This window comes from Cucumis sativus, chromosome 1, assembly GCF_000004075.3.
Source record: "Cucumis sativus cultivar 9930 chromosome 1, Cucumber_9930_V3, whole genome shotgun sequence".
Classification (NCBI taxonomy): domain Eukaryota; kingdom Viridiplantae; phylum Streptophyta; class Magnoliopsida; order Cucurbitales; family Cucurbitaceae; genus Cucumis; species Cucumis sativus.
Window position 1 is genome coordinate 22,537,283 of NC_026655.2, and position 52,028 is coordinate 22,589,310.

The 52,028-nt window shown below is 32.4% G+C and overlaps 4 protein-coding genes across 5 annotated transcripts; 1 reads left to right on the forward strand and 3 right to left on the reverse strand.

The window, feature by feature from the left end:
• Positions 1-3,433: 3,433 nt before the first annotated feature.
• Positions 3,434-5,334, reverse strand: LOC101218186 (protein NUCLEAR FUSION DEFECTIVE 4). The gene is made up of 2 exons (XM_011660564.2): positions 4,075-5,334; positions 3,434-3,967 (listed from the first exon to the last, which is right to left on the reverse strand). The coding sequence occupies exons 1-2, from the start codon at positions 5,211-5,213 to the stop codon at positions 3,511-3,513; spliced, it is 1,596 nt and encodes a 531-aa protein (XP_011658866.1). The 5' UTR covers positions 5,214-5,334; the 3' UTR covers positions 3,434-3,510.
• A 10,098-nt stretch (positions 5,335-15,432) lies between these two features.
• Positions 15,433-34,587, forward strand: LOC101219451 (E3 ubiquitin-protein ligase listerin). 2 transcript variants are annotated; one of them, XM_011660572.2, is made up of 16 exons: positions 15,433-15,897; positions 16,000-16,117; positions 16,230-16,292; positions 17,058-17,135; positions 19,478-19,569; positions 20,558-20,660; positions 21,866-22,018; positions 22,715-23,379; positions 23,550-24,015; positions 24,363-24,892; positions 25,562-26,300; positions 27,019-27,712; positions 27,979-29,024; positions 29,144-29,596; positions 33,247-33,477; positions 33,883-34,587. In XM_011660572.2, the coding sequence occupies exons 1-16, from the start codon at positions 15,842-15,844 to the stop codon at positions 34,108-34,110; spliced, it is 5,715 nt and encodes a 1,904-aa protein (XP_011658874.1). In that variant the 5' UTR covers positions 15,433-15,841; the 3' UTR covers positions 34,111-34,587. The 2 variants fall into 2 exon arrangements, with proteins under 2 accessions (XP_011658874.1, XP_011658879.1); XM_011660577.2 differs by lacking the exons at positions 15,433-15,897; positions 16,000-16,117 and having other exon boundaries at positions 17,047-17,135.
• A 3,763-nt stretch (positions 34,588-38,350) lies between these two features.
• Positions 38,351-38,899, reverse strand: LOC105434509. Its single transcript, XM_011650216.1, has 2 exons — positions 38,669-38,899; positions 38,351-38,578 (listed from the first exon to the last, which is right to left on the reverse strand). Exons 1-2 carry the CDS (start codon positions 38,897-38,899, stop codon positions 38,351-38,353), a joined length of 459 nt encoding a protein of 152 aa, XP_011648518.1.
• Positions 38,900-42,891: 3,992 nt separating this feature from the next.
• LOC101220451 (28S ribosomal protein S29, mitochondrial) lies at positions 42,892-47,915 on the reverse strand. The gene is made up of 7 exons (XM_004145252.3): positions 47,472-47,915; positions 47,237-47,397; positions 46,871-47,082; positions 46,162-46,416; positions 45,960-46,046; positions 44,180-44,352; positions 42,892-43,385 (listed from the first exon to the last, which is right to left on the reverse strand). Exons 1-7 carry the CDS (start codon positions 47,837-47,839, stop codon positions 43,274-43,276), a joined length of 1,368 nt encoding a protein of 455 aa, XP_004145300.3. The 5' UTR covers positions 47,840-47,915; the 3' UTR covers positions 42,892-43,273.
• Positions 47,916-52,028: the final 4,113 nt, after the last annotated feature.

Below are 52,028 nucleotides of genomic sequence, written 5' to 3' on the forward strand. Positions count from 1 at the left end.
TAATTTGTTTATAATTTCGAAAATCAATTATATTAAATATTGAAGTGAAGGTTAAAATTGTCCTAAAAAAACATGAATTCTTACTTAAGATAATAAATAAAATTTGAGGACATCGACCAAATTTCATATCTAAATTAGTTAATTTCTCTAAATCTTTCTAACTATAACAAGAGATGTTTGGGTCCAACTTCGAGTGAATGTCCTGAATTGAGTGGATTATTATAGTTTACTCTAAATTTGAAACACGTATATGTGAACCAAAGAAAAAAAAAGGAAGAAACCGAGGGTAACCCGTTTTTAAATGTGTATCCAATCTTTCTTGTATGTGTTTACTACTAGAGGTGTTCAACTTTTTCTAAAAAAAAATAGTTGCTTAAGATAAAATCATATACACTTGTATTTATTCTAAGGGCAAGTTGTAAAATTCACCCTTAAAATATAATGATAGTTGTAATTATTCAAAAAATTAGATTTCATAAATGGTATTTATTATATGATTTTTAAACTCAGTTCTTATTATTTGAGAGTCTAATTCCCACAACTATTGTAAACTTTATGGTCCAGTTTTAACATTTTTAAAAATTTAAGAGCCCAATTGTTATTACTGAAAGTTTAAGAGTATAATTACAACTATGATCCTACTTTATGAGTGGTTTTTGCAATTTACTCTTATTTTAATTTTAAAAATTATTTTAAATTGTATTCCTCTCAAAATATATATAAATATACCTTGTGATATATTACTATATTTTATAAATATGTCGATTCATTTACATATTGGAAAATAGCTTTATATTAGGTTTTAAATTGAATTACATACATTAATTAATTGAAAGTAAATCAAATGTGTTTTACATATTAGTATTTCACCCTTTCATAATATAAAAAAATGAATAAATAACAAAGGCAAATTACAATATCACTTGGGTGGTTTTTGCAATTTTCCTTAATCAAATCAATTTAACTAAAATATTACATTATCTAAATAATTGTGCCTTTTTAAACCAATTTATGTGTCTAACCATGAATACTTTCAACTTGTTTAAAAGGTTGAAATGGAATGAACTTGCAATATGTTCTCTATAGTACGTTTTGAATTGTTTAATATCAAACTCATTCGATTTATTTAATGTAATTTTTAACCTAATTTCTTACTATGTTCATGCTTTTCACCCTCCTTCCGTCTTCAACATAATAAGTGGATGTGTCAGCATGATGTCATGTTTACATGAGCCGAAACCGTGCCGTCCCATCAAAAATTCAAAATATTTAGCAAATGGGTTACGTAAATGCAAAGGAATTAGTTGAATGTTGCGGCCCCACCCTTGACTTCTAATGCATAACCATAACCATAACACACAAAACACTTCTTCTCCTAGATTTCAATAGGAAGTCGTGCGGGCCTCACTTCTTCATTCTTTCACAAATGCATGCTCTACTTATAGATATGTATTATTGATAAACGTCCACTCATATATATCTATTAGCGATCAACTTTAGTCATACATTTAATTTATTAGCTATAGATCATAGCTAGTGATATGTAACGAAGTTAAGATTGTAGTATATCTACCGACGTTTTTAGATAATAATGGATTACTATTGTTTTGTGTTAGAGTATCATATATCTAATTATTAATTTAGAATTTTAATTTAATTTTATATGTAATAGATTATAAATGGTCAAATAAATTGAGAATTTATTAAAAAAAAATTTGAAATAATATATCCTAATCTAATTGTTTTGCACCTCACTCCTATTCGAGAGAGAGGTAATTGTGGTTAATCATTTTATTCGTGTCCTCACTTAGCTTATGAGACGTTGTATGTTTCCATATTCTATTATCAAATTCATTTAATTCCAATTTAATACGAACCAACCACCCCTATACCCCATTTATTAATTACTTTTCCTTTTAAACTAAGTCATAAAAACCACTTTTAAATATTACTTACCTTTAAATCAAATATGTGTATCCATCTCACACAACCACACACATTTTGTTTTAAAAAAATTAATATTATCCTCTATTCATTTCGATATTTCCTTATCTACAAAAGTATTTTTTGTTTTTTAAAAAAGTTAAAATTTAAATTCTAATTTTATATATTTTATTTCGGTAAGTTTTAGAATTGTTTTAAGAATTGGAAAAAAACAACCATAATTTTTATAAAATCTAAGTGATTCAATTAATCTGTCAGCTTGAACATAAACATATTTCAATTAGACAATCACAAATTTAAATTACATGCTTTTGTTATATTAAATGAAAAATCTTTTAATTCATAAATTTTAAAATAAATGGTTAGTTGGTCAATAAATTTGTAGTTTCTATCTAATATATTCATAAGTTCTGAAAGTATTTAATAATTTCACAAACTTCTAATTTGATGGTGAAAGGTTCGTGATATATTTAAAAGATTAATAAAGTTATTACCATTAAAATTGATGTTTAATACAGTCAACACTAAGCTTTGGATTTAATTTGTATATGTTATGTTTATAAAATTTTGAATTTTAAAATTAAAGAAATTGTTTTAAATTAACAAAATTGTTTGAAAATATTTACTTGACATTTGATAAGATAGTTGGCGGGCTAAGTAGCAATTGTATGAATAATAATTAAGTACATAATAACATCTTTAAAAAATAGATTTCTACCGATATTTGTAACATGATTTAATATTTATAGACTTTGACAGATTTTACTATTGTTATATGTCTAATTAGTTTAAATCTAATTGTTATATTTGTAATTATTTCTAGATTATTATTTATGTCTATTATAACACAAATTAATCTATAGCAATTAAAATTTTATCTTTTTATATAAATATTTTTGATTTATTTTGTTATATTCGAAAACAACTTAAAAATTAAAAATAAAGCAATAACAATAAATATTTTTAAAACGCGAAATAAAAATTAGTTGAGAGGGTTATAAAATAATTTTGAAGCTAAAAATAATAAATGGGCAAAAATTTAAAATAAAAACATTAAATTGGGTAGTATGTTTAATTGAGGGGTTTGATTTATGTGCTAACAAATATTGTAAAAGTCCAATAATAATAAAGTTGGAATTAGTAACCTACCACGTGGCACGTGGGGTTCAAATACTCAACCAGCTACGAGGAAATGAGAAGGTTATAACATTAGTACCTTCACAACTAACATCAATACCATTTATAAAACTACAACTTTAGAATTCAAATGATACACAACATTCAACTTTGAATTTTTCTCTTCTTTTTTTTTTTTCTTTTACTTTAATTACTGTTATAATATGATAAGTGTACAAAATTAACTTCTCCTAAAATAAATACATTGCTTTTCTGAGAATACAACAAAGCATAAAGGAGATTTTTGAAGAAGAAGGGGAGTCAATTTCATATTTTACAATAGATAAATAACAAAAAAGTATAGGAAGTATAATTTTAAACGTAAAGTTGGTATTATATATTGAAATATGTTAGAGTTGCTTCTAAACTAACCTAACAAAACACGAACAATTAATTTGATGGGATATACGAGGATTTTTTTGTTGTAGAGTAGAAGCTTTTAGTTCGAGCAAACAAAAGCAAAGCCAAGAAAGTTCCGAAAGAAGAGAAGGAACCCCATATCAAAAAAGTAGTTCTATAGCACTCAACTCCAATGCATTTCCCAGGATCAACGCCATGGCCAGCTTGTTTGCGGTAAAGAAAAGCAGCCATATAACCAAATATAAATGATCCAAAAGGTATATTGGCTACAACAATGTTGTGGTTTATTGAGAAATTAGTTGCTCCAAATAAGTCAGTGGTTGTGGACACAGAAATTGAAGTAATTGCACCTGTGCATATTGCAATTATGGCAGTGCTCATACAAAGGCTCGTATCACTTGGACTTAATAGAAGGAAGAAACCTCCACATAATGTTCCCATGAGTCCCACCATCCATCCTGGCTTTGATTTCATAAACTTATTCCTCCTGCACCAACACCACTTCAGTACTATTAAAATTATGTACATTCTAAAAGTTGGATTGGATGATTTGTACAAAAACGTAGGTTGAAAAGGTTAAATTAATGACTTTACCTTGACAGAAAATAGTCGAGAATTGAGGGCAAGAGGCGGCCAAAGAAGCCGAAGGAAGACGACAAAGAAACCAATGATGACACACTCGAACTTCCACGAGACTCTGCTATTTGTCCCAAGTTGTTTAAGAATGCCAATCCCAATGTTGCACCAAATAAATAAACACCAACGTATAACCAAAAGTTTATTCTTTTCACCATCTCTTTAGCTCCAATCTCCTCCATTGCTTCGCCATCATCTGTTCTTTCCACTTTCCTTTCATTTTCCCCTCTCATTCTCTCTTCATCGTTTTTCTCTTCCACTGTAAAATGATAAACCTTTCCTTCTTTCCCTTCTTCTACTCTCTCCTTCACTTTCTCCACAACTACAACCACTAATGGAAGAACCAAAAACACCATAATCCCAACTAGACCACCCAATGCCGACAACATTCTGGAAACCGATCCCACACTTGTCATTGTTGCAAAAATCCCAGTGGCTATGGTTATCACAAAGATTACAAAAAACCCAACTTCCAATTTTCCTTGTTCTTCCACTATTTTCACAAATCTAGCCAATGGAGACACTAATACACAAACCCCCAAGGGTAAAACAGAGTTCAGTAGAAGAAATGTTTCAGCTGTTTTCGAAGAGTGTTTATTAGAGAATATTGAACCCACGATATCCGTATACACCTTGGCGCTTAATCCTTGGTAACTAGTCGATATACCAACAGCCACTTGGCGACTAGACGACTTAAAGTTTGTAATGGCAACCATATAACAGACAGTGTTGATCCAACAGATGCTGTTTCCGGCTAAGACAGTGAGGAAGAAGATGAGCCAATAAGAAGGAGAGTGGAATTGGTTGGTTATGAAGAGATATTGAACGCCATAGCCAATGAGGCCAAGAGATGAGCCGATGAAGAGGACTAACCAAAGAGGTAAATAGTTAGCAGCAAGACCGGAGAAGCAAGCAAAGAGCTTGCCGGCATCGGAGGCGAATGCAAGGTTGTTAAGTTGTAATTGTGACATGGAAAGTTGTTGTTTGAGTTGAGAAGAGTAAGAGGGGAAGTTGAAGTTGGTGCCATTGATGGATTGAAGCCATATGATTCCGATGAGGCTGAGCCATTGGAAGACTATGGAAGAAGAAGAAGGCATGGGAGGGAGTTTCTGTTTTGTATGTTTTCTTTTAATTTTTGTTTCCTCTGCCAAGAAAACAGAAAGATGGGAGAATTGGAAACAGGGGAGGATTGATTTTGATGGTTTTTTAAATTATTATTATGGAATGAATAAAAAAAAAATAGGATCATATAATTTATAATGTTTATGGTAATAAGAATCTATGCGGTTATGGTCATTAAAATGTGGTTGATTATAGACCACCACATTCAACATTAATAGAGTGATTTGCTTAGGTGTCCTAAGTGAAATGGTTAAGAATCTTATATTAAAAAAAATGTCATTATCAATAATATGGCGTGGACCCAATCAGGTATTTAGTCTAATAAAAATAAAATAAAATTTAACCAAGAATTGTGAACTTGAAAAAGACATCATCTTGAAAGGACATAGTCAATTGTATTAATAAATAAAAGTTAATATTCAAATATATTTTTAATAATTCAAAATCATCACCATAATTCTCAACTTCTTCATAAATAGTCAATGGTTCTTTTTATTATCTCGTAAAATATGAAAATCATTAATAAGCTAGCGATACAGACATAGTAAAAAAAATATTTTGATTCCTTTTTGGTTGAAACAAATATAGATAATTACTAATACAACAACTACCCTACTTTACTCCCTAAGGGACAGGGTTATAATTATATAATAGAATAGAAGAGAAGGATATGAATTAATACCATGAAATGACGTATATTATTAAGTATATATAGGGTTGGGTTTTGAAATAGAAACTTCGTTAAAATCTTCAAAGATATTGGTTTGTTGTTATTGTGTTTTAAGGGTGGAAAGGGGAGCAGCGTTTTCCAACTGTACACAGACAAATATTATTTGTAGAGAAAAAGGAAAGAATCTTGAGGGGAATATGACAATTGGGGTAGGGACCCTAATATATTCAAATTTATATGTGTTATGTATATCTCTTCCTCATTTTAATTTTCTCCATTTCTATATTTTATTGTTAAAAAAATTATTGCATGAGAAGGGAGGGTATTTAAGAATAGAATAAAATAAAATAAAATAAAAGTATGAAGTAATGAAGTAATGAAGGTAGGTGTTGGAGGCCGAATTGTTATTGTTAATTACAATGCAGTTTATGCATTAAATGGACGTACTCCACTCGACCTCTTACTCAGTGACTACACACATTCATAAATTATTCTTTGAATAATACCAAAAACAATGTTTCTGTTTGGGTAGAGATGACATAATACTATTTGAAATTTTGTTAAGATGTAATTTACTCTTTATTAACTTAAATAATTAACACCACCTACATCTAATTTTGTCAAAAAAAACACAACGTTGACGTGATCTTTCATTTTAGAGATGGAAGATTCAAATCCTTTAATAAAAATGTTATGTGACACTATTTTATTGAACTACGTTAGAAAGCTCTATTGGAATAGTAATATTAAGGAAGCACTCAAGTTTTTTTCTATCTTACAACATACACACATATCTCTTAAAATCTCATATGTAGTGAAAAATCTTGCTAGTATCCAAGTAACATGAATTAATATTTAATATGTATTATCAACAATTCCTTTAGCTTTGGTTAATGAATTAAATCATATGTGTAACATAATATATTGTAAATTATATAATTAATATTCAGACAAAAAGTTTTAGCATAGAACATCTGCATGTAAATTAATTACCAGATATTTAGTGAAGGATTATTATATAATATTAAAATCACTTTCAACCTTTTCAACATTTGAAATATAGTTTTAAAAAATGCAAATTTGATACGGGTAGAAATAAAATTATTTATAAAATATAGAAAAAAAAAACTTAAATATATCAAATTTTACTATATTTTTGTAAATAATTTTAACATTTTTCTATTTTTAAAATATACTTTTAAGCAAAGTTAAAAATTTGTTAAAAGTAGAATATATTTTCACTTTTGTATAATTAATTTTATGTTCTTTTTTTACTTTTAAAAAAATTCATTTAAAATTTGTTACCAAATATAAATTAAAAGAAATTGTCAACCTAAGGTGTATGTTCCTGTGACAAGAGGTTTCGGGTTCAAATCCTCACCCCAACATTTATTATAATACCTTGCAAAAAAATGAAAAGAAATTTAAATAAAGACAAAAAAAGAAAATATAGGACTATGTTTCCTTAGATTATTACACACCCGTCCAATAATATTTAAGGTAAAATAGCAATTTTGTTTTTTAAATGTACATTTGTTTTCTTCCCTATTTATTTTTGTCTTTTAGTATTTTTTTTAATGAAGCATAAATTATTTGGAAAAAAACCATATTTAATTATAAATTAAAATAAATAAGGATGAAGTTTATAATTATATGAAAAAAAATATGTTAAAAAGTTAAAATTTAGATGTTATGTAATTCTAAAAACTCCGGTCAGGAGGGCATTCAAAACTCTCAAGATGCCTCTATGTATGGGCATCGTTACTTTTAAAAACGAATATTGTTTCTTTTTATCGCCATCATTTTGAAGCATGCATTGACATTCTACTTAAATAAATTGTACTTATTTTATTCTTCTATTTGTTACTTTGACATGGATGTTAACACAATATGTCTCCTTTGTATTATTTGTTTATTCAATGTTCTAATTTGCTTCAAGATTCCAATATTAAAAAAAAAAAGTAGTAAATGGTAGAAGAAGAGGAGGGGGAGATGTGAGAGATTGAGGAAAAAAATAGTTTTAAAGTTAATTGGATAAATGTGTTGGTTATTTTCTATTTGGGGTTTTTTCACAAATATAACAAATCAGTAAAACATGAATAATTCTAAAAGAAAAAAAAACTTATAGACCTACAATGGAAAATACAAAAAATGTCTCTCAGTCAACACGCGGTTAATCAATCACACGCTCTCGCAAGTAACCCTCTTTTAAACGATAGTGTACTACGATTTAAACGAATAATCTATTATCGTTTAGGTCATTATAGACGATTGTCTAGTTCTTTTTTAACGATGAGAAAAAATATTTCAAATTTAAGCGATCATGTTGACCATGACAAACAATCGAGATGATTATGGTAATTAAGCGATCATGTAGTCCAATGTAAATGATCATTAAAATTTTCAAATAAAACGATCATGTTGATCATGCTAAATGATTGTGTTAACAATGGTAAGCGATCGTTTAGATCAAACCAACACAATTGTTTAGTTTATTTTAAATGATGTGAAAAAAACTTCAAATTTAAACGATCGTGTTTACCATAATAAACGATTATTTAGATCATGTCAAAGTGATATTTAATTTGGAGGAAAAGAAGAAAAATAATTACTACAGTTTAATATTAAAATACTAACAATTTTGAAAAAAAAAAAAAAAAAAACTCATAGACCCACAATGAAAAATACCAAAAAAAATGTTCTAGTCAACACACGATTAATCGTCACATATGCGCTCAAGGAATCTTCTTCTAAACTATTGTCTACTGCCATTTAAACGAATGATTTACTATCGTTTAAGTCATGTCAAAATGATATTTAAGCAATTTTGATATTCTCAAATATGAGGAAGATGAAGTAACTTCAAATAATCTTGTCGAAAATGGTGATCAAGATGAAATATAAGATTTAAACATAAGAATAAATTGTTTAAAATTATAAGAAATAAAATCTATAAGATAAGATGAATAAATCACACAGAAGAAGAAGAAAGAGAAATAACAAATCGTCTCTAATATTCAATGACAAATCTAGAAATTATGAAAATATTTTACCGACTCATGGGCTTTTATTTTTTATTGCATGAGAATAGTAAATATTTTTGGGTTTTGTCACGTATATATATGTGTGTGTAAATTATCTTCTTTATTTTGACATAATTTAATAGAATAAATTAGCAACATTTATTCTAATCATTTATCAATTTAAGTAATATGATGGACTTTATTCTAATCATTTACATATAGAAGTTATGTTGCACTATCATTTCATTGGAGAGTTAACATAATCTTAATGTAAGAACCAGATTTTATCCTTCTCTACCGACTAAAAAACAAACGTTTGAAAATATTTATAAACTAAAATAAAACAAGTTATAAAGTTTATAAATATCGTAGAGATTAGACCTATCATTTTAGACTTGATTAGAAAAATATTAGTGTAAAAATAATGCAAAACATATAAATTTCTGTTTAATTAAACTTGTAATTTATTAGAAGGGAATCTATTTTGATTATTTATTGAGAATAAATTTGAAACTCGTACTTGGATTCAATTCATATATGTGTAGTTTCTTCCATCTATATTAATATTTTAGGGTAATTGTAATGGATGATCATTTGAGAATTAATAATTAAGGATATAACAACATTTTTAAAAAATTGCAAATATAGCAAAACTATCGCTGATAAACTTGTATCACTAATAGACTCATATGATCTATCGGTGATAGACCAAATTTTACAACATGATCTATCAGTGATAGACTCTATCATTGATAGAGTTTGACAAATTTTGCTATATTTGCAATTTTTTAAAAATGTTGCTATATACTTAATTATTTTGAACTTAATGACTAAATTTGCAACTATCCCTTAATTTTACTTTGGAATGTTTAAAGAATTAATCAATACAATTACAAGTCTCACACGTCATTTTTCAAACAAAAAGCAATGAATAATGTAAATTAATACTCGTGAAAATTGAAGATAAATAGGTGGGATAATAAAGAAAAAAAAATTGTACTAAAGAAAAGCGCCAAATGTTTAAATATGGATAAACAGTTTTTAAAAAATTATTGATAAAGGTGTCTCTTTGAACCGATTATTATGGTGAAGCGAAACTGGAGAATCGATTATACTCTTATATACCAACATGTGAATTTGTAAGTTTATCGACATGTTTGGAATATATTCTTAAGTATTTAATTTTAAAAGTAAGTCATTTTAGAATAAATTGAGGTGTTTGACACCTACTTAAAAATATTTGAGATGATTCTAATTCTATAGTTTTAAAGAAATGAAAAAAACAAGATAAAATGAAATTTGACACAATTTTGTTTAATAAAAGATAAAATACATTTCATAAAATTGGACAAAAAAAAAATACACTTCATCAAATAAAATCACTAAACAGTAAAATTTATTACCATTAATTTTTCTATAGATATTTTATAAAATGTTTATTATTATTGGTTCTTGTTTGTTCCAAAGTTAGAGACTAATTTGTGTAGAGAAAAAGTAAACACTGTTTTTTAGCACCCATTAAACATCGATTAATAATGGATTATTTTCTTTTTCCTTTGTTAATTAACAAACTTAATTTAAAATAATTTTTATGCATTTTCTTTTGTTAATTAACAAACTTAATTTAAATCTATGTTAATGGAAGCTAAATGCACAAATGTAAATTTTAGGAAATAAGAAAAATAAAATATAACCATTTATCAACAATAATTCAATTAATCGATAACTTAATTTAAATCTATTATCTTACCTAGTTTAGTTTGTCCAACACTAATTTTGATCACACATTATCAAATATTTTAGATTTTTATTTGGTTGATTTTATTAGATTTTAGTATTTTATCAAATAATTAACATAATAATCAACATTTTTTTACAAAAGTGTGAAGGGAAGACCAGATAGGATACAAATAATACCATAAAAAAAAAACTAATAATTAGGATTATAATTATATATATAAAAAAAAAACTATAACTTAAGCTAAATTCTTCTTCATTTCTAATGATGGTGTTGTAATTATATGAACAAATCTTTTAAAATTATTTTAACTACGAAGATAGCTAGAGTATTAGTATCATCCGATCTTTAAATATAAGTCGTCTTTAACTAGTACTCTATCATTTTAAACACAACTTTGACATTAACCGAGTAAGAGATCGTCCGTATATAACTAAAATTTATAATCTATTGTGGCTATGCTCGTAGAAATGTGGTGCAACACATACCACTACATTCATCATTAATGGGTGTGATTAACTATAATTAAATGATGATTATTACTAATTAATTATATTTATACGAAGTTTCTTTTTATAGGAACATATCTCATACACATTTTTGATAAAAAAAGAAAAATGTTGATTTGAAATTTGATTTACCATGAAATTAATTGTGAGGCTGTGCTGCAATGAAGCCTTAAATACTCATAAGAAAGAGACCTAAAGCTGAACGCAACTCAAAATATAACTAAACCCCAACCCAGTCACTGTGTATTATATAACAAAATAAAAAACAAAACGCCCCTATGTTCGCTTGACTGTCCATGCGCATTTGATATGTCACTAAGCCATGGCCCATGGCATACACTTTATAAATTTGTGTAAAGTAAAATAAAAAAGCTTTGATTTTTTTAGGTTAAGGTATAGTTATGTTAGTGGGTAGAAGGTGTTGTTTTTAACCTCCCAAGCCCACATTTTTATTCAATACCATTCTTTTTTATTAGTAAAAGAGATAGTTACAAATTTAGCAATTAGATTCAAAATAATTAAATGTATAATAATATTTTAAAATTTTTGCAATTATAGCAAAATTTGTCAAAATTTATTAATAATACAAGTCTATCACTAATAGACCATGTTGTAAATATTGGTCTATCACGGATAAACCATAACGAGTTTATCAGTGATACAAGTCTATCAGCGGTAGTTTTGCTATATTTGCAATTTTTTTAAAATCGTTGCTATATCCTTAATTATTATTTCTCAAATAGCTATCTATTACAATTACTCTTAGTAAAATAATAATAATTCAAAGTAGTTATGATGGTAGGCTTGAAGATATGGGAGATGGCTATATTAAATCAACCCTTTCATTTTTCTTAATCCACACTTTAAAGTTTAAATTCTAAATTTTATGAGTTTGGTGGATTTAAACCTTAATTTAATTATTGTATCAATTTAAATTATAATTTTTTTATTGTATCAATTTATATTCTCTATTACAATTTATTTATAAAAAGTAGTCATATTAAGTATAATTGTATTAATTAAATTAATGAGTTTTCATAATTGTTATTTGAAAATCATTTTATAACTGACAATTTTTCCTACATCTCTCCGATCTGGTAATATCATCTTTATATGTCATAAAGGCTTATTAGAGCGTAAGTTCTCCCCACAAACCTACGGGTCCTTTCAGCATGTTTCATCCTCACCCACAACAAGCTTAATTTTGGAGTTTTTATGATCGGGCCACCGAAAATAAAGGTGCACATTGTTGGTATAGATAGTAACTTTGAATTCTTTTAAATCCTTCTTAACATTACTTTCATGTTCTTAGGATCCTTCTCATTCAGGTGTAATAGTGGTTCATTTATGTCCCCATCCTAAACTTGAGGCGTTATATTAATTGACTCAAATTATAAATTTCACACGACAATAGGTTAATGAAAGGTTAATTTTCATAAATATAACAAAATACCAAAATATTTACGGTTTGTGTAATAAAACCAAAAAATTCATGGTATTTTCATAAACTTCAGGTTTGCCGTTGAATAATCTTGACGAATTTTCACTTCTTTTTCTTTTTTGTGATTTATTCATCTTATGTTTGTATTATTACTTCTTCTTCATTTTATTTATGTAAATATTTATCAATTTCTTTATTTTCTCTTCCATAATTTTTGTTTCTTCTTCATTACTCAGTTTTTTTTCTTCTTGATACGAGATCTAAACGATCATATACAAATATCTAAACGATCAGTTGTCTATCCCAGATAGACAACAATAGACCATTATCACTAATAGATCGTTTTGATTTGATACAATATCTTTTAGACTAGGTATACAGATACAATATCGTTTAAATTTGCTATGAGGTCGCTTGGACTAGGTAAAATAGTATAAGATCGTTTAGACTTGTTACAAGATCGTTGATAAGAGATCATTTAGACTTCGTACAAAATTATTTTTTCATGTGTGTGACTAATTAATCGCAATGGTAATTTTGTTATTTCAGGTTGTGGGGTGTGAGTATCTTACTTTTTTTCTTCTTACTATTATCGTTGTATAGAAACATTTGGTGCTTTGTTATATTTTTTAAAAAAAAACCCTAAATGAAATCTAGAAAAAGGTATAAAATGATATACTTACAAATTTAAATTATTACGTTCGTAGTTTAAACTATACAAGTCCGGTACAAATTGATATTTTGTCATTTATTTTACCCGATAAATGGTGATGAACAAACCAACACCTGTGTCCACCAAACTCAGCTAATCGTGGGACTTATCTTATTTCATTGTCATCAAGTTGAGTTCTAGCTTTCGACAAATCAAAAAGACCATATTCGGTGTGTTCATTCTTTTTTTCTTTCAAGTTCAAGGCTTCTTAAGAATTAAGAAAATTAAACGATACTTCGAAATTCTTTTAATCTTTATCCTCTGGTCCTCTCAAGTTCTGTTCTACTGTGTATATATATTCATTTATGTTGTAAATCCTGTTGTTTATGGCTCCTAATTCTTACGATCCTGCCATATGTTATGCAGCTCTCCGGATTTTCGTTGATCTCCTGAGTTTAGTTGGTATAAAACACCAACTCTCATTCCGACTACGTGACTAATTCCCGTCCGTGACATCGTTTATAGGCTCAGTCGTGGATCAGTTAACAAAATCGTCACATTATTTAATTTGTGTGCATTAACTGCAAAGAGCCATTTGCATTTGTGGTAAGGTAAGTGAAGAAGTTCGGATGATTATTGGGTTTTTGATGCAGACAAGCTTCATCAAATTTGTTTGGGTCAGAAGAAGATTGAGTAACCATTTTTTCTGGTTTTGCGGATTCACCATTGATTGTGATTTTGATTGTAGTAATCTCTGATGGATAAATATAACACACCTGAGCAATTATACAGAGCTAGTAACGTAATAATCTTGTTTATGTTGTTTGATGGGTCTGATTCTCTGATCCAACAATTTAGTGAAAAAGAGAATGTTGGAAGAAATGGTAATTTTCAATTTATTTGAATCACCATCTACACTTTGGGCTCAAATGCCAAATAAAGGCCCAAGTCCAATTAACGGAGCCCAGAGGCCAGACTTATAGACGAACCAAGCGCAAACCAATAAAAGAGCTCTCATTTATTTGAATGACAACAAATGTGTGGGATGAGGAGATTGGCCTCTGATCTCGATGTTGATATCACTTTGAAAACAAAATATTGATATTGACAGCACATACATTTGATGTCGGTTAAATACTTGGTGTTCGTTAGAGGGTGTTTGGAACATCAATGTGAGTTTAGTTTAGTTTAGTTGGAATGATATGTTAACTCATTGTTTGGCTCACCAACTTAAAATGTTGGTGGAGTTGAGTTGATATATTTTACAAACTTATCTCAACTCTTTCTTCTTGTAATGTTTTCAATACTCCATCCATTAACTATTGTCGACAAGTATCATTGCCACACTTCAAGAAACCAACTCTTATAACCACTTTCACAAGTCCAACTCTGGGATTCAACGACATCTCCAACAACCAACTATGAGCTATGACAATCACCTCCAATGATAGCTTCGACGATCAACATCGGCAATCAATTATGAGCTCCGACAATCACTCTAATGATGCCTCTGACGACCACCTTCCAACATCCCAACTCCAATGGTCAATTACTAACATCAGCATCCAAGTTCGAGCTTTGACAACCACCTCCACGTGATCAACTTCAACGACATTTGGTCTTTAATTTTTTTGTGCACGTTAAACACTGTTGATATTAAGAACTTGAAAAAGTATGGAAGGGAGAAACAAAAAACTAAGAGAAAACAAACAAAAGGCAAAACTCAAAACAAGAATAGCAAATAACAAAAAATAAAATAAAATAGGTATTTGTTTTCTAGAGCATTTTATAACAAGAAAAGAAATTTGTTCTTTGATAATCCTTTGAATGAATTGAAGGTGGAATTGTTGAAAAAATAGTGATATTGCACTGGCTTCTAAGATGAGAGTGGAGACTTTATTTGATGAATAAATTAATGGAGAAGTTTTGTAATCACAAGTTTCAATTTCTTATTTTGTTTAACGATATTAGGCAGAAAAATGTAGTTTGTTAATGGTTACTTTTGTGAAAAGAAAAATTGTAACTCAATCAAATTAAAGAGAAAAAAGTTTCAAACAAATGTAGTAAAGTAATTGTAGAAAAAGTGGTAAAAGAAAGAGCAACAACCACAAACATATAAACTCATACCAAAGAAGTATGCACCTCAAAACATGCATAAACTACTCGTCCAAGACATATATAAACTCCGCGGGCTATATCAATTCAGCTTCCCAAGCACCACCCTAGTCCTTACATGTGAGGAAAAGGAAATACGAAGAGTCAGATATGCGTCGCAGCTGCACTTAGGAACTTGTAATTGCATTCGCGTTTCTTCGCGCAACAACTACAACAATACAACCCATTTCCCTACGCAATACACCGCCTTTGGCAAGGACGCGCCGTTCTTCGCTGAACAACAATTTCAATCTTCTGATTTCAGGGGGAAGGCAGCGGGCGGCCTATCGCATTCGCAGCAGAACTTCCCCCTTCCTATTCCCGGACTTCCGAACATTCTCCCGGTTTCCACCTCTCATCTCAAATTCCTCAATCCCTCTTTATTTTTCATCTCTGCACTATTCTCCATCAATTGAATGGGTAGGCCCAAGGGAGACGGAGCTAGAAGCAAGGCTAGACCTTCAAGCAGCAGGTGCTGGATGATCATCGCTTTCAGTTTTTCCGTTAACTTCAATTCTGTTTTTTTTTTTTGTTCGTATTCCCTTGACAAATTCAACTTTTCTTGTGCTTTCAGTTTGGCAGCATCACTTCTGCCATCGGATTCTGCCGCTAACGCTGCTGGATTCGGCGGCTTTCTTGGTAGTTACCGGCTCGATTATTCTCTCACTGGAGATGATGCAGCACCTTTTTCGGTATGCCGGTTTAGGAGAATTGATATACCACGTTATTGCAAAAAAAATTGCTTGATTGATGACTCTGTATTCGTTAACGGGTGTTCTTTTGATGATTGTTGTGCGTACGCAGGATATTGACGGTGAAGTTGCACAGCACTTGAAAAGGCTTTCAAGGAAAGACCCAACTACCAAGGTAATTTGTATATATTTATCTGTTGTTTTTTCTCTACCATGAAACAAGGCTCTTCACGAGGAATTAAGTCGCTAGAGTTTCTGACGTATGAGTAAGAATGCGTTTTTATGTTGTTGAGAGATGATTGACATTTCTCTTCCAATGTGCAACACTACTCCATAGTCTCCGTGACCAGTTAAGAACTATCACCGGACTACGTAACTGCCGTCTGTTCAAAACATCAGTTGTCTTCTTAGTGGAAATAAAAGAGAAACCAAACTTTCATTTTTCTCACTGAAAGTTGTTGCCTTTATAAAAAGTGAAAGGAAAAAAAAAAAAAAACATGGTCTGGGGCAATTTTTTCCTTTTCTATCTAAATGCTGTATTATTCTTGTACCACTTCTCATTGTTTGGAGGAGTGGTTGCTTCTTGGAATGAGATTCTTTTTGATCACACATTCCTCTCTCCCTCAAATTCAGAATGGTAGCACAACGATAGTAACAATGGATCAATTGCAATGTGTAATTTTATCAAGTGAAAGGTGAGGTGTAGTGCAGGAATCTTTTAAGTTCAAAGTTAGTCAGAACACTCCTGCATTTGAAAGCACCATTGTCAACCAAGTTTGGCTCAGTCTTTTGCATCAAATTTTCACTTACCATACATATTGTAGAGGAAACTTTTTGAGCTTCTACGGTGAATGATATGCACATTTTTCTTTTTTATTTTTATTGTTGAAACTATAAGGGCCCTTTATTAAGAACTAATTTGATTTTAGATTTTCAACAGCTTAAAGCATTGGCCTCTTTGTCTGAGATTCTTAAGCAGAAATCCGGTAAAGACGTTGCATCAATTATTCCTCAATGGGTATCTCCCTTCTCCATACTGTAGTGATGGCACAATGTATTCATTCACTTTCCTATTTAATTTGATTTGGTCTTTAGGTTGCATACTTTATGAATTGTCATTTATTATGTTATTAGACTCTGACATGAGCGTGTGGGCCGTGGTTGGATAGAATAGAAACCAGAGGTGAAAGAGAAATTGAGTTGTGAGCAGGAGCATGGAATTTGGGAAATTATGTGTGTTTGTTGTTTGTTGTTTGTTAGTATATATATGTATGTATGCATGGATGTATATTAGTTTAGGAACAATTTCTTTGAAGTTCCTTGTGTTAATATAACTTCCTCTTAATTTTTCTTTTTGGATAAACTTTGTCTTTAGAGTTAGGTCTTTGTGGTTGGTTGTTCCTTTTGTTGCTACTTTTTGCACTTTTATATCCCTAAATGGGAGTCTTCAGTTTTGTTAGAAGGAAAAAAATAATAATAAGAAGAAAAATAAGGGGAAAAAAGGAAAAAAAAAGAGAAAAAAAGGAAAAAGATCTCTTAGATTTGACCAAAAGAAGTTTTCATTGTGTGGAGAAAAGTTACTTATTGTTTCCCCTTTTGCACTGAGTTTGTGGAATTTGAATGAGAACAAGGCTATGCACAAGAGCTTAAAAGTTTTAGGGTTTTCAAGATAATTAAGCCATTCTTAGGATTTAGGAATGTAACAACACTGCATGACTGTCACAACAACCATTGATGTTTTCGAGCTCTCTATTTGCTATAAGTACTTGATAACCCAAAACTCCATCTAACTTCTGAAAAGTGCAACCAGAAAGCTTTTGCATATACCCTCATGCCACAACTTTAAAGACCTGAGAAGTTTCTGTGAGGTCCTTAAAATCAATACCTCTCAATCTCCTAATGAACTCAGTTTAAAATCTTGTTTATTTTGGACAGGTTTTTTTACATTTTTTTCCCTTTCTTCTTCTCTTTCTCTCCCTTAAAGAATCACATAATGTTAGAAACATCCTTCAAATCATAATAAATTTCCTGACAAACCTCTTCTTCTTCTAGTCTTCAATCTTCTCAAGTCCCCACACAAAATCATGATATGTTTTCGAGAAAATCGCCTTCTCTGGTTGGGCTGTTTTGTTGGATTCTTTGTCGAATGGTGGTGGAAGATTTAGATCTTATCCTTTGGGGTTGTTTGTTTGCTCTGTCAGTTTGAAGTTGTTCTTTTTTTCTTCTTCTCCATCCACAATATTGGGAAATGGGTAGGTTCTTCTGGTGTTTTTTTTTGAGAAACATGTGAATAATTTCATTGATGGAATGAAATTACTGAAGGGCACATAAGCCGTGAGTGATTACATAATGCTATGCCACTGTGTAATAAGAGAAGTTTGTAATCTCGATAGTATTGGGTGAAACCAAGCAAACAAAGTATACAAGAGGTGATCAAAGTAGCGGGTGAAGTCCGATTCCTTATGTTTGAAAGTACGATGGTTCCGCTCATTCCAAATGAGCCAAAAGAAGGCTTTGATGATGAAGCACTAGAAGGTTTCTTTTTTGTTTTTGAAGGGGTGGCCAATAAGAAGCATATTCAATAGAGTGAGAGGATTGTTTGGGAAGAGCATTTGGTAGTTGAAACATGTGAGAATCTTCTTCCAAAAGGACTGAGCAGGCTGAGGTTTATGCTTTATTGTTGGGGTCTTTGGAGGGAGAGAAACAATAAGACGTTTGGAGGAGTTGAGAGGTGTACTAGTGGCGTCTGGTCTCTCGATAGGTTCAATGTTTCTCTTTGCGCATTAGTGGTGAATTCTTTTTGTAATTTCGTTAATTCTTATTCTTATTGATTGGAATGTCTTTCTCTAATCGGACTTTTGCATTGTTGGTTTTTCATGCCCACCTATTCTTTCATTTTTTTTCTTAATAAAAGTTGGTTTTTATTAAAATAATAATATCGATAATAAATAAATTAAAAGTGAACCGCTGGTTCACAACCATCAGCTTTATGTCTTGTCTTATACTCTTATAGGAATGAACCTTACTGGCTTGCTTTTAAAAAATGATAAAAGAATTTTCCTTTTCCTGTTCTTTTTTTAAATTGTTCTCTTTTGTTCATTTCCTTTCAGCTATGGCATATGGTGGGATAAATTTTTTCTTCATTATTATTTAGTTGGATTTGTACTTAAGTCTTGTGTATCTTTTCTCCTAAGTGTTTTCATGTACATCATACAGGCTGCATAATTAACTGAAGTTCCCCTGCCCCCTCCCAAAAAAAACAAAAAAATGAAGCATAATTTCTTCAACCATTTAATATTATCCACCAGCCAATTTAAATTGTAGTCATTTCTGAGATGTTTTTGTGTGTGTTTATTTTAGGTATTTGAATACAAGAAACTGTTGATGGATTATAATAGGGATGTTCGACGTGCTACGCATGACACAATGACCAATCTTGTCATGGCTGCTGGGTACCTACTTCTTTCTCCATTTCTTGTTGATGTTAAGCTTCTAGATTGTAGAGTAATGATGGGTTTCACAACCTAGGCTATTTTTTGTTTGAAATGCATTTGTTGAACTGTAAGAGGCAGACACCTCTCATAGAAGAGGCTTGCATATTTGTGAAAGCACAATGGCTAATGGGGTTTAAAGTCTCTACGCCTCATGTAATGATTAGAAGACAAAACTTTATAGCGTAAGTGATGGAAACTAAATTCTGGAAATGAATTTTATTCAAAGATTGCCCTTCCAAAAGGTCACAGAAGGCTATTTATAACCTTGAGGTTGATAGACCAATTAACTTTTAAAAATACACTAAAGGCTCTGTAAAACAGAAAACAGAGTATGTCCTATAGAATTAATACGAAATACAAGGAACTTTAGAGAACCTAACATAAAGGCCCTTGGTAATAACTAATTACCCTAAAAAGACTTGCATCAGTATGTCAATCTTATTAATGATTATAGTAGTGATGTTAAGGATATCCTTTTAGAATTTGTATTCAAGTGGCAATTGATAGGCGTGATCTTTCTTTTGAAACAATTTTCTTTGATTAGTATGTTCAGCTATACTTGGTCAGGCTATTTTAGGATTTGTGAAGTGTTTATAATTAACTTTGGGGCTTACACCTCGTACTGTCTTGAGGCCATTTCAAGATAAAAAGCTCCAAAGTCCCTTTAGCTAAGAAGGTTATAGATAAGTATTCTACTACTATAAATAGACATCTGATATGGACTAATTTTCTCCTCATTCCCAAACCTTCTTGTTTAATACCTTCTGGCGTATAAAGTTGGACTTGGATATTTACACTGTCACTGGTGGGTTGGTAGAACTCAATTATGTAAAATGTTCAATGGATAAATTGCCAGATCTGATTAAAGTAATAAAGCTAGTAAATTCATTTGGGCATTAGGCATAGGCACTGACTTAGCTTTTCGGATTTCATGTATGTTCTTCAGGAGAGAGATAGCTCCGCATCTGAAATCCTTGATGGGGCCATGGTGGTTTTCTCAATTTGATTCAGTTTCTGAAGTCTCGCAAAGTGCAATGCAATCACTGCAGGTTTGTTACTAACGTAATGTCACCAATTAGCCTTTTCTTTTATGGAACTAGTGATGACTCAAGACGATGGCTGGATAGAGCAAGGTTCACACTTAAACCTCCAGAAATTTGGGTTTACAATCCCAAATTGGGTACTTTGATCAATCAAATGCATAATGTGTGTGCAAGCACCGTGATGTTTCACTTTTCAGAAATTTTGGCTCTAGTTTTTTTTAAAGAGAATAATAAAAGATGATCTATGTGCTTCTAGTTAGTGTCTGTTGTCGATTGACCTAAACTCCTCTAATTATCTCTATGGCGTTGCTAAATAAAATGAAAATTATCGTGTACGTGAAAATTGTAGGATCCATTTGACAAACACTTATTGTTAGAACGTTAGGAAGTTAAGCAACTCCATTGTTTTGTAAACTAAAATTCTTGTTAAATCTTATGAACTACAAACAGCAGATGCTGGAAACTTTTTTCTTTTAGTTTGGTTATGTTAAATGGCAATATATGAGACTATAGTCTCTGTGTTGTTGGGCTCCATGTGGTTTTCTTTTAGTTTGGTTATGTTAGATGGCAATATATGAGACTATAGTCTCTGTGTTGTTGGGTTCCATGTGGTTTTCTCTTGGACCTTAATTGATTTTTCACTCTGTTACCTAACTTGGTGGCATACTGCACCGTGTGTGGACAGATTGCTGTTAATTTTCATTGAACACTAAATATTCTTTGATCTATCTTTTCTTTTCTTTGTTTATATTTCGTTCTTTTAGTTCAAAGTTTGTTCTATTTAAATTTGGTCCTTGCAAAGGTATATTTTTACCTTAAATCTGATTTGTCCAACTTACTTATTTGGTGTGAAATCACGCTCCTATTAACATACTAGTACACGTACTCAAAGCTATGTCGTTAATTTGTTAAAAAAAAATTAAAAGTTTATTTTAACAAGTTAACGACATAGCTTCAAGGCAGAAAGAACCAAAATGGTTACTTTTAAAGTTTGAGGTCTAAAATAGTCATAAAAGTTTGGGTGTCAAAATTGAACAAACTTGAAGACTAAAATAAATATTTTGAAACTTCAGGACCAAAACATAATAAACCAAGTTAAGGAACCAAAATAGGATTCAAGCCATTTTTATTTCAATCTATAGACAACTTGATTTCAATCTATTTAAACAAGGAGTTTTGATATTCTCACTTTAAATCAATTGTGAACGCAGGCAGCATTTCCTGCTCAGGAAAAGAGAGTAGATGCTTTAATTTTATGTACAACTGAGATATTTATATACCTGGAGGAAAACTTGAAGCTCACGCCAGATACTTTGTCTGAAAAAGTAGTTGCCAAGGATGAATTGGAAGAGATGCACCAGCAGGTATGTTTTAGGATACTTCCTACAGGAACAAGATCTGAATTTATTATAATGTAACTATAAGAAAATACAAGATAAACCCAAGTATAAGGCACTTGAAATCTCCCTCTTGAGTACTCTCATCCAAGGCCTAGATCACTCCACTGAATCCCCTCCCTCTATTTATAACAAGATGTAACCACCCTAGTAACCACACTTACACAATAACTACTAGTAACCACCCGTAGATGACAACATACTAAATATCTAGTACCTAACAGTATGCTTTCAACATCTCCCTCTCTTAGATTCTGCACCATATTTGTCTATTACAGGTTGAATATATATCACAATGGATCATGTCCTTTTTTCGTAGCACAAGCAAGCACATAGATTTTTTTCTATTCTCCTTTTTCCCTATTACTATTTAATTAAATATCTGTCTTCATTGTGGCATTGTCTAGTAATAGTGTTAGTGCATTCATTCCTGGGGCCTTACCACCTTGAAGTCCTAGCTTCTGAAACAGAGATGGTTTCTAATATTTAGATTGCATGTTAGATGCTCTCTTTTGGTTGTATTTTCTCTTTATGTTGTTTTGTTCTATATCAAGTTTCCTGATGCGTAATTGAAAATACTGCTAATTTCTGCTTGGTGAATTTATTTTTGTTTCAAGTTGTGAGATCATGCTGTTTAGTGCAGTCTTCTGTCTTTGAATGCAGGTTATCTCTTCATCATTGCTTGCTCTAGCTACATTAATTGATGTATTAGTGAGTGGGCGGTCTGAAAGATCAGGGACTGGGAAAAGCAGTGGTGAAACAAAACATGCTTCTAAGTCTAGGTCTCGGGAGACTGCTATTTCATTTGCTGAAAAATTGTTCACTGAGCATAAATACTTTATAGACCTGTTGAAGTCCAAAAGTAACATCGTCCGATTTGCTACCTATTCAGTCATGAGGAGCCTTGTCAAAAACATTCCTCACGCTTTTAAGGAACAGAACATGAAAACTATTGCCGGGTCTATCCTTGGTGCTTTTCAGGAGAAAGATCCTTCTTGCCATTCACCAATGTGGGAGGCAGTGCTACTTTTTTCTAAAAGGCTGCCCAACTGTTGGACATATGTTAATGTTCAGAAAACTGTACTGAATAGATTTTGGAATTTTCTTAGAAATGGGTGCTTTGGATCTCAGAAGATTTCTTACCCAACTTTGATTTTATTTTTGGACACAGTTCCACCTCGTGCTGTAGGTGGGGAGAAATTTCTTCTCGATTTTTTTGATAACTTATGGGTCGGAAGGAACCCATTCCATTCCTCAAGTACAGAAAGGCTTGCATTTTTCCAGGCTTTTAAAGAGTGTTTTCTTTGGGGGATTCAGAATGCATCAAGGTAGGTGTTAGTTTCTTGATCTTGTTTTTCCATCCTTTTGCTACTTTAGAATGCGAGATCATTTCTTTCCTTGTTACAAGGTTCTTTACAGCCACTTTATTCATAACTGGACTTATTTGAATTAAGCTTTAACCTTCAGTTCATAATTTTCTTTTGTTTTTTTCTCTCAGCTTCTGCAATGGAGATGACTTCGCTCATTTTCAAGTCACCCTCGTTGATGCCATTCTTGTCAAGATTTTATGGAAGGATTACTTACATGTTCAGTGTCTAAAGAATCAAGACAGGGTATTCTCCGAAGATGAACCCTTGAATAACAAGATGATAGAGGACATACCAAGTACAAAGTATCCAATGAGCTACTTACAAGATCTGAGAAAATGCATTGTCGAAATTCTCTCCAGCATTCACTTAGTGAAACATGATCTGCTTTCTGTTTTTGCTATGGAATTTCAAAAGAATTGTCTTGATATGTTCCAGTTGACAGATAATGTAGGAGTAGCCTCGGAAACCATAGAACAGATTATAGGATTTATATTAGAATTGGAACAACTTTCCATGGACAAGGATGATACCTGGCTCTTGGTTCACTTGGTAGGACCAACACTGGCAAATACTTTCCCCATTATACAATCACTTGTAAGTTAAATATCTCATACTTGTTGTGAAGGCTTTCTTCAAAGTATTTGTTCTTTGCACTTAGCCACTCTCACCTTTGATATTTGTCAAATCAGGAAGGTTTATACATTAGACAGGTAGTATAGTTACAGTGCATCAAATTTTAGAACTATCCTTTTAAGTACATGTCTAAATATTACTCTGAAGGAAAGGCCTAGCATATGAATTTTCAATCTAGTTTGGATGATTTGATTCGAGCCCCTGTTCCATAAATTCTATAATAGGTTTTAATTTTTTTGCCCTTCTCCACAATTGAACTTTAAGTATATCTAACTAAAATTATATTATTCTTGATTTGTTGGCACCAGGACTCTTCGGATGGTGTGAGACTTCTATCTGCTGCAGTGTCCGTTTTTGGACCTCGCAAGATTGTTCAAGAATTATTTATTAATAATAATGGAATGTCCTCTACTGAGTTTTCTGGTGTTGAGGCCCAAGATTTGGAGGCAAGGCAATTCATGCAAGTATTTAATGATGTTTTTGTTCCTTGGTGTTTGCAAGGAAATAATAGCTCTTCTAGTGCTCGATTAGATCTCTTGCTTGCACTGATTGATGATGAACATTTCTCTGATCAATGGCATTCCATTATCAGTTACTCAACTAATTTAGATCATACTGAAGTTGTGCTTGAGTCAATGAACTCAGAAAGTCTAGCCGTGTTGGCAAAGCTTTTAAACAGAGTAAGAGGAAAAATTACAAATAGTGATGCAAGAAAAGTTACCCATACTTGGCAGAGGGCTAATCTTGGGAACTGGCATCATGAGCATTTGGAATCTGCTGCTGTTGCGATAGCTCAATCCCATTCTCCGATCAGAAGCTCATTTACGGATTTTGTATGGTATGTGAACTACAGATCTCTTCTCATAATGACCATACCTACTTATTTGTTTTCTTAAAAAAACTGTTATCTCTACAGATTCAGAAAAAACACACATGGGATACACGTTTTGAACCATTTCATAGTTACTAGTTTAATTTGATTTGATCTTTTAATCTCAGTTAGATTGTCCCATGGAAAATAGCATCTTCATTTCACTTGTTTTTTTACACTGTACTGTTTTTATTTGTAAGTAACTGTACAGTTAACTCTCAATTCTTTTCTTCCCTCTTCTCTTATTAACTGCATAGTTCAACAACCATTGATTAACGTGTTGGATGCATTATCTCCTTGAGTGGGAATTGGATCTTATGATTCAGATAATAATATTGGAAGTTTCTTTTTTCATTTTCTCAGGATTGTTTTAGTGCCATATTTTTTGAAAAGGCTTCGATCATCTTTCATCTTTGTTAAAGAAGTATATATTTGTGTGTATGTATGTACAATTTGGAGCACACACAGATGAAATGGCTAAATAATTTCCAACTATTTTTGCGTGTATCTGAAGATCTATATGAGTTTGCTTGCTTTTGGGTAATGAAATAACTCATTCAAAAACTGTCTTATCCTAAGTAGAGTCCTATCTTAATATTTTAGTAATTTAATCCTAATCCTGTCTCTTTTGTGCAGTTCTGTTTTGGGTGGTTCTGTACAGAATGATTGCTCTTCTTTTGTGTCAAGAGATGCATTGATTGCTATATTCGAGGCACTATTTCAGAAGTTAGTTAGTTTCTTATTGCACTCTCCTTTAACATGGGCCAGAAATTCTTGTTCTCTTTTGATATCTAGGCCTGATTATCCTGAAATTTCTTTCCCCAAGTACACAAGTTCTTCAGAGGTTGTTGTGATGGCAAATTTTGCTCTAGAAGTACTTGACCGCTGCTTCTTTTGCTTATGCCACCTTGGTGAAGAAAATTATCTACTTCCTAGTATTTTAGCTACTATATATGCTATCGACTGGGATTGCAGTATGGAAGGCAAACAAGATGATATGCTTGATGAAAAATTTAAGGAAGAAAGTAAAGCAAGGTTGGTTTTTGGTGAATCTGTGCGTGCTCTACGCCAAAAGATAACAGATAAGTTTTGGAATAGCTGTACAACACACCACAGGAAAAAATATGGAAGTATCTTGATTCAATTTATTAGGTCTGCCATCTTCAGCGAAGATAGTGAAGAAATCGTGTCTTTGTGCTTCCAATGGATGCTTGAAATTCTGGATCAAATCTCTCAGGATCAGTTTGAAGAACAATATATGTTAGACCAGCTTTTGATCAAGACTGATACGTGGCCTTTCTGGATTGCTCCCAACTTCATGGCTCCAAATGAATTGGCTGCTTCAAATACAAAAAACGTTGGCTTGGATATTCATGTGAGTGGACTTCGTTTAAATTTTACCATTTCATTCTTCACGGCAGTTTGAAACTGTTGTGGATACTAGGTGCTGAACTTCATGGTCTGGAACTTATAGCAATCAAGGTTGATTTGATTTATTAGCATTTAATTGAATTTTGACAATTTCTTTCTATATTTTCAGACAACTATTCAAATATATTACCATTTTTTGGATTTTAATATTGAAAAAAAAAACTATCTACATGTATAACTGCGTGTTTAGGTCTCCTCTTGTGTTATTGGGTTGATTACTTAGACAGAGGGTATGTGATCATCCAGTGTTTCCTTCTATTTTGCTTGCTAGATGCACTGTCAATAAAATAGCAATCAATTCTCACTTTTACCATCAGCTTGAATATGAATGTGAAAGATGCATTTCATTTTATTATTTCGTGAGAAATTCAAACAAGGTATGGAAACATCCTCTCTACTCAATTGCTCTCTTTGTATAATTTTTTTGTACTTTGATTTCATATTAATAAAGAAGTCTTTGTCTCCATTTCAAAAAGAACATCCTCTCTACTCAATCCTGTCAAGCATTTCCTCTTTGATGCATTCCTGTTTTTCTCCGTTTAAGTAATTAAGTGATTGTTAGTTGGTTTTCAAATCTCTGATCAAAATTGTATTTTCTGTTGTAAAAGCTTAATTGATGTGTTTAGTATTGAATGTTAATTATATCAATTTTTCATATGCAGAAATCTGGAAATCACAAGTTTATTTCTTTAATAAGCATGTTTATGTCGAAGATTGGACTTGAGAAACTCTTTAATGTTCAAGTTGAAAATTCTTCTACTTGCATTAGCAAGATGACAAAGAACGAGGTTACTTCCCGAGCTTGGCTGGTTGCTGAAATATTATGCACATGGAAGTGGCCAGGAGGTAATGCTAGAGGTTCTTTCCTTCCTTTATTTTGTGCTTACGTTAAAAGGAGCTGCTCACATGAAAGCTTGTTGGATTCCACCTTCAACATGTTATTGGATGGGGCTCTTCTCTACAGTAGCAGGGCTGCTCAAAGCTTCATCAATATTTGGCCTTATCCAGTTTCCTTGCTAGAAGATATTCAAGAACCATTCTTGAGAGCTCTTGCATCTTTGCTTTTCAGTTTATTAGAAGAGAACATATGGGGGAGAGACAAAGCTATTTCACAATTTGAGTTGCTTGTTAGTAGACTTTTCATTGGTGAAGCAGTGAATATTGACTGCTTAAGGATTCTTCCTCTGATTTTGAGTTATCTTGTTCGTCCCATGTGTGAAAGAAATTCTACATTTGATGATTCTGGTTCGTGCTCTGGAGACTCTTTGATGGAAAATACTTTTCAAAGTACTATCGAGGGTTGGCTCCAGAGAGTTCTTTTATTCCCATCATTAAATGAATGGCAACTTGGGCAAGGTATGTGTCTTAGTAATCAACATTAACTGATTGATGGGCCATGGACATGAACGTTTTGATTATATTTAATTTCTACATATGTTTCTTTTTGTTTAATTGTTTCTTTTTTCTTGTCTTCGGGATGGTTGTAGAGGTCGGGTTTGCTGCCATTGCAAATATATTTCTTTAAAACCTAAAAAATGCTATTTTGTACTAACCACATGATTAGGTAACAAGTAAAACATAGTACTTCGTTTTTTCTCATCTTTTTTTATCTCTTCTGGCAGATATGGAATATTGGCTTTTGTTGGTGATATCTTGTTATCCCTTCAGTTGTACCATTGGAGGTTTACAAACATTGAAGCTGGACAGAAATATAAGCACTGAGGAGGGCAGCCTCTTATTGGAATTATTTCGGAAACAGAGAAAAGCATCCGGTAGATCACCTGCAGGTAATCATGCGCCATGGGTACAAATGTTATTGTCAGAGCTTATGGTTGTGTCTGTTGGTTACTGTTGGAAGCAATTCAGTGATGAAGATTGGGAGTTTCTGTTGTTCCAGTTAATGAGTGGGATTCAATCAGCCGTTGTAATAATGGAGGAAATTGCTGAAAGCGTGAATGATATTATTGTCAAGAGCTCTACTACTATGGATTTAAATGAAATTTTAGAAAAGCTTGAGCAGAGTGTTCTGATTTCTAACCCAATCCCCTTTTGCATTTCAAGAAATGCCCTTTTATCATTTTCTTTGTTTGATGGTTCCCTTGGACTACATGGCCTGAAAGATCTGGAAAGTTCAAGCCCCCAGCAATTTGATAAATTGAATCACGTCAATGATCGCATCGTTGAAGGTATTCTTCGCATGTTCTTTTGCACTGGAATTTCTGAGGCCATTGCATGCTCCTTCAGTGATAAGGCTGCATCCATTATATCATCATCAAGACTTGAACTTCCTTATTTCTGGGACTTGATAGCTTCAAGTGTTACTAAATCTTCAAAAGATGCTAGAGAGAGAGCCGTGAAATCAATTGAATTTTGGGGACTCAGTAAAGGGCCTATTAGTTCTTTATATGGCATCCTTTTTTCCCCTAAACCGGTTCCTTCATTGCAATATGCAGCCTATGTTATGCTCTCAACTGAACCAATTTCTAACTCCGCAATTATTCGAGAAAATACTTCTTGCTACCTGGATTATGATACGACCACTGAACAGGGGTCAACCCAAGTTGATTTTTCGTCCGAATATAATGTGCTATTGAAGGAGGAAATATTATGTATGATTGAGAAACTCCCTGATGATGTTTTTGACATGGAGTTGATTGCCCAAGAAAGGGTGAGTACATAATCTCTAGTGTTCACTATGATTGAATTTTCAAAACTTAAGCACAATCCAATTTCAGTTGATAGTTGTTTCTTTAATAGGACCTGATACAAATGATTTAATCTTTGTAGGTGAATATATATCTCGCTTGGTCTTTGTTGCTGTCACACTTGTGGTCATTACCCCCATCTTCATCTGCAAGGGAAAGATTGGTCCAATACATCCAAAACTCTGCTAGTTCTAGGATATTAGACTGCCTTTTCCAGCATATACCCGTGGAAGGCATGGCTCTTCAGAAGAGGAAAGATACAGAACAGCCAGCAGGGTTATCAGAAGCTGCAACTGCAGCAAACCAAGCCATTACCACAGGTTCATTATTGTTTTCTGTGGAATTTCTTTGGCCCATTGAACCAGTGAAATTGGCAACATTTGCTGGAGCAATATTTGGGTTGATGCTTCGTGTTCTTCCTGCTTATGTTCGAGGATGGTTTAGTGACTTGCGTGACCGTTCAAAGTCTTCTGCACTTGAATCTTTTACAAAAGTATGGTGCAGTCCTTCTCTCATCACAAATGAATTGTCCCAGGTATGTGCTCTCTTTTCCACGCCAATGCAGGTTATTTTATGTTTCTGGAACTCTTGTGGCGAAGCTCATTCATTGACAGTATAAATCTTGTTATGTTTATAATTTATCTAAGACTTTAAAATTAAGATACTTCGGATTTAGTCAATCAATTAAAAGGCTTTGTTTTGAAGCAGTGGATTGAGGTATTATGCCAAATCCATGCCGAATAAGGGAAGTCCATCCTCAAAAGAATAATGTTATAAATTGAAATATTGATCAAAAGGCCCCATAACAACCCTAAATTTGCTATTTATAACCTTACAAAGAAATAAGACTGATTAACTAACTAATTAATTTTAATGAACCTAAATTAACAACTTAAACAAATATTAAACTAAATATACTAATTATATCCTCATCAATTAGAAGACTTTAAATTAAGATACTTTGAATTTAGTCTATCAATTAGAAGGCTTTGTTTGAGAGGTGCTCAGAATTTGTTTTCAAAATCATGAATAGAGATGGAAGTGGGCTTGTTGGGTCATCCAAGACACATCATAGAACTCTTTAGATACTGGTTCTAAGTCTGCATCATTGCCTACTTCATCAATTTCAGTAGCTCTAACACCCTTTACTGACTAACTTAGGTTTTGGTCTTTTGTATGGATGAACCTGTAAGGAATCAAGGTAGTACGGGCTACCTTTATCTAACATTGGTTTGAATGGAATGACCAATGTGGTACTTCAGTGACTTTGCTCTCTCATCTCAATAGCCAGCTTTTGTAGTTTAGTTCTCCAAGATACTTTAGTACCTAAAAATGGTATCAAAGTCGGTTGTCGACATTCCAGAGAGGAGCACCGACAAAGGGTTCTGACTAGGTGTTTCCAAGTGAAGTACCATCGGTCTAGCTGTTGGGATATCGGCTTTCTAAGGATGAGGTATTATTAGAAACCAAGGTAGTATGGTCCACCTTGTCCTTATCGGTTAGAATGGAATGACCAATGTGGTACTGAAGTGGCTTGGCTCTCTGACCTCAATAGCTGGCTTTTTGGGTGTAGTTCTCCAAGATGCTTAACTCTTACTCTTGATTTTCGCTGCTCGCTCATTTTTTAAAAAAGGAATTATTTCCTCCTTTGCGATTCATTAATGTAATTATCTTCTTTTTTGCATAAAAAAAAACAAACTCATTAATTGAATGAAATATCCAAAGACATCCAAAGGTACAAACGGGCCAATGGTGTTCCTAAGCAATGGGGAAGCAAAAATCCAGCCCATTGTCAATAGTAGAAAAATGCAAATTAGTTTTTCTTTTAGATTTGATTTCAGCCACCTTTTCTTTCAAGAATTGGAACTTTGTAAGGTTTAAAGGCTGCAGATAAAGTGTTGGTATCCAAGTCCCTCAAACACTTAATTCAGAACTAGTTCTCTCATATTCAAGAAAGAGCAAAATTTTCTAATGGATGCTGTTAGCTTAAAATTTTTAGCTTTTTGGATGTTGTGTCTTTGTCATCGTGATTTTCAGTGGAGGGCAAAGATCACTGAAAAAATTTATTTGAGTTGGATAGTTTTGGCTTTCCCATCTCCTTTCAAATTGAAGCATGTGGAACTCAAATTTTTAGTCTGAAGTGGGCGCTTTTCATCAAAGCGTTCATAGTTTCTTTGTATTAAGCTCTTCACTAATGTCTCAACTTTCTATTGCTTTGGTACTTTCGTTGTTTCTTCTTTGTGATCGTTTGTTGGTCGTTTTCCTTTTTGCTTTGCCCTGGTTCATCTTTGTTTATTTTGTTTGGATAACTTTATCTTTTTCATATTTTGCTCTTAGTATATTACTCTTGTATTTTGAGCACTAGTCTCATTTATTATAAATAAAGAGGTTTGTCTCCATTTCAGAAAAAATAATTTGCAATAAAGAAAGAAAGCCATGACTATTTATAGCCTGTATATCTTTGCACCAAAAAATAGCATTATAAATGGTAGTATGTATAAACGCCCTTTGTCATTCTGTATTTTCCTGGAAGATTCTTGCGTTTCTTTCATTCCAGATCTTCCACAAAATAGCAAATAATGCATAACCACAAATGTGTTTGGCCACTTGAAAGGTGGATTTGGAACCAACTCTGTGTCAGAAGGAGATGCAACAGACTAGTTGAAGGCATGGAAAAACTCAAACCAAATCCTTCTAAAAGAGGGACGATCGAAGAATATATGTTGGACAGATTCCCCAAGAGGGAGATAGGTTGATCCAAAGGCATTGTTCTAGTGACCTATCCATAGTATCAACTAAGGACTTAGTGATTTCCCAAAGAAGGAATGTCATCTTTTTCGGACAGGTGCAGCTTCATAGTTTGTACAAGGCAACTTTGAGTGTCTATTGGTGGTGCAAAAAGTGTATGATGATTTTGTAGTACAACCATTAGAATCAGTAAGGTTCAATTTAGGGATGAGATGTGGAAGCAGCCTACTTCCATAATCTCATCATCTTTCTGGCGTCTTCTAAAATTTAAAGACCTGCATTGTTCACTATTCCAAACCTTCTCAACAGATGTTTCTTTTGTACCTGCGAACTGATAGAGCTTGGGAAAGTTTTGTTGAAGAGTGTAGTTGCCAAACCAAGTATCATTCTAAAAAGCTGTAGTTGAGACATTTCTGTCTATTTTCCTTGCCTCCAGTTAACCCTTCACGCCTTTTCTGACTTTATCGTCTTCTCTCTCCTTTTCTTTTCTTCTTTTTGCCGGTTGGGGTTTCTATTAACAAGGTCTTCCTGATGCAGAATATATTTCCATGGACTTCTAGAGGATATTGGTCAATCAACCATTATCCTTTGTCATGGGTAAATCAAGTTTCATTAGTGTAATTATCATTTCTCTTTTCTTTTTTCATTATTATATATTTCTTTTTTTGGAATTCTCATTACTAGGTATCCAGTTGCACTACTACTCAATTTAATACGTTTAAACAAATATGTCTAGAGGAGGGAAACTCAAAAAAATTGAAAAAAAAAAAGGAAGAAATTTCATTAGTAGCAAAAGCAAGTAAAATGAGAATTGAGTATCAACACGCATATGCAACAAGTTGATTCTGAAATTTGACTTCATGGTGACACAAGAACTTAGGTTTTTAGAAGGTAGGTCAAATTTGGCCTTTGGTACAAATTTTTAATTGCTTTTGATGTAAAAGTCCAACATGTGCTTAACCATTGCATAAAATTGGTCAATCAACCAACACACCATGCTTAAATGCTAATGCGGAGTCGCATAAAACAATAGAACTATAACCTTCATGCGAATCAAAATGGGTATTTTCAGCGAGGTTACGACAAAGGAAAAAGCGAGGTTACGCACCACCTGAGGCACCTGTTGTTGGATATTATTTGTGTGGGTATCATGGATTGACCTAGTAGTAAAAACGGAGACGATTTTAATAAATGGATAAGATGTCATGGTTCAATCCATGGTAACCACCTACCTAAGAATTAATCTCTTACTAGTTTCCTTGACGCCTAAATGTTGTAAAGTCGGATGTGTTGTCCCGTGAGATTAGTCAAGGTGCTTGCAACTTGGCTCTAACACTCGTGGATATATATGTGTGTCTTTGTGTGTTTGTGTGTATAAAGATTAATTTTGAAGTTCAATGCTATCGATCTTTTACAAAAGTATTTTCTTGGCTGCAGATAAAAAAAGCAGAATTTGCTGATGAAAATTTCTCAGTTGTTGTAAGTAAATCAGCCAATGAGGTAATTGCTACTTATACTAAAGATGAGACGGGGATGGACCTAGTAATTCGTCTTCCTTCATCATATCCACTAAGGCACGTTGATGTGGATTGTATGAGGAGCTTGGGAATCAGTGAAGTTAAGCAGCGGAAGTGGTTATTATCAATGATGTCATTTGTCCGTAATCAGGTAATTATATTTGTGGTGTGTGTATCTATGTTGTCTGAAAGGATTCAGAATCTTAGCTGTCATCTTAAAAAAGGGTAAGTAACTATATATATGTATGGATGGATAAATCAATAGATAGATCTACATTAAATATGAACTTTTCAGATTAGATATTTCATGTATTGGGTTAGGTGTGAAAGATGTGAATGATCAATTGCTAGGAGTAGGAAATGCTGTATGTAGAGACCAATAGATGGTCAGAGGTGGACTCTGGCAAGTGACAACATAATAATAAGAATAAGATTTATTTTCAAGGTTGCAACCAGATAGAATTAAGTTGGAATGATGAACGCCCATGACTAGGGTCATGTATATAGGGGCATTTGGGCAATAGTGAATGATATAGATTTTCCTTGTGTGATGCAGAATGGTGCTTTAGCTGAAGCAATAAGGATATGGAAGCGTAATTTTGACAAGGAGTTTGAAGGAGTTGAAGAGTGTCCCATTTGTTACAGTGTAATTCACACAGTCAACCACAGCATTCCTCGCTTGGCATGCAAGACCTGCAAACACAAGTTCCATTCAGCATGCCTTTATAAATGGTTTTCGACTTCACATAAATCAACTTGCCCTCTGTGCCAGTCTCCGTTTTAAGCTGAATTCCTTCCAGTGAGACAACTAGTTTTGAAGATAATGCTTGCATCCGCTCTGAAATAATGGTGGAGTTGAGAGGTACACAATCAGAAACTTAAAAGTCTCAATTCTTGTGTACTCTTGAAAAGAGGCCTCTGTCCCCGTCCTAGAAAAAGGGAAACATGAAGTGAATGTGGGGAAGAACACAAATACCATCTCTCCAGTTTTCGACAACATAGACATAGGAGATCATCTTAACTTTTTCTATTTATATTTCTTTTCCCCAACCTAAGTATTATAATATATAGTTTGGGTACAGTTCGGTTAATTTAATGGATTTGTATATAAGTTATCATCTAGATTATCGTTATGACTTTTTCACGGGCTAACCAACCCAATGAAAGTGCAAGAATTCAACTCCGAAGCTTGCTTGAGTTTTGTATGTTTTACCATTTCCAGTAGTTTACTGTTATTCTATTATGATTCATTTTTACACTCGATGATAATATCATCCTTTGCGCACGCTTAGTTGACTTGCCATACCAAAAAGATTGGATTAGTTTGGTTCAATTTTTTTTTTTTTTTTGTTTTTCGGTTACATTTCTTTTAAATAGAAATTCTCAGTTTAGGTTACATTTCTTTTAAAGAGAAAATCGAGAGAATGATAAAGTAATGGATAACAAACTCGAAAATAGCAAATTTAAAAAATATTTAGATTTATAGCAAAATTGTTTGATATAATTTTTTTGATTTTTTTAGTTAATTTTATCCCGAGGAAAATTTATATCCGATAGATATAATATTTGTGCAGGTTAAAAGAATGGAATATAAGCCAAAATTAGGAATACAAAGTAATTAACAATTTATTTATATAATTCATATTATATATATATATAGTAATAGCTGTTTAAATCATCTTCTTTTTGCTATCCATAAATGATGATAATATAATTTCACCATTCTCTTTTGTTAATATTTATTAACATTTTATTATATCATACGATTTATAATAATAATTTGAAATAATTTTAGATTTTATAATGATTTCAAATTCTTTCAAACTATCATCTCTTATGCTAACAAAAAAATTAATATTTTTCGATTACATATAGTCATAAATTTTATTTTATGAGTTGAATTTAAAAATTGAGTTGAAAAATCTCAAAAATTTGAATTTGGGATTGCATCCTTTACTATAATAACAACTTGATATTAAAATTTTATTTTTTCCTACAATTATGCATTTAACTATTCAATTGAAATTAAAATTGTATCTTATGTCTATAATTAGGATGCATTTAGTGTTTATATGATTATTTTAAGAAATTTTTTATCATCCATAAAATCGTGCTAGTTAGATTGATTTTTATGGCAAACATAATTTTAAAATTTTAGGATTATCTTGATAATATCCTTTATATATTTTTCATAATTGTTATTTAAATTTTGATCTGGAACCGCCAAAATACTAAAATTTTGATTTTAAATGTCAATATCCCACAAAAACCATGATAATATGGTGGTTTTTATCTGAAAAAATTATTTAACTGTACTAATTTTATTAAATAGTTTTTTATGAGACGTTTTTTGAATTACATTAATATTCAATTTTATTTTTATTTGAGGGAATATTTTTGGGTTTGCATATACAACTTTCTTTTATGGCTGGCTTCGACTTTCTTGTACGATTGTGTTGGATTTCTTTTACTGCTATCCTTTAGCATTATTTGTCATGACACTCCAACGTGTGAAGACTGTGTTTGATGGTAGATGAGTGAAATATTTTCGACATATTGACTACCGCGTGGTTGGTGTATACGTTCCATGTTCATCTTTGTTTCAAAAATTCATACAATGCATTCAAGGTAGACTTTTCCCATCTTCATATCTTTCTGTGTGTCGGGTGACTCTTTATTGGGACGGATGAGAAAGTTCAAACCTTCTTCAGATTGTTGAAGATAAGGACGTGTATTGGCTTATGTTGGTTTTGTCGAAATTTTTCGACAAGGATTTATTTGTGGTGGTTGATTCTGCATCTGCTGATTCAGTTGAAAATATTCCGTATTTGAACAATGAAGTAACTAGACAACAACGTTCACATAGTGTATCATGGATTATTGACGTTGATGCGTTTGATTCACCACACATTGAATACCTATTTAGGTGGGAGTAAAGTTCAAAACTAAGTCAGTATTTTAAAAAGTGATTGATTTGTTGGTTGAAGTTGTTACAGTAAGGTCCAATTGCACATCATTTGACATTCGATGTAAAGGAGACTGTTCGTTGCAGCAGGTGTGGTCAACGAGGTCACAATTGTAGGTCTTGTAAAGAAGTCATTCAACGTTAGGTTATCATTTAGTATTTTCTATAAGTATTAGTTACAATTCTTTTATCACTTGATTTTTTCTTCATTTGTAAATCAAATTCGAATGGTTGGTTCCTATAAAATTTATCCTTTTTCATTAACATACATAGTATTTGTTATATTTTAAGGGTACCCGAGCATGTTCAATTTGAAGTATACTATATTGTATGTTGTCTGTTTTAAACTTAAGTATTGTAGCTTTCAAATCAGATACATTGAGGTTGTCATAATATGAAAGTCATGACATTATCTTCTTTTAATGTGTAAATCAAACATATTGGGTAGTTTGAACAATCATGTTATATTTATGTACATGCATTTCAGATTTAACCATTTGAAGTAGATCCAAATTTTTTATTCAGATTTTAATGATTTGAAATAACAACTACAGTGCATTTAAAATTTATGTATCTAAAAATAATAATAGATTTTGATTAAATAAATAAATATATTGTTCCTATGTAAATAAACCAACAAAACAAAAATCATTTCATAAATTGAAGAGTCTATACCATAAAATTTTAATGACAAATTATCAAATTTTACTCACATGCAAATCAAATGATGGCATGTGTGGATATGCATTATCCTTCACGTTGTTTGATGATGTGTTTGTTTTCTCTCTTGTTGCATCTATCCTTTTTCCGGTGGTTGCTGGCTTAATCTCTTTATATTGGTTATCGATTGATATCTTTAGTCGTTTTTCCCTATCCTCTGCCATGTTTATCAACTCTTCCTCGATTGTGTTCAACTAAAAAAATGTACTGCATTAATAAGATACGATTTATAACTTACACAATATAATTAGGCATCTTTTAGTATGAGGTATTCTTACGTGTTTTAATATAACTCTTGTTGCTGGATTTTTTTCATCTATATTTGAGAGCCTGTTCTAAAACTTGGAAAATTTCCTTTAACCTATAATTTGGTAGCATAAGAAAGTTTAAATGTACCATGCTCGAAGTTGTAAACCCGACGTTTATATTATTTATCTTATTATCTTTGTCATTTGTTGTCTTTCTTTTTTCCTTCCAAAGTTCGGTTGCACTTTTTTTTTTTATTATTATGCTTGTTGTTGAACTTAAGGAGGATTGACCATGCACATACTAATATTTTATAAACGAACTACTTAGCTCATCAATAGAGTACTCAAACCATAAATGAAATAGGATTCAAATATATAGTTTGTAGAGATTACAAGTCGCTGATGTTTCTAATCAGATACCATTTTTCATAATAAGCATGTATAGATACAATTGATCCTAATATAACCTACGTAATAAGCATGTATAATATATGATTTTTCATATAGTCATTAAACGCATATTAAATCATGTATTCAAAGACATATTCAAATACACACATATTCCATTCATCCCAAATACATTGTATTTCGTCAGTATATCACTTATAGTACAATCTACATACACGATGACCAACTCATCAATTAAGTGATCCAACCACAAGTTATATAGATATCAATTATATAGTTTATAGAAATATATAGTCCATGATGCTAATAGATAGATACATCTGTTTCACAACAAAAAGATATACATATCATTGATGACACTATAACCTATCTAATGTAGTCAGAGTCGGAAATACAATGTAATAATGATTCGTAATCCTTAAAATATCAGTCATTCACTATACCATTTGCATTTTATCTTTTTTGTGTGTGTTTATTTCATCATATATAATCTTCTCATCAATTGACATGATCAGCTGGTTTATTTCTTCATCGGGATCCTCTGTTGCCTATTACAGTTATGTACAAATTTTAGTTTCAAACATGTGTGCTAAATAGTTTTAACATAATGTAGTATAATTTATTTTATAAATTACCTTATACGACGTTTGCTCTCTATCTCTCCTATTGTTGTGAGGTATTATTTATGGTTTTGCCAATGTCGTTTGTCCACCAACCGGCTCTCCGGAACCTTGGTTCCCACTTTCAGCCATGCCTCCCCTTCCTTCACTGTCTTCATGGTCATCCTTTTTCTCAAGGTCTTTTTGATTGATTGATTCCATGTTCAGGTTTGCAGCTTCATCTTCTTCTTCGTCCTCTTCTTCTTTGCCCTCCTCTACCTTATCAAGGTGCTTTTCAAAAGACCTTGCTCCCTGAATCACAATTAATACAATGTATTTTCAAAGTTTATTACATATACACATAATCAGAAAAATAACTTTTAGTTTAAAGATTATGCTTACCATATATTCGTTTGTCTCCTGGGCACCTGAAGAAGAAGGTTGCTTCCTTTTGATGTCTTCAAGAATGTTGTTTACTTTGTCATGTCGTTCTTCTAACTTTTTATCCATTTTCTCTTCCACAAACTTGAAGAATCCAATCATATCTTGCATACTTTTTTCCATTCTCTCCTGGTTTTGTTTAATCTTCTCAACAATCTTGGCTAGTCCATCAAACTGGCTTGTAGAGGGCATGCCTCTACTCAGCGACACGTGAGCTACACGGTCAACTTGTTGGCCCTTTGTAAAATCCTCTTCTGCTTCTTTGAGAATTGTCGTGGAAGTAGGAATCTCTCTAGAAATTATAATTTGGCCATCCTTATCCTATCGTCATCTGTTTCAACTGTGCTTATATTAAATATAGTGTCCAAATAATGCCTTGTTACTGATTTTAGGGTCTCGAAAAAACCCTTTACAGCCGCCCCCACCATTTATATCCTCTTTATTAACATATGATATTTCCTGGTAGTTTAGGCGTGTAATTAGGGCAAATTCTCCCAGCTGAAATTTAAGTACTCTATCCTCTATGAAGAAATGTAGTTAGGTGGTCAATTTGAACTTGCACATATGTTGAATGAGATGCAACAATAGTTGGGATGACTAGTTTGTTATGGAAAATTTCAGAAAGTGGCCGAATACTCCCTCCCTAAATCTAGTTTTCAATCTTTCACCAAGTTTTTCTTTGATCTTCTCTATTATGTTGTTTATTGTTTGGATGTTTATTTTTAGAGGTTCGTTTCTCCGTTCATGAGACATCAAGTACACCGACTTCTAGTACTGATGAGTATTAATCTTTAAGTTAACAACAATCACAATAATGAAATATACCACAGTAAAACACAATTTATAAGTCAGCATGTTCCAAAATATACAAATACACTATAATTACCGTAAACCATTCTATATATTCCTATAATTGATTGCATAATTGTCACACCCCCTCCCATGTCATTTATTCTTAACCCAAGAGATGGTGCAACTGGCCAACAAATGTCGCATCTAACCTCAGTGACAACTATTGACCCCAAACTTACCTCTACTTAGAGTGGACAACACAGAGAAAACATAAACGACAACAACCACCAAACTACATAACATCACTAAGGTAATATAGACATAAATACAAATAACTTAACATCAGAGTTAAACCTAATAGACTCGAATGACCCAAAATCAAAACTCCAAGTTTATATTTATACACAACCCAAAAGGCTAACTCAAAACAACACATACTGAAGGGACTCAAAACTATGCCACTAGCATATCGGTGATGGAGTAAGGTACCAATTCCACGGTCTCTACCTGAAAAGTTTGAAAATAAATGAAAAGCATGAGCTAGATAGCCCAGTGAGTGACTAGCTTTCATAAAACATGCTTTAAACATATGCTCGAATAAAACAATCATACAAACTTTAAAGAAAGACAAACTCATATAAAACATCTTTCTGAAATATAAAACTTTTCACTGTCTTGCTATACCATAAATATTTATATACAATCGAGATGGAGAAACTAGACATGCAAGCCCTATCTCATGATGTGATACTTACAAGACGAATGACCTAGGAATCAATAGTGTCCTATCCTTTAGATAGCTAGGAGATGGAAAAGCTAGGCGTCCGAAGAGGCTCTCATCTCAAACCTAGTCACAAATGGTGAAAAAGCTAAGTATCTATTGAATACCCTCAACATAGGTCCTCTGTGCACATGAACTATAATACTCCCGTAAGGTTGCAATATGTATCTCATAATAAGCTTGGTATAGACTTAAACATTTCAAATCTCATACTTCATAAATCTCATATCATTGGTTTACAAATCATACTTAAACTTTCATATTCAAATAACTTTGCTTGCAAAACATGCTTTCATGAGCAAATCTTTATCTTTTAATACCTTTGGCATACTAAAAGCATTTCTAAGCTTGTATTTTGAAATCAGATAACTTTCTTCAGCATATACATTTAAACATTTACATTTGGAAGCATATATATTAACAATGAATTTTAAATAATTTAGAAACCATTTACAAAACACTTAAAGGTCACTCGCAGTACACGGTTTATAGATTTTTCCAATACTTTCTTCTCCTGAAAATTGAGGATTTAAACCTAAACCAACCTTCTAGAATCAAAATTACTCAAACAAATTCCAAAAACATTAGAACTGTCAAAATTAGGTGTCATGATGTTGTTGGCCACAAGACATGGACGACAGACATGCATGTGTGCACGCATAATATCGAGGTGTCTGGCCATGTGCTTGTTGTGCACGCTTAGCCTCCTTGTATGTTGAGGTGCCATGCAACGTTCATTGTTCCCTTTGCCGCCCAGCTATGCATTTTGACCATCTCGCATGACACTCCAATCACCCAAAATAACTTATTTTCTTACCTTGCGCAATGAACAACCCTTTTTACCTTGATGCTCGACCAACCTCAAGAACAACCCAGAACACTGTAATCTTCCCAAAAAAATACTATCAACTTTAAAAATTCATATCTATATATCCAAGACTCAAATTACAAAACTTCCTTTTTGAAACTTGGTTAAAAATGAGTTAGTTATCTTATCTCAAAATTTTAACTTTAAATTCAAAGTATTGAGTTCTGTGACTTCCAGAAACTCAACACTGCTTAGAGTTCTTGTGTTCTTCATCATCAAACTTAACCTTCCTCTTAATCTTTTTCGATCGGCAGCCCCACACTTAAAAATAGACTCACGGGCCAAGCTCCTCCAACTTGAATAACTCAAAATACAAAGCAATCCTTTTTTTTTTCTTTTACTCCTAAAATGGAGGACATAATTGTTGTACATTTTATTTTATAAAAAAATAAATAAGTAAAAGCAAACCGATTGTTATCACTATATATATCATATAATTAAAAATAATTCTTTTATTCAAACTATTCTTCTCTTTCGGACCTTCCAAAATAACAGAGTCGACAACAATGACGATATTCAACTTTTCCAAAATACAGTCCTAACCATGTTGTGCATGGCAATATTCAAACAAGAATTTTGAGTGAACATAGCGTAAACAAGAATTTTGAATCAAGAAGGCAACTAAAGGACTATAATGGCGTCAAAGAATCTGATTAAAACTGAAGAAACTACTAGTTCGCCGGATTTTTTTATTAGAAATAGAAGACAGTTCGAAATAACCTAAATATGAAGTAAACGCATGCAAAATTTTTCCAAAAGCAGTGCAAAGTAAAGCAGCTGAAGAAGAGGAAGAGATTTGGAATAATCGCGGAATGTCCAAATGTGCTTCGGAAGAAATCTAGATTTCAAACTTTCTTTATGGTTTTGAATGAAAGAAGAAAATAAGCGGTCGAAGTCTAAGAAAAAAAATGATCGTCTGCATAGATTTAAAATTTTTTAGGCATTATGTGAAGTTTTCCATTAACGACAATATTTCTAATTTTTATGTTTTCGAAAAAAAAATATTTTTTCATAGACTTTAATTATATGTAATATATGTTATTTTGCGATTCTAACCATTTAAAATTATTTTTGCTATTTTCTCAAAGTAAAAGTCCGAATTTACTATTCTCTTGACAACCCATTTTTTTAAGAGAAAATAAAGAAACAGTCAAATTCGAATTTTAAGGGTTTGGGTTGGGTTGCAAATCCTATTTAGGTCATTTGGGTTGTCAATTTGATCAACAAAAAAATCTGATCATCTCCTTAACCCAATCCAATACACCATTACTAGAAAACTTCAAATAAATTCATCGCCATATTAAAATCAGAAACATTTTTTTTTCCAAGACGTGTATCTTTAAAAACAAATATTAAAAGTTTCAATATTCTACAAATGCCTTTTTTTTTTCTTCTATGGTATACGTATTCAATACTCATCTTACCTAAATTATATGTTTGGAATAGAAGACAATGATCAAAATTGAAGTTAACAATAATTAACATGTCAGTTAGATGTTGAAGTTCGATTCCTAAACCGTATAATTGTGTGTATATATAAAAGAAAAGAAAATAGCCATTTGTAACAGTCCATGATCTTTTATGCCTCAATTGATTGAGTTTGAACTATGCTCATGCCAACACCCATGAACTGAAATTGATATGGTAATTGGGAGATATGCCCAGGAACTAAAATTTATATGGGAAAGGTTGTATATCAAAAAAGATTTGAAGGACAAAATGGTATTTAAGACTATTGCAAAATGAATTACCAAAATGGGCAAATATCTTATTAAAGATGACAGCTTACTGAAGAATGTATGTAAAAATATATTATTTAAAATAAATAATTAAAAAAAACAAAAAAAAACAAAAAAAAAACAAAAAAAAAAAAACAAGAAGAGCGAAGTGTAGGCATGTAGACTAAACATTGTGCCCTACCAAAGGTTACTTCTCTGATGTGGCCCTTAGCTTACATATACAAACAGTGGACTCCGTATTAGAGGGCAGCAAACCAATGATATGTAGAATATTGAGTGAGAAGGTTAGGGGAATCTGATTCTGAGGTAACGAATCTGCATGAGAACTAAGCAATGGTACCGAGTCCACAGTCGAGCAGGCAGGAAGGAAATCGGCCTCTTTGTTGTCAACGCATCAATGGTGCCAACCACCGCATTTCCGCTCCATTTCCATTCGACAAATAGTATATCTTTTTCCAGCCATCCTCAGAGAAGGCTTCACGACGTATCAGTCTTTGTCTGTCAAGAAAACAAACAACTAACTAAAGCAAACAATACCCTACAATGCAACATTTGCAAAGAAACCAGGCTGTGAGCTAATGAAAATCATGCCCAAGTAAGTATGCGACTAAGCAGACGAATATATGCAAATGATTTTAGACTAAAAAGAGATAGGCGTCATTCATCTTACAGATAATACGCATCTTGTTCATTACTATTAATCCCCTCAAATGTACTGAATGCTTACCCATAGAAAAGACTCAGTAAGCAATTAGACTTCATCAACCTTCCCACCAATTAAGGTTTTGACGACGGTCATTAATGTATACAGTAAACAATTACAAAAGGGATCCTCAATCTTAGCAGTTAGCAGTGTCCCTACCTTGTCAACTGAAAATTATGCAACAACCTATTGTTTTGGCCAAGGAAACTCTAATCTGCAGCAACGAAACTTCCAAGGGTTGATGGAACTTTTGATAGTTTTCCAAGACAGTTGTTTTTCTTAATAGAAATCTGTACCTACACGATTCTCCTAGGTTGGTTGTTATTAACGAGCTTTCTAGTTCATCCAGTATCAATAAGACTTGAGAACGTCGAAATAAGAAAGCTTTTAGAATATAGGTCAAAAGACGGGAGTTGGCGTACCATCTTTTTAAAAACTCTGATCTACTCTAATAGCAAAATAGGGGGCTTATTCTAAATCCTTGATCAAACAAATCTTTTGTAACCTTTATTTTTTCAGTTAAAATTAAATTCTTAATTTATTTCAGTGAAATTAGTTTGCTTTCAAAATAAGAACCACATAAGCATACCTGAGGTAGTAGTGGAAAACAGAAGCCGCTTCATCAAGACTGTAGCGAGGGAAATTAACACGTGCACCTAGAGGAACATCTGGCAAGTCTTGACGCAACTTTCCTACAGCAGTTGAATGGGAGAAAGCACCAACCATCATATCGTCATGCATCATAGACCTAAAAGCTTTTACCTGCCAAAAATTAGAAATTCTCATCATTGATTAGAAAAAAAAAAAATCTTTTGTTTGAAACTTCTAAAGCCGAGTTTAATGGGTACAAGGCACCTTTACTTTAAAAATATCACACATTTCCAAACGATAAGAGCTTTTAATGTCTTTAAGTTATTAATTTTGAGTCTAACAAGTCTTTGAACTTTAAATAGCGTCTCATAGATTAGAAACCTATTTAGACACACGGAACTTGAGAATCCAAAGATTAATCAGTTGGTTTTCAGAGTTCAAACACATTATTAAAGTAAAAAAGTAATAGTAATAAAATAATAATAATAATTAAAATGGGTCAACCCTGAAAGAATACAATGACATCCAAAAACACCAAGGCTAGAAAAGAGAACTCTTTTAAGAGATAAATTACTCTAGTCAAGAAGAATAAGACTTAGAAAACAATTACAAAAAGACTTCATCAACAACACCTAAAGAGATACATGAAACCTGACAAAGGAACCAAATGTCACAAGAACCCCCTCTCAGCTTCTCTAAAGGATATGTTGTTCCTCTCCTCCTGAAATTCCGCACCAACCCCAACTTGCCATAGGAATTAGGAACCTCTCCCTCTCGCAGAAGGGTAGGGTGGGAAGGAACTCTTTAACCATCTCCCTGAATCTCAATGGCTAAATGGACCAAACACGAAGAAATAAATAAACTCCAAGTACACGTTGCAAAAGCACAACTTCAAAGAATATGATTCAATTCTTCTTCAGTCCCGACACTATATAAAAAATTTAAAAACTATAAATTTTTAAGTTTCAAGAACCTACTGCACACAACTAAATTTGAGCCAAACGTGTACTTGAACCTAACTTTTACATCCTCCAACCACTTACAACCAAACATCTGAACTATTGTTGAACTTGGGTTTTCCATTTTTAACTCACTGGTCAAGTTGTGCCATTGACAGAATATTATTGAATGAGCCATCCAATTCTCTTTCTCCTGATGATCTATTTGTACTCCCTAATTCTGATACTCTATTGATGAGCCCCATTGCCTTAAACCCGTTCTTTGTCCTCTTTTTTTTTTTTTTCTTTTTTATGGGATAATCCAAAACCTAAGAAAATTCATATAAAATTGAACCATGCATTTCCAAAGCTAATCTAAATGGGAAATAGGAAAAGAAAAAGATAGGAAAAATCAAATAAAAAAAGATTAAGAGAAAACATAGTTGTAACTTGAAACACGCAGCAAAATTATAAGTAACTCAGAAAGACTCCCACAAAAAGCTATAACTATTATATTTCTTCACTTGTGTACACAAAAACATCGTTCATTCCATAATTCTTTCAACTTTACTTTCCTTTTTTGAATCATATCGCCCTATCTGTCGTGTTTTAGTCTCTAACATCTAACCAGAAAAATAAGTAAAGAAGTGAAGGACAGGAGTTTCAAAGCAAAAATTGAAATTTCAAGGCAAAGGGACTACAAAAACGATGGAAGTAGAGGGGCTAGCTAAAATGCACGAGACACAAAAACCGATATGATATCCTAGGAACGCCCAATGAATTGTAATAAACAGAATTAACTAGAACACAATATTTTCAATCTAAAGAAGTAGTACTAACCATTGCAAGTTCTCTAGCATGTATTGGTCGAGTTGAACGAACAGTCACGGGTTCTTCATACTCACTGAATGTAAACCAGTTGTTATACTGGACAAGAAGTAACAATCATTATTGCAACTAAATTAGTTTTGGAAGATTTAATTCGTCCAAGAAACTTAATTTTAGAAATCAAATAAAGGGTAGATGTAGTTTTGTGTCTCACTTGATCAATAGCAATGAGCACAGGAATATCTTTCACAAGCGATAGTTCTTTTCTTAAACGAACCACCACCCCAACAGCTACATGAGTGTGCTTGATTCCAGTATCAATTAAGTCATATAAAGTAGAACCTTCAGGCATCCTCATGGAATCAGCACCTTTAGCCATCCCAACACCAGCGCCCTCTCCCAACGGTATAGGTTCAGATATTTGGCATGGCAATTGTCTTAACTGGGTCTCATTGTACTTCACAAAATCCTGGTTCAAACCAGCCCGCGAAAGAAAAGTATATAAGTCAACTGTTCAGTATTATATATTTATCCCAAGTCCTCACATCATCTCCTGAAAGCTCATCACAAAACGGTGAACACTTGGCAAAACATTTCCCAGTCAGCTACCATGAATAATCATGATCATGAGAGATCATTTCCCTTGTCAAGATTCTCAACAACCTTTAGTAAGAATTAACATCCATCAATGAAATTAGGAAATACAGCATTAAACTACATGTCTAAATCCGATGGAAATGCAAGGTTTGAGAGTTAGAAAACACGGAAAAATAGAACATGAGGTAGCGATCCCAAAGACTTCAGTAAGAAAACTATTGAAATTTGGACCTGCATAATCATGACAAATGCACTAGAAGATCCTGAAAAAAAAAAACACGCCAGTACTTCAATCTAATTCTTAAGTAGCAGGAAAAAGTCCTCACTCTCAGAACATCTTCAGCCTGAACGGGTGTGTCCCAAAGTCCTGTTTGAGGGTTTTTAAAGAAGAACCCTCCATGTGTCCACCGACGTCCACTAGGAACATATAAAACTAACCACCCTTCTTCGCGAGCCCATTGAACGAGCATGGCGAGCGCAATACTCTTTCCACAATTAACTGGACCATCCAAGACGATCTGTTTTCTAATTTTTGAACCTGGACATTTGAATAGGAACAGCTAAATATATTTGTTCGACCAAAGATTCAGACGTTCAAGAGTCCAGTCTCCACCCTAAATTACCAGTATCTTCGATATAACTAAATAACACGAGAACCATTTGAAGACATGAGAGTAGAAGCAAAGTAATACCAGCCGGAGACAGTAATGAAGGATCAACCACCCGCCTGAAATTGTCACGGAGATCCAAGAAACTCTGCCGCACAAGTACAGCACTTCGTATAGACTCCTCAAACTCCTTGACCATCCCCATAGGCAAACCCTCCGGCAGTACCTCATTAAGTCCTTCCATACTTCCATTTCGCAAAGAAATGAATAAAAATCCCAATAAACATGCACTCATAAACAATGTAGAAAACATACGTACTTTAATTTGAAATAAGTTCCTGCATCCTTGCGAGTGAGCTGTGAGAGTGAAGAGGCTGAGGTAAAGAGTGGGCGGCCATTCGGGCCAACATCGAGTGAGGTATCATTTTCCTCGGCAGCAAGACGGCGGGCGCGGATTTTATCATCAGAAAGAGCCGCATCTAAGTCGTTGGAAGCAGCAGCAGGGGCGGAGGGGTCATCGCCGGCTTTGGCATCGGCCTCGGACTTGCCCTTCTTTCCTTTCTTGACGGGGGATTTGGTGGTCTTAGCTGAGTAATTTGAAGTAAGAGATAGGATGGGAGAAGGGTTTCGATTGGAGAAGTGGTGTTTGGAGGCTGCAGCTGTTGCTCTGAGAATTGACCGCATCATTTTCGGCCGGTGGGAGATGGGAACGAAGACGGTATTCTGCAGAACGCGGGTGACCTCCTAACAAATGGGTATAAGTTGTTATTTTTGCATATTTTCGGGGTAGAGTCGTACTTTTGTAACTTAATTTGAACGAAGGCTACGGGCCATGCAAATTGTGATTCTTGTTGCTCATTTAACCCATAATGTGATGACCCAATAACCGATAGGCTTGCAAGATGATCGTGGGCTGGCCTATTTTCCCATTTTGAATTGTGACAAAATAATAGATAATAATTTGAAAAATAGTCCATCCTACAAATATTTTGATTTTTAATCAAATCGGTGGAAGTAGATTTTTTTTATATAATTTTCCAACCGATTTTATCCTTTTATAGACATAAAGTGTATATGTGCCAACGTAAAACAATAGAATATAACACAGAATTACGAATACAGTGTTTTGCATACCATGGAGTTTTATAAAAATATTAAATAAATATTTATATTCGGGAATGATCTCATTTAACCAACACCTACTAGATTATGTCTTCAATTTATACCAGATTTTCGGATTTGTAGGGTTCAGACCAAATGATTAACAATTTCTTTTTATATTATATACAAGAATAGCTATTTAATTCATCTTTTTTTGCTATTCATAAAATGATTGATAATATAATATTTTATTATATCATACAAATACACAATTTTTTCATATTTATCCTTCATTATTTCGAATTATATATATAGTAATAAATATTTTTTTTTGTCATTTTATTTTAAAAGTTTAGTTGGAAAATCTCTAAAATTTGAATTTAAAATTATATCATTCTCTAAGAATTTGTATTTGATATAATAACAACTTCATATTAATATTGTATCCTCCCTATAATTATGCATGTAACAATTATTCCCTATATTATATCAATGTCATTTGATATAATAACAACTTCATATTAATATTGTATTTTCCCCTATAATTATGCATTTAACGATTTTTCTATAAAATGGTTTATTTAACGTAATAATAAATTGAAATTAAAACTTCCATAGAATGGTTCATTTAAGGATCTTTTCATAAAATTTTATTTGTTATTTTTCGCTATAGTTATGATGCATTTAACAATGAAAGTTTTCCTTCCATAAAGGGAAATAACGATTTCCTAAATAGTATCATTGAATCATAATCACTGTCATTTAAGCAACCGAACTTTATAATAACCAATAGAATTTAAAAAAATTTCAAATATAGTATATGTCAAGTATTGAATGATGTTATAAACAACAGATTTGGGACACATAAAAAGGTAAAAAAAATTGACAATCCAAATATAATATCATTCATCTAGGTATAAGATTGTTGGATCGGTATGGCAACCCTAGAGGGGGGTGAATAGGGTTTAAATAAACTTTTTGACAAATAAAAAGTAAAATCAACTAATTAGATGTTTTCTAAAATTTAAATAAAGAACTTTGTAAACTTTGTTAAATAACAAGATTGATAAAAAGATATGAATGGAAGTATGCAATCAAACTCAACCAATAATAATAATATAACTAAAATTAAATTAAAAAATAATTAGAAAAGAGTTAGAGAAGAAGACACCGTAATTTTATAGTGGTTCTGTTAAACTCAACCTACATCCACTTTCCCAAGCACCCCTTGGGATTTTGATTAAAAATCTTCTTTGGACTCTTTCCACGGATTTGAGCCGAACCGATTCTTGCTCCTTTTTCGGGTTCAAGAGCAAACCCGATCCTTTCCACGGGTTAGGATCCAACCGTTACAATATGATGAAATTTTTAAATCACACAAAAGAAAACTCTCTAAAAGAGTGAGTATACAATTTGAAGCTCACAAATTTAATCCTCACAATACAATAAGAAGCTCTCAAGAATAAGATGAAAAGAATAAAAATTGGAAGCTTTAGAGAGAATAACAATGTTGGCTTTTTGCTTGAGGATTGTAAAGATGTTGTGATCTTGTGTAAATGTGAAGTATTTAAAAAGAGATGAAAGATAAATTCAAAATCATTTGGGTCATTAGATATAAGTAAAAGAAAAATGAATGGTTGAGATTTAAACTTAATTAGCCGTTAGATACAATACAAATAATAATATAATAATATGTCTTTTCAAAATACTTTGTTTAAAAAGAAATCAATAAAGCAACTTCACCATCTTTTAAAAAAACTAGCCGTTAGACACAAGAAAAAATAATAATATTAAAATCATTTTCCTTTTAAATTCATTTTCTTTATAAAAGCCAATAAAACATAACAAAAAGCCACATTTGTTACTCCTTCATTGCTCCAAGTGGCTTTCTCTAATTGGTTCAAATTGAATGCTTGGTCGCCACGTCACCCGATCTCGGGTATTTTTCCGTTAACCTTCTTTTAGCAATATTTTCTTCATTTGAACTTCGATTTGGGTGATTGAAGAGGCGTTAGAATCATTTTTTCAAGCTCTACGATATGGTCTATTCAAATTAATAAAATTGTCAATAAAAAAAGTCAGATTTGTTATCATCAAAACATAAATTAATTGAATAATTAAAATAAATTAATTTGAGATTAAGGGCCAAAAAGCCAACAATCTCCCCTTTTTGATGATGACAAATCATTGAAGAAAAATAACTTGAAACACACATGATCAACAAGTAATTCTATTATCAAGATGTATAACCATAAAGCTCATGTATATATTTCACCACAAAGAACATACTTGAAAACAATTGATAAGAGAACCTTCTTTGTCCTTAATTAATTTTTTTTTCTCTAAAAAAATATGCATTATTCAATAGAAACAATTATGCAACAAATTGATAAAAACATATTTTTCTTATACTTCTCCCCCTTTGGAATCATCAAAAAACAATACCAATGAAGTTAGCTCTCCCAAAAAAAACATGAACACATACAAAATGTCTAATTCTCCCCCTATCAATATGCATTACGGTAACAATATCAAGTAAGATATAAAATCAAGATGCATCCCAACGAATAATTCCAAGCTCAAGCCTATTTTTACAAAAGCTTTCTTCACTCAAAGGTTTGGTAAATATATCCGCTAATTGATTATTGGAACTTACAAACTCAAGAGTAATATGACCATTTTGTACATGCTCTCTAATAAAGTGATGCCTAATATCTATATGCTTAGTTTCTAGAATGATGAATAGGATTCTTAGTCAAATTTATGGCACTAGTATTATCACAAAATATAGGCACATTATCAAATTTTAATCCAAAATCACAAAGAGTTTGTTTCATCCAAAGAATTTGTGCACAACAACTAGCAACCGCAATATATTCCGCTTCGGTAGTGGATAAGGCAACCGAATTTTGCTTTTTACTAAACCAAGATACTAAGGAACTACCAAGAAATTGACAAGTCCCACTAGTACTTTTACGGTCAAGTAAACTACCGGCAAAGTCCGCATCGGAATATCCTACCAAATTAAACTCAACATTTCTAGGATACCATAATCCAACATCAATAGTTCCAAGCAAATATTTAAGTATCCTTTTAACAGCATGGAAATGTGATTCTTTAGGACAAGATTGAAATCTAGCACAAAGACATACACTAAACATGATATCGGGTCTACTAGCGGTCAAATAAAGTAAAGATCCAATCATACCTCGATAAGTCTTTATATCCACACACTTACCTTTTTCATCTTTGTCAAGCTTAGTGGTAGTGCTCATAGGAGTTTTTGCAACTTTACCTTCATTTAATTTGAATTTCTTGAGCAAATCCCTTGTGTATTTTTCTTGACTTATGAAGATGCCATCCTTGAGTTGTTTGATTTGAAGACCAAGGAAGAAACTAAGTTCTCCCATCATACTCATCTCAAACTCATTATGCATACACTTGGAAAATTCTTCACACAAAGATGAATTAGTAGAACCAAATATAATATCATCCACATAAATTTGTACTATAAGCATGTCATTATTTTTAACTTTAATAAATAGAGTATTATCAATTTTTCCCATCTTAAAGTCATTCTCAAGTAAAAACTTGCTAAGTCTATCATACCAAGCTCTTGGAGCTTGTTTTAAGCCATAAAGAGCCTTTTTCAACTTATAAACATGATTAGGTAAATCAAAACTTTCAAAGCCCGGAGGTTGTTCTACGTAAACTTCCTCCACAATATAACCGTTTAAAAAAGCACTTTTTACATCCATTTGATACAAAATGAAAT

Excerpts from the sequence above, each read along its gene's own strand:
- LOC101218186 (XM_011660564.2), bottom strand. The coding sequence starts at position 5,213 with ATGCCTTCTTCTTCTTCCATAGTCTTCCAATGGCTCAGCCTCATCGGA. Across the intron at positions 3,968-4,074 it reads CTCGACTATTTTCTGTCAAG|GAGGAATAAGTTTATGAAAT; the intron begins GTAAAGTCATTA and ends GTGTTGGTGCAG.
- LOC101219451 (XM_011660572.2), top strand. The coding sequence starts at position 15,842 with ATGGGTAGGCCCAAGGGAGACGGAGCTAGAAGCAAGGCTAGACCTTCA. Across the intron at positions 16,118-16,229 it reads ATGATGCAGCACCTTTTTCG|GATATTGACGGTGAAGTTGC; the intron begins GTATGCCGGTTT and ends GTGCGTACGCAG. Across the intron at positions 23,380-23,549 it reads GGGATTCAGAATGCATCAAG|CTTCTGCAATGGAGATGACT; the intron begins GTAGGTGTTAGT and ends TTTTTCTCTCAG.
- LOC105434509 (XM_011650216.1), bottom strand. The coding sequence starts at position 38,899 with ATGCCCTCTACAAGCCAGTTTGATGGACTAGCCAAGATTGTTGAGAAG. Across the intron at positions 38,579-38,668 it reads AGGAGACAAACGAATATATG|GGAGCAAGGTCTTTTGAAAA; the intron begins GTAAGCATAATC and ends ATTGTGATTCAG.
- LOC101220451 (XM_004145252.3), bottom strand. The coding sequence starts at position 47,839 with ATGATGCGGTCAATTCTCAGAGCAACAGCTGCAGCCTCCAAACACCAC. Across the intron at positions 47,083-47,236 it reads TTCATTACTGTCTCCGGCTG|GTTCAAAAATTAGAAAACAG; the intron begins GTATTACTTTGC and ends TCAAATGTCCAG. Across the intron at positions 43,386-44,179 it reads GTTTTCCACTACTACCTCAG|ACAAAGACTGATACGTCGTG; the intron begins GTATGCTTATGT and ends TTTTCTTGACAG.